General features: G+C 36.4%; 1 protein-coding gene and 2 pseudogenes across 2 annotated transcripts; all 3 read left to right on the top strand.

Moving 5' to 3' along the window:
* The first annotated feature begins 22,045 nt into the window (after positions 1-22,045).
* Positions 22,046-70,993, top strand: RBM46 (RNA binding motif protein 46). 2 transcript variants are annotated; one of them, XM_023226371.2, is made up of 6 exons: positions 22,046-22,207; positions 38,165-38,326; positions 39,239-39,706; positions 40,207-40,989; positions 62,195-62,254; positions 68,959-70,993. In XM_023226371.2, exons 2-5 carry the CDS (start codon positions 38,176-38,178, stop codon positions 62,248-62,250), a joined length of 1,458 nt encoding a protein of 485 aa, XP_023082139.1. In that variant the 5' UTR covers positions 22,046-22,207; positions 38,165-38,175; the 3' UTR covers positions 62,251-62,254; positions 68,959-70,993. The 2 variants fall into 2 exon arrangements, with proteins under 2 accessions (XP_023082139.1, XP_023082132.1); XM_023226364.2 differs by lacking the exon at positions 22,046-22,207 and adding an exon at positions 22,589-22,705 and having other exon boundaries at positions 68,959-70,848.
* Positions 28,130-28,237, top strand: LOC111554294 (annotated as a pseudogene).
* Positions 31,254-31,406, top strand: LOC111554136 (annotated as a pseudogene).
* Positions 70,994-72,089: the final 1,096 nt, after the last annotated feature.

Raw genomic sequence — 72,089 nt, 5'->3', positions numbered from 1 at the left:
GTAGTCCCAGCTACTCGGAAGGCTGAGGCAGGAGAATGGCATAAACCCAGGAGGCGGAGCTTGCAGTAAGTGGAGATCACACCACTGCATTCCAGCCTGGGCGACAGAGCGAGACTCCATCTCAAAAAAAAAAAAACAAAAAAAACCCTGAGCCATTAATGTGTCTCCTAACTTGAGGAAGTTCACGAATTGCTCTGGGCTTCATCAGTTAAGATTCATCCTTATGCTTCTGCAAGTCTCTTGTATTTATGTATTTCTATCCTGATTTCTGAATTGATAACCTAGTAGTGTCGGATGAAGTTTTTTTGTGCTTATTTTATTCTTTGTCATAGATGAAGGCAGAATAGGACTAACTGGGGCTAAGATGAATTAATGTAAGTGTCAGATACTAGGCAGGTGTTAGGGATGAAATGATGAATGAGGCATGGACCTGTTCCTCAGAGTTTATGGCCTAGTAGACATAATTGTATTAAGATTTTCTGCAGTTGACATTTGCATAAAGCTAACTGACTGAAGGAACAGAAAGTGCGGCAGTTGATTTTAACAGATATGACCAAATTTATACAAACCATGTACCAACACTTGAAAGATGGGTGGATATTTTCCAGGAAACAGATTTCGGGCAGGACATTCCATGCATTGGAAATAGCATGAGCAAATGCATGAACATTGCCTACAACATGCCTGGACATAGCTGTGAGGTACCGTATGAGTTGTTGACTTGAAAACATGGAACTGCACAGGGCATTCAGGCAAGTGCAAGTGGTTCAGGGGCCAGAGCAGAGCAAGAGTGATGAGTAAAGATGTCAGAAAAGGAGAGCAATGGTCTGGTACAAGTCTTGTGTAGAACAAGAAGTTTAGACTTTTGAACTGGCAATTGAGATTTGGGGTTCAGAAAGATAAATCCCAAAAGTATAGAGGACAAAGGGACTCATTTTAAAGGACTAGCTAAGATGCTGAATCTCTAAAAAAAACATAAAAGGGTCTGTAATCGTGAGGGTAGAGAGAAAACTTGTTAAGGAAGAGTCAACAGACTTTAGCAAAATCCTTTTATTTGATTCATGCGTAACTCTTGATGGAGTGTCAAGAAAGAGTTATTCACTTTTCTTTCCTGCCAGAAAGTTGGTTCTTACAAAATAGATTAACTTGATGACTATGTGTATATTGGATACTCCTAATTTTAGCTCTGTTAGGTATGTTTCTTTCTAAGGACAAGCAAGTATGTATAGATTTGTTGTTTAATTTTTTTTAGTATATATATGTTTCTTGTTTTTCCATTTTTCTACTTCATACTGTTAATGTCAAATATCAAAAGTGTTTTCCAGCAGTATCAAGTTATGGCAATGGCAAAAGTCCTTGTTGTAGATGAGAAGCATATAAGAAATGGTTGCCAATCTTAGTTTCGTATGATCTACTTAGAGTTTTAACCAACCTAGATCTGTCAGCTAAGCTAATTTTATATTTGGTATACATGTATGTCAAATAAAGTCAATTTTACATACTATCCTCTCTTGTCTTTGAATTTTAAATACATAAATGTAGATCACAAACTTTTTTTTTCAGCATGGTAGCCTGATGAATTTTGCCTCTCCAAGCTTCCTTTACAGATTACCAAACATAGTTTTATGCATTTGAATTTAAAACTTTATGTGGATTGGTCTTCAAACTGATAAGATCTGTGTTATCCATATCTTGAAGCCTACCTTGATTGTGTAGGAATAGGTTCTGTGTAATGTTAAATAACATATCCCTTCTCCATTGCACAAAATTAAGTAACAATGACAACAAATAATTAGTCATAACATGAACTCTATACAGTTGACCCTTGGGCAAAACAAGTTTTGTTTGTTTGTTTGTTTTCGTTTTTGAGACAGGGTCTCTCTTTGTCTTACAGACTGCAGTGCAGGGACACAGTCCTAGCTCACTGTAATCTCATACTCCTGGTCTCAAGCGATCCTCCTGCCTTGGCCTCTAAAGTAGCTGGGACAACAGGTGCATGCCACAATGCCCAACTAATTTTAAATTTTTTTCACAGAGAGGGGGTCTTGCTATGTTGCCTGGGCTTGTCTTGAACTCCTGGCTTTAATTGACCCTCCCACCTAAGCCTCCAAAAGCACTGGGATTATAGGTGTGAGCCACCAGGCCCAGCAACAACACGGGTTTTAACTGGGTGGGTCCACTTACACGCAAAATTTTTCAACCAAATGTGGGCAGCAAATAAAGTACTCCTAGGATCTGAAACCTGCTTATATAGGAAGGACCAACTTCTGTATATGTGGGTTCCAGTTCCTGCAGGGCTGACTGCCAGACTTGACTATGTGTGGATTTGGGTGTACGTGGGGGTCCTGGGCCAATCCTCTGAAGATATCGAGGGAACACTGTAACCAGATTTATGGGTGAGGAGGGGATGGGATGTGAGTAGAAGCAAATTCCAGGCCCAGTCTTGAAATGCATTCATAGCAGTGCCAAGGACCATAGAGGTTACTGAGCTTAATGCTTAGCCATCCAACGACAGTTAAGATGTGGAAAATCAGGCACTTAGGGGTTGAGGTGCTTCAGAGCAAGACCCAGAACTTTGTGCCAGATTTCATTCCATTATACCATATGGCTCCCTGAGGTCTCCCAGGGATTAGACAAACTTTTCTCCAATGAATGTATCTAGTTCTTGCACACCTTCTATGTCCTTTAAGCAGGATCACACAAGAACAAACTGGTTAGAATCTTAGTCCTGGAATTGCTCAGACTAATGTAAAAGAATGGCAAGATTTTAAAATAATGGTAAGCTTGTACAAGTGTCAGAAGAGGAGATATGAAACCCTTACCTGTCTGATGGGGACCAATGAAGGACAGGGGTGTCACGTCACAGAAGTCTTCATTGATGCCTTAACTGACCTGTAAAGAATATGAACACTTAAGGTGAAAAAGACCTCCTTTTTCCAGGTCTTTCAGGCACAGGGAGGAGCAACTATTACACAAAGGGATGGAGTCAGGAGAACCCATATTGTAGTTGGGTTACAACAGGGCGTTAAGAACAATCACTTGAGATTATATTGTTGCTTTGAGAGAAAGGTGCCAGTCCTGCCACAAAGAACTCACCATTCCTTTGGAGAAGAACAAATCTGACTCAGATGATGCTGGAGACAAGAGGCAAGTTCACAGAGGACTTTGCGTTGTGAAAGTTTGGAGTGGAAAGAAAGCATTTCCCAAACTTTTCAACTGGCTCCGGTGAGTATTAGGAGCATGTGATTTTCTGAAACACAGAAAGAAGAGGTGTGTAGTTAGTTTGTGAGGAAAAGAAACACTTTTTTTTTTTTTTTTTTTTGATAGGGTTTCATTTAAAGTTACATGGAGAAGTGGAAAGTAATCACTTTAGCACTCAGCAGATGAATGGTCACTGCTTCCTGCTCAGCTCACAACTGTTCCTGTGTCCTCAAACAACTCTAGTGATATCTTCTTGAGTCTAGATTCTGGTGCTGCTGTTTGTTCCCATTTAGCTTATGATGGCTACTCGCATGGCGGCCCACCTACTGCCACTAACTCACACTGCACCACTGTTTCTGCTGCCTTGTGGTTTTCATTACACTTCTACCCTGATACTTTTAGCTTCTGCTCCACTCAACCTGGTCGCTGTCTTTCATTTAAGATTGCAAAGGGATCTAACCAAGCTGACCAGTAACTATGCAATATTTGTGGTCACAGTAAACAGTTTCTAGCCTGGCTACTGCATGGACCATTGATTCCCCTGATGGCCTTTAGGTCTGGTACCTTCAGATCAGGTGACATCCTTCGGCTAATCACTTGTTGCCAAATTGCATGACCATGTGTTCCCAGGCATGGAGATCTACTCTTATTCTTAAGGAGCTACTCATAAGTGATGTCACTAGGAGGATGGCTGTCTGCTTTAGTTTAAATGGGAGAGCTTTATCTGATGATCACTTTAGAGAGCTTATTCTGTAGCAATATACAGAATGGATTGGACAAGGAGATGTAAATTAAAGAATATGAAGTCTATTACCAAGATGCAGAAGGGAAATGATGAAGACTAGATGGAAGTCAGTGTCAATGGAGATGGAGGGGAGAGAATGGATTGATTTGAGGGGTGTGAAAGATGGAGAGTGTTTCATATAGGGTCCAACCAAGGAAACAAAAACCATTCTAGGTACTGTCTGGTGGTGTGTGTGCGTAAGAGATACCCCGGCTTCTCTTTTCCTTTCCTCTTACCCTCCAATCTCCTGTGAGGACTTCACATCGGGTAGCTAATGCAGAAACCAGCTAACAGGAGAGCCTGGAAAACAGCCTGCTGAGCAGGGCAAAAAACGTACCTGAGGGACAATAGGCTGAGGCAGGCACCAGATTAGTGTGACTGATTGTACTGTGGCATCATGGCTAATTTAGGGGAATTTTTTAAAAATGAGGCTTGGGAGAAGTGTGCATCTGGATTTGGATCTATGATGTCTGAGTAGCCCAGGGTCTCACAGTTCTCACAGGTAGACAATAGGAAATCGGAGTCTCATAAGACAGAGTTCAGGGATAGGAATGTATTTAGGAGTTATTGTGACAGTGGTGGTTCAGGCCAAGGATGTGAATGAGCTAGACCATCCTGGGGAAGTTTAGGAATAACTTTTTTTTTTTTTTTTTTTTTTTTTAAGATAAGGATGGAAGACTAGGGTTACAAACAAGGGGAAGGAAGAATGATCCAGAATAGTTCCAGGAGAAGACTGCAAAATAATGCTACAAAAAGTTAGAGCAGACCTCATACGGGAGAGATTGTATGAGGAAGCCAAGGAGGAGTGAGCTTTTGAAGGTATGGGTGTGAACAGCATCAAGATACAGAAATGAGGTAAGAACTGATTAGTGCCCACATTGGATTTGGCAATAGGGAGACTGTGAGTGACCTTAATTAATAGGCATTCCACTAACTTCAAGTATGGGGGTGTTAGGGATGTTGCGGTTGTGGGGAGAAGGCAGATTGTAGGTTGATATCTAAATGGAAAATGACTATTAACTTCTCTTTGTAGCAGTTTGGTGGGAGAAGGAAGAAACAGATAAAGCCCAAAGACTCAGAAAGCAGTATAACATGTGATATCTCTTACTACTACAGCATGCTTTAGAACAAAATGTACTGTGACCTGTCACAAGTTAATTTTTGTAATTATTTTCTGAGGGACAAACACTCTTTTTTGTGACATTATCACAATTGTACTTTTTTTCCAAGACTGATTACTGTCAGAGGTTCAGTCTAATCAATGAGCATTCCCATTTCTACTGGCTTCTTTGAAAAGAACACATATTCAGATTCAGAGTCTAACAGGCTCAGAGGATCGGGAAAGGGTAGAGATTAAAACCGCACTGCATGGGACTCTCGATTCTTGGGCTCTCATTCAAACAACCTGTTGGGGAAAGTCCATTACCATTCCTTCCCTTTCACAGAATGATAGAATAGAGCGATCAAGACACAGTGCAAGACTCAAACTCTTTTGGAAACTTTTTGACCAGCATGACCTCATAAATACTTCAGATTCTTTATAATTAAATTATTCATTGAAAAATAGAATTGAAGGTTAAATAAATCCAGGTGGCTAACAGAGCCAATGACAATCGGATAAAGTAATGGTTTCTTATCCCCCCTTTTTCCTATACTAACCCAATTCACGTAGCATTTTGAGACCACTTTATCTGGCAATTGACTGAATCACCATCCTTTGAAGAAGAATATGTTAGTATTCCTGAGAAAACCTTCTTGTTTATCATGAGCCAAACAATGATTCCAAATTGAAAAATTTATCAGATAAACAACACTTGTCTGCTAAGCCTGGCTCAGCAGCAGCTGCCCCCAAGAATCTGTTCAGGCAGAAGAATCAGAGCTTTTTAAGCTTTATCTTGGTGCAGACACCTGATCTGACCAGGTGTCTCACTGCTGGGTAGAAACCTAAAAGGCAGCAATTGCTACTTGCTTGATGAATGTCAAGATTTATTTCTTCTTCAATCTCCCCATGCCCCCAGTTCTCTTCTTCACACATCACATCTCCACACACATCTTTCTCTACTTCACCTCTGACAAGTCACAGAAAAATGACTGCCAGGGAATTAAACCATGGTAAATTTATTGCACACTACATGCAATTTTTCTGGATGGGAAGTTGAGGTGACAATAAACTTTACATTTAAAAATATAAAGGCTTTTAAAGAATAATTCAAGATGGGAGAAAATCTGAAAACGAGATTAAAGGAGTGGATTTGCACCACCTCAGTATGTTTGAGGGGCAACTCCTCTGTGAAGTGAAGCAGCAGGCAACCATCAGGGTTCCTTTCACTGCTGCAGCAGCAGCTGGTGCATCGCCACAGCTCAGCCAGATTTCTCCACTTTGCTAATGCTCCTCCTGACCACCCTGCAAGCCAGTGCAATGGGGATCCTCCCACATCAGAGACTTCTGAGACAATGTTCATTTTGCATTTATTCTCGATACACCTCAGCTGTAGGATTTCTGGACTTCTGAGGTGGAGAAACAGATACTTCCTTTTAGAGCAGTGATTCTCAAAATATGGTTCTTTACTTGGTTTTCAAACCGAACTTATCCCTGCAAAAGGAAGTCCATTCTTCAATTTATACTAGAAAGTGGGAATGAATGGCGTGGATTAGTTGCAGTCTTTTTCTTCTTCTAATAGGGCAGAAATACAAGTTTCAGTCACTATTTTGGGGTACTGTGGTTTGAATGGGCATCACTGAAAGAACTGTCATCATGGCTTTACCTGAGAGTTTGGACGTTTACCCTCGTACAGTGTAATTAATTACATAAAATTTGTCAACTTGCCGGTTTCCCCTTTATGTTTTATTATTATTTTATTTTTATTTTCTTACTTAAAGAAAGATGAATCAATCTTTATTCTCAGAACTTGGTCTTTATTTTTTCCAATGTAAAAGAAAACTTTGTGCTCATGTTCCCATCGCATCCAGGCTCAGGTGCCTTAGCTCTCAAGGACTTCACCTGCTCTTCTGGACTTTTCCATGCAAGGTGAACAGATGCAACATGCAGAATGAGCACTCTGCAAGAGACCACAGCATGAAAGCTTTATTAATATACTGAAACTAGGGAATGTCACCACAACCTTGCCAAGCTGATTTATGATCAAAGTGCAGTGAAATGCAATGCTATCTTGTAGTTATGTGACCAATGCTAAGTATCACTAATAATAGCCCAGAATGGGATCACAAGTTTCTTGAGGAGCCATGGATGCCCAAGTGTAGGGGAGAATCTTTAGATTATGAACACTCCTGAACTCCAGTAACTATCAGTCAGAAGTAGACAGCCATGGCAACCGTTGGTGTGGTCATCTACTGAAAACAGAGATGACAACACATTGAGAGTTCCCGGATGATAGGTCTAGAGAGGCTTAGGCCAGAGCCAATCTAATCCCTTCTCTTCATATGCCAGTTAGAGACCTATAATAACATAGGAAACTCCAGGAAATTTCGTAATAGAACCAGAGCAAAAATCTAATTTTCCTGACACTTACTCCCCGTTCTGCTCTGGAGATTCTATATTGATGTATTGTTTGCAAGCTCGCCAACTGGTAAGATTCTTATTCCACACTGGTAACATTAGTAGCTTATCTGGAGAAAAAAACTTTGATTCCAAAGTTATTGTCCCACCTAGACAGCAGGGCAGACTCTTAGAAAAGTAGAAAAGGTCAATTTTTATCCCTTCTGCCCCTTTTTTGGATTGCTTAATTCTTTTCCTTGCCAGGCTCAAATAACTGGTACAAATTTTGCCTGGTATGGAAGAGACCTGGTAGAATCAGGGAGTTCTTCCAAGAACCCAGAGGATCTGTAGGGTTCCACATATGTAGCCTTAAAGCATTAACTTTTTCCTGGCAGGGCAAGGCAGCCAGCTTATTCCCATGACAGAGAATTCAGTTCCTTCACTCCTTTCGTTCAGTTCACATGTATTCACTGTCCACAATATGCTAGCCATTGAACTTGGCAGTGGGGTTACAGAGGTAAAGGACAAAAGTTTCCATTCTCATGGAAAAGGTATGTTGTGACCACAGTGTTATAATTATCTGAGTTGAAAACAGCTTCAGAAAATATATAGCATTTTAGGATTTATTATTTCATAACATACTTTCACATAAGTTTGCTCACTTAATAACTGTCACCCCATAAAGCAAAGAAGAAACTAAGCCTATAAATTTCAAGTGACTTAGCTTTTCATATAGCCATTTTAACCAACAAGGTAACTGTGATTCTCATTTTACAAACAAGAAGACTGAGGCTAAACACACTAAATGTTTTATTCAAGATCCTATAGTCAGTGATGTTATATTAAGACTCATACCTCAGTATTTTCACTTAAAATTTTGTAATATATCACACTGCCCTATTTGCAGGGAAACCAAGTAAATATAGTCATTACTTTCTTTCCAAGATCACACTGTTACATTTAGCCAGTGGCCACTTGACATGATGAGAAGGCAACACATTTATTTCCAATAAATAAATGTGCTTTTTGGCTCACCTCACCTGTGCTTTTTGGCCATAGAGTTTAAAGTTCAATATGATATAACACTTTTTAATTTCTTAAAATCCTCACCTAGGGAAGTAGTATGGAAAGATATGGCAGTGTCTGCCCCTGGAGCCTGAAATTTAAGCTGACACAATTAATGCCTGGTTTTAGTTTTGTTAATGTATCTGTTATGGGCTAAATATCTGTGCATCCCCTGAATTCATATACTGAAATCCTAACACCCAATGTGATGGTATTTGGAGGTGGGACCTTCGGGAGGTGATTAGAGTTAGATGATATCATAGGGTGGTATCCCATGATGGTATTAGTGTCCTTAGAAGAAGGAAGACCAGAAATCTCTCTCTCCCTGCCATGTGAGGACAGTAAGGTAGCCATCTGCAAGCCAGGAAGAGGGCCTCCACCAGGAATGGAATCTGCCAACACCTTGGTCTTGGACTTCTCAGAGTCCAGAACAATGATAAATAAATGTCTGTTAAGTCACACAGTCTATGGTATTTTCTTATAGCAGCTTGAGCTAAGACAGTAGCCATGCAAGTTGCACCCAGTTACACCACACACTTTTCATGTTCAACAGTCCCCAATGAGGACAGTATGGGGTTTATGAGCTGATACCATTATGAACAGTCTGTATTCCACAGTGAACTGTTTGAAAAGCAACTTCCTTTTGTGAAGCAATGTCACAAAATGTATTAAGATAAAACAAAAGCCTGTAATAGTAAGAGATGTGTCCCTGTATCTTGTTTGTTGGTATACATACAGATGTACACATAGGTTCCTAAATTGGGCATCTTGGTAACTGGGATTTACTCTCTAGGTTTATGAGGAAAAGTTATTTCTGGGCAAGAAAATTTGCATTCCAAATTATAGTACTGAAACTCACCTGGTCCAATGCTGAGAAGCTGGGATGCAGTGGTGGCAAATGGACAACCCTGGCTCTCCACCAGTGGGGAATGGTGCAATCCTTCTCAAGGCCTCCAGGCCTATTGCAATGACAGGCCTGGTTACAAATCAAAGGACATCATTTACATGTGTGATGTATGTAATGTTGATTCAGCAGATATCTGTCTTGGCCATTTTCTAAGAATAGACAGGCCTTAATCCTCCTATAGTTTTCCCTCAGAATCTTTAGCATTCATAAACCAAGCCCTGGAATCTTTGCTGATGTTGTTGAGAAGCCAAGAGCAAGGCTACTGTCAGGTCAGAAGGGTGAGGTCCTGAAGAAGAAATTAGCCTAGGAGATGGGAAAGTGGGAGACAGGCATGGTTCATGACAGTGCCTATTGGAAGGGCATGTGGTCCAGTCTATTCTTATAAAGACAGTCCTCCCAGCTTCACGTGGCCCCTCTAGGCACCTGCTAAGTGCCAACCTGAATGTTTGCAGCAGTGTGGAAAAACAGACCACACCAAGTGCCTTCTGCAGATGAGGGATCAATTGGTGGATGCAGGCCCAGTACCCTTCTTCTACCAGGGATTCTAAAATGGGGGATGGGAGGCTGAGCACAAAGGCTGGTTCCTGTAATCTCAGCTACTTGGGAGGCTGAGGCAGGAGGATGACTTGAGGCCAGGAGTTTGAGACCAGCCTGGGCAACATAACAAGACATGTTCTCTAAAAAAATTAAAGTTAGCCAGGTGTGGTGGTGTACCCCTGTCATCGCAGTTGCTCAGGAAGCTGAGGTGGGAAGACCACTTCAGTCTGGGAAGTCAAGGCTGTAGTAAGCTATGATTGCGTCACTGCCCTCCAGCCTTTATGACACAATGAGACCCCATCTTATAGATGATAGATAAAGTGGGCAGTGGAGGGAGGCAGAGCTCAAGAGGCTAAGCCATTCCAAAACACCTCTGTGCTGAAAGTTTGAAGTTGATGAGTTTGCCTTGTTTACAGTTTGTCTTACTCCTTAACAAAATTATACACTTTTCAAGGGAGTTTCTTAGTGTCTAGTAGTCACGGTGTATATAGCACTCATAAATTATAAAGCGTGAATACAATTGCACGGTCCCCCAGAGTTATTTTATTTTTTAGAAAGTTCTATAGACAGGCAATCAAGGTAAGGAAGATCTTTCATTTCCAGCCGCTCAGGAGACTTATGTTCAAACATTTAACCAACCATTCTTTTTCTTTTTTCTTTCTACCTTCCTCCCTGCAACAAGTTAATACTGAGTACCTGAGCACAAAGCAGGTGCTGTGCCCGTTTCTGCTCTGGTTTGGAAGAAGAAACACCAAGTCTTCCTCACAATCAGAATGCAGAGGGTAGGTCTGTGTGGTCTCTCAATCTTATGCCTGACAGTATTAGTGGTGATATTATTCAGGCTGTGGCTTACATGTGTGCATAAACCTTGCACTTATCTCCATGCATTGTAAATTTCCTATTTAACCATTTGCTTATCTCTACAATCTTATCCCAGAGTTTGCAATCTCTATTCTTAAGACTGGCTCTGGGTTTAAGGTACAAAGGATTTTTCCTTTCTGTCTTCTTAAATTTCTTCTGTTGCCCAGATGACTATCATATAAAAAACCATTTTGGTGTGTACCAATATGAAGTGGATTTGACTGGCTCTGAAGACCACCACAGTTTTCCGGGATGTTTGCCCCCCCACTGCCTGCTTGTGGGAACCCCATCAATTCAGCATGTGAGCTTTTAGGTTGGCTACATTACCCGTTTCCATCATTACTCTCATCATGAAAAAAATAAATATATAAATAAAAAAATTTTTAAATAACACTGCTCCTCTCTTGGATGTTCTTCTGTTTGTCTACCATCTAACTTAACGGGAGACTGTCAGAAAAATTTTCTTATTTCTAGATTTAATGGGAATATAACTAGTTAAACTGGAAGTTTTGTTATTCAATTCTCTAAATTTTCTGTGTTGTTTCACAAACATGATCACATTTATGTGCAGTTCCTCACCATAATTTCATTATTCTCTGATGAGTCTATTCAGTCTTCACGGGGAAGTCTCTGTGATAAAACACAAAGGCCTGACTTTTTTGTCTTGCTCCATTAAAATGATCCCCATTGAAAGTTATTACATCCACTGAAAATTATCTGTTTTAATTTTCTCTGGTATAAATGGGAGTATTACTACTTACCTCTCAGGATTACTGTGAAGGTTAAAGTATGTTGAGCCCTTCAGTGGGCTTGGCACATAGATGTTCTCAATAAATGTTAACCAAGAGGCTATAGGTAGTATCACCCCCTTCATATTCTGAACAGTATTTCTTTTTTTTTTGAGATGGAATCTCGCTCTGTCGCCCAGGCTGGAGTGCAGTGGCGGGATCTCAGCTCACTGCAAGCTCTGCCTCCCAGGTTCATGCCATTCTCCTGCCTCAGCCTCCCGAGTAGCTGGGACTACAAGCGCCCGCCACCTCGCCCGGCTAACTTTTTGTATTTTTAGTAGAGACGGGATTTCACAGTGTCAGCCAGGATGGTCTCGATCTCCTGACCTCGTGATCTGCCCGCCTCGGCCTCCCAAAGTGCTGGGATTACAGGCACGAGCCACCATGCCTGACCCTGAACAGTATTTCTAGGCTTACAGTTCCTCCTATTACCTACATATCAATTCTTTCTGCTAATGTTTATTAAAGAGATCCTTGTATCTTCTAGCTTCTGCACCACAATTGAGCTCTCAGAATCTGAGCAGCTGCTTGGCCCTCCTGCTGCCAAACTTTGGGAAGCATGTCCAGGCCCTGTGGTTTCTGGGTGGCACCATGAGCCCTGGGGTGGCTGTTAATCCCTCTAGCCACTCCATTCGACTGATCTGACTCAGCTGCTGAACTTTCGGAACTTTTGGAAATTCCAGTAGTGGTCAGACTGGCTTAGCTTACAGCAACTAGATGTGATGGGTCTTTTAAAGCAATGAGTTTATGAAGAGAAAGGATATGGGCTGTAAGGAGATTTTTCTTTTTCTTTTTTTTTGGCAAAGCTGCAGAACAAGAAAGTTTGTTTGTCAGGGAAAGGAGGAGGGAGGGAAAAGGGAAGTGTGGCCTTAATAATAGAAGCCAGGAATACAAACGAAAGCATGTTTTATAAATGAGCACCTCTTTTTCTGAAATCAGAACTTAGAAATGTAAAATAACTGTTCAGTTATAATTAGCAATCATACTGATAATTCTGAGGTTTTACATCGTTCAAGATTCCACCTGAAAGATTCATTTGTCTTTCCACCTGAAAGATTCACACAGATCAATCTGTGTGTGTGTACATGTGTGCGCTCAGTGTTTCTTCTAAATATTTGGAAATAATAACACACATATAATAAAGCAATACTTAGTTAATTAAAATTTTTAATTAACACTGATACCCAATTTTCCAATATTCTTTATAAAGGAGAGTACATTTTCCTTGGTGCTTGCCTCCATCAAATAGACTTTAAAAAACCGCTATAACATCAGCCAATTTCCCCCTTATTCTGATTTCCTATGGTACTGTGACTTAATGTGCATTCCATGAGTCACTTGCATCAGAACTTCTCAGGAAACTTGTTAAAATTTCAGGTTCCTGGGGCAACATTCTACATCTACTGGAGCTTAAGAGTTAGCTACCCTAATATCATAGTCCCTTTCCTCTTTAGTAAGATGATCTTGACTTACGTGGAATTAGCCATACACTTAGCCTTCTTTTCCATGTGACAAAGTTTTGACCAGTCAAATAAAAGGAGATATGCTGTGTAGGAATTCCAGGAAGCCTCCTTCAAAGGGAAAGAATATGAAGTTTTCTTCTCCCATTTCTCTTGCTGCTAGCCTGGAAGTAGACACCATGGCTAGAGACAAGAAGCCATTCCAGATCATGAGGTGCCTCTGTGGACGGAAGCCAGGAACATATGGTAGTAAAACAGAAAGAACCTGGGGTCCCTGTGGTGCCAGTAGGTCAGGTTTGGACTGTCTTCCTCTAGAGGAAATAAGCTGCTAACTTATTCAAGCAGTTGAAGTTATTTTAGATTGTTATCTTATATGCAGCTGACCTAATGCCACTTGCTAATTCTCCTGATTTAAAATATATGAGGGTTGTGAAATCTGCATTTTTGATAATCATCTAGGACAATTCTTGGACACAATCAAATTGTGAAAAAACTGCCATGAGATACAATATCGATATATAATTTTATAATTATATCTTAGAGACAGATCAGAGACAGGGATTGTATACATTATACCTTTACTTGTATTCTGCAGGATTCGGTACCATAACAAATAGTGGAGGATGGTCCATCAAAGTCTGCAGAATAAATAGTTAAGAGAAGTCTTCTTTTCCACCCCTAATTTTTTTCTGTAAGCTACCAAGAAAATGTTTCTTAGTTGTTTACAGCCTTGAGGAACACTTGGCAGATAATTTTTCTATTACTTTGAAAGGTCTAGGTATATGACTCAACCACAAAACAATGAGCAGCAGCTTTGCAGTGACAATATGGTTTCTCAAATATGGTGGCTATTTTGCCTCTGGTGTCTCCTCCAGAGCTTGCTACCAGGACAGCGTGAGTCCAGTAGGTGTACCAAGTCCTTCAATACTACTAGTCTCACGGGGAGGAAAACAAAAACCAGTCCTACAAACCAAGCAATTAAGTGTTCACTGTATTGTTTCTATGGTATCCTATTTTATATATATATATATATACACACACACGTATATACCTATGGACAAACATATATGTATGTATGTGTATACCTGCACACACAAGACATCACTTTACAAATAAACTTCCAACTTCTCAGATATGTTTTCCAACATTATGGCAATTCATGACTGTGATAATTATGCTAATGAAATACCAGTTACTTGAATGAGAAGTTGTTTGTGGTTCTCAGAAATAAAGGATGATACCTGTTGGTGATCTATGGGATTCTCACTATAAATTTTGGAAACAGTCACCTGCTTCCTTCAGCACATTCATTATCCAACATTTCTAAAATAGGGTTAGTCAATTTGGCTGTTTGCCTGAGTTTCCAGATTCCCTATACAGTCTGTCAGCTTACCCAAGTTGACAGACTCTATAAGTCAATAAACTGATTGCTGAAACAATACAAAACAAAGAAACCTAAACTCTCTAAGTTTTAGTTTTCTTCTAGGTAAAATGGAGATAATAATAGCACTTTTCATAGAATTGCAGTGAAGAATAAATGAGATAAGGTATTTAAAGTTCTAGTACAGTGTCTAACAAAGTAAGTGCTCAATAAATGATAGTTACGATTTGTATTTTCTCCTTTTTGCTTTTTTAAGATGGAGTTTCACTCTTGTTGCCCAGGCTGGAGTACAATGGTGTGATCTTGGCTCACTGCAACCTCCACCTCCCAGGTTCAGGTGATTCTCCTGCCTCAGCCTCCCAAGTAGCTGGGATTACAGGCATGCACTACCACGCTTGGCTCATATTGTATTTTTTTTTTTTTTTTTTTAGTAGAGATGGGGTTTCACCATCTTGGTCAGTCTTGAACTCCTGACCTCAGGTGATCCACCTACCTTGGCCTCCCAAAGTGCTAGGATTACAGGTGTGAGCCACCCCACCTGGTCTGTATTTTCTCCTTTTATTAAATGTTTCATCTTCCTTGTGTATTTCTGTCCAGAAGATAAAACATCTGTTAAACTTCATAAAATACATTATTTTAAACCTATTCTTTTAGGATTTTAATAAATGGGAAAAATAGGATCACTTTTCTGAAAATAAGCCATTTTTAATTACTTCTTCAAAGATCATCAAAATTAATAACAGAATGAAAACCCAGTGCTGCCACGCTTGTCCAATGTTTACCAGGTCAGTTTGTTGGGGCCAGGGTTATAAAACCAAATCCGTAATCAGCCTTTCATCCCCCCTGGACCCCACCATGCCCACTTTCCGGTATTCCAGGTCACCCTAATTACATCATGGGAAAAGAGAAAGAAAGAACAGCAGAAGATGGTTATAGAAGCCAAGTTCCATTTATAGTCTATTTATACTTCTTCCATTAAACTTCCTCTAAGGAGACAAGAGTGATAAAAAATGGGAAGCCTTGGAGTCTGTCCCTACAGGTTGGTATGTACCATTAGCAAGAAATGACAAAATAAGTTTATCAATTGAGTACTTCTGAGGGATAATCTTCACTTACATTATGAATTGTTTATTTGTATTATATCAAAAAAGTTATCTTCCCACTTCTGTATTTATTTAACGACTGAGTCCAGGGTTTCTGGTTCCTCATTAGATGGCTACTTTGCATTGGCAGCAAGCAGTTCCCCAGTACCAAACCCTGGAGATGTCATAATTTCAAGACAGACCTCAAAGGATCTAAAGACCTATTGTTAAAAATGCGAGAAACCCTGAGAATACTAAAAATGTTTTGGCATAAAACAGGAAACTTACAATTATGGCAGAAGATGAAGGGGAAGAAAGCACCTTCTTCACAAAGCAGCAGGAGAAAGACAACCCAGGGGAACCTGCCACTTTTAAACCATCAGATCTTGTGAGAACTCCCTATCATGAGAACAGCATGGGGGAAACTGCCGCCATGACCCAATCACCTGCCACCAGGACCCGCCCTCGACTCACAGGGATTACAACTTGAAATGAGATTTGGGTGGGGACACAGAGAAAACCATATCAACTACTGTGCTTACGTAAGAGAGGGGGACCTTCACGACTTGATCTCTTCCTGCTTGGTCAGAGTCTTGGTTACCTCCTTCTTGGCCTGAAGCAGCTCCTCGGGGCACTTCTGTACTTCCTTGGTCTTAATCTTGGGGGCCTATCTGGTTAGCCAGTGGCTTTCTGTAGGCCTTCTCTGCCTTCAGCCTGTGGATGTGTTCCAGGAGAATCTCTTTGATTCTCATTTATCTAAAAGATAATGTAATTTTTAAGAGAAAAAAATCAGGTATGTTATTTTTCTTTGAGTACTGTGGCCACAGCCATGCATATTGCTCAGGCAACGGAAGAGGCTTGCCTCCAGCATCCTCTGCCATGACAAAAAAGCCTCATAGGATCCCAGTGAAACCAACCAAACAGCCAGCAGATCTGGAAGTTGATCAAAGATGGGCTGATCATCCACCAGACTATGATTGTCCATTCTCAGGTTCCCTGCCAGAAAGGGGCAGGTACATGGGTACATGTAATCCTAAGGGCCCTGCAGTTGCTGGAATGTCCCAGAAGGTAACCTGCATGAGGAAGAGGAGGACCCTGCACCAGCTTCTTAGAATATATGGTGAATCTGAAATTGACCACTACCTGTATCACAGCCTGTACCTGAAAAAGACTTGCCATTTTAGAACCTAGCACTGACTTGCCCATGCGGGATCCTGCAGAGTCTCCTTTCTCTCTGCCATGGCAACCTGCAATGTAACAACCAGTGATGCTCCATCAGTCTTGATTGCTGAGTAAAGAGCTGAAGGATAACTGCTTGGGATCAGAGCTACAGATAACACAGCTCCAGAGAGAAATACACTTTGTTGTTTTAAGCTGGATTTTGTGGAACTGTCTATTATTGCAGCATAACCTGCCCATCATGACTGACACAGTATCTTACTTATTCCAGACAACAATCTCACAAGGTAGACAATATTGCTTACAAAAAAAAAAAAGTGACGGATGTAAAAGTGGAGACTCAGGAAACTAAGTAATTCATGTCCGAAGTTACACTGCCAGCATTTGACCTGTCTCATTCCAAAGGTATTTCCACCTTATCACTTTTCAAAAACTGTTTTAAAGTACAACTCATTAGACTCGCTATCATGTTCAGAAATCAGAAAGTTCTAGATTTGTTGAGCAATGTTGAATACACCCTTGAACCACTCTTCCAGTGATGAAGAAGATGAAGTCCTCTGTGCCAGTTAAGAATACTTCCAGAGGCTAAAGGGAAGGCTGGCTGAAAATTTTCCTTTGGGATCTGCAGGAATTTAAGCTTCACCATAATTTCCATCAAGGGATAAATTAATGAGAGCCGCACAGACTGTCTAAAACCTAATTTTAGAGTCACATGCCCATCAATTTCAACATACTTTAGCAAAGACTTCTCTAAACTCTCGACATTACAAATGTCATTCCACTCCTATTTTGAAAGTTAAGTATTCTAACTTTTCTGTAGAAGCAGAAAAATGGAAATGATGTCTATATATTAGTAATTTGGGAAATCACATAGGAATTAAACTTTCATTAGGTCACTTCGAGGATTAAAATTTGGGAGGAAAATAAACTGCTCTGATTTTTCATTCCTTCATTCATTTGACAAATAATTATCAATGGAACTGTACTGGGCACTGGAGATAAACTGATGAATTAAATAGACAAAAATCTCCGCCCTCTTGGGTCCTATTTTTAGTAGGGGAGACAGACAATAATAAGATAAATGAAATATAGAGAGTTAGATGTGAGAAGCACATCTATGGAGTTAATAAAATATAAGAAAATATAAAGCACATTTATGGAGTTAATAAAATATAAGAAAAATATTGCAGAAATAGAAAAATAATGCAGAGATAGACCTTGTATGTGTGATGCAAAAGAAGGATGTAATTAATATAATATGGCCATGGAAGGTCTTACTGAGGAAGTGAAATTTGAATAAAGCAAAATAGCTAGCTACTTGACTATGTGGAGGAAGCACATTCCAGGATCTTGGAAAAGCAAGAATATGAGTTCCAAAACAGAACTGTGCCTTGTATAGTGAGAAACACTCAGGAGTCAGTGTAGCTGGAGTAAAGTGAAGAGAAGAGAAGAATTTTTGTCTGTCTTGATCACCATAAATCCCATCCTAGCAACCAGCACAGTGCCTGGCACACAGTAGGCCCTCTGGCACATAGTAGGCACACTGTAAATACATGTTGAATAAATGAACGAATCAATGGGAAAAGGGAGTGAATGGGATTAGGGATGATGGCCAAAGGGAGAGTCTAACTTTATCATATGTGGTCTATACACTTTCTTTTAATAAAAAAAAAAAAATTAAAAATGGCTTATTTTCAGAAAAGTGATCCTATTTTTCCTATTTATTAAAATCCTAAAAGATTAGGTTTAAAATAATGTATTTTATGAAGTTTAACAGACGTTTTATCTTCTGGACAGAAAAAAATAAGGCAAATATGACCATATGTTAACAATAGTAAATTTTGGGATGTGATAAAGTATGTGGTACTTTACTTTTTAAATTTCTAAAATTATTGTAAACAAACAATTCAAGAGACACTAAAAATCTCACACGCCAACAATGAAGTGGCTAGTACAGAGCTTAGTATTTTCACCTGCTGTTTCCTGTTATCCTCCACACCTGTGAGAGAACGGGTTTCTGTTCGCTTTACGACTGTAGAAACAAGCTCAGAGAGGTTATGGGAGTTGACCAAGGCTATGCACAACCAGGCAAGAGAAGAGCTGAAATTTTCATATAGCTTTTCTGACTCTAATTCCAGTGTTTGTTTTTTTACACTACACTATTCTGCATGTAACATATATATGAGGCTTTTCTACACCTATAAACTATAAAATATATGTAACTATTTGCTACATTTAGTAAATAAGTAGTAAGAAAAAAAAGCTATGTAAAATTTTAATGTAATTTTATGCCATTGATATCTGTTCTTAAACAAAGCAATCATTCTGAATTTACATCTTATAGTCATTCCACTTACCACTCCCCTTCTTAATCCTCTACTCACCCAATCTTTACCCCACTAAACACATACTACAGAGTTATTCTATCTCATAGAATAACATTTATTAATAGAACTAAAGACCTCTATTGGCTCTACACAGAGCTACTGGACTGCACCACAGAAGAAGTTCTAACTCATTCTGGTTAGCCTGCCCCACATACACAGGGCTACAGGATGCAGTCTTAATGAAAACCAGAATTACAGATTGTAGATGTTTCGAAAGTTTACATTTGAATTAATTATTCTGACAGCAGAACAAGATTGCTTTTTGGCTTTTTTTCTTTTTTTCCGTCAAAAGGGTTTAGTAATTCAGTGTTGTTAAGACACAGGTTGAGAGAAATGTATCTAATTTAGTAAGAATCAGAATTGGAGTGGAATAAGTAAAAGGTGGTAAAACATAAAAAGCCAGTGATTTCAGGGATGCCCCAGTGACTGTGCATACAAGCTGACCAATGCAATTTAAGAGAGAGATAGTGATTCATTAGAAATATCTGACGCTTAGTTTAGAACCCAGACCGCCTTATGGGTCATAATGGCATTCCTCCTTCCCCTTCGGGTTCCATGGACTCTCCTTATTTCCTGCATTTGAGAAATGCAAGCAAAGTGCCCTCTTGGGCACCAAGCAGGAGTCTGTCTCTGCTTGCTCTGCAGTGATGAATGACAGAGTTAGAATGTCATAGCTAGAATCATCTAGGGAAGATGCCATCCATTGAGTGCTAAGAGAGAAATGTCATTTCTAAGAAAGTGCTTTACCTCACACATCCTTCACGGCCTTTTCCCATAAGCTCAAATAATCTTAAAACAAATCCTAATTTGGAATCTATTACTGAAGAATTCTAGCTGATAAAAGTGTTTTGGATCTCTTTCTCTGGCAGCCTTGATAAATAAAGTTAAAGGCCATTTCTTTAATTGTACATGCAGAATTTAGTTTTTATAGCATTTGAAAAGTATACCTATTAATAAACTTTTGGATAATAAAAACTTAGAAGAAATCTAACCAAAATGACATACAATGTTAAGTATGGGAAGGGTCTTTAAACAACACTGTCTCATCTATGGCAAGGTTCTATGGTCTGACTATAATGCCTGTTGAGAAGCCCTTGTCTATTTGGTTTTCTTTATACTTGAGGGAAAAGAAAAAAGAAAAAAAGGGAAACAAGAAAACCAGCAATGTTCAACAATCCTTCAGGCTATTTCCAAGAACAATCTTTGTACCTCACAACATCTCCACCTAGTGACTCCTTAAAGATCTTACAGCAATTCCTAGAAATTACTCGTTTTAAATTTACAGTAATATGCCTAACTTCATTTCAGCACAGCTAGTTTAACCTTAAACACACGTATTTAGAATTAATTACTGGGAACTGAGAAGGTACCGACATGAAAATGAAGAATGCGGAGAATCTTTTTCTGGAGAAATAAAACAGCAGCAACAAATAGTAATCAATATAACAATCACAGTTTCCGAGGTAGAGAATTGGTGACAGTCAAACAAAGCCAACCAGGTCTATCAGTCTAGGTTTCCTAGTTGCTTTATTTTGAATGTACACATCTTATATAAAATGACATTTGTATTCATTGACTAAAGGGCAGACAGCTTACAAAAAATACCAGTGTGCATCTAGTATTATGCCAAGTTTTCCACTTGTTTCTGGACATATTCTGAGACAGTATAGTAATTATGTCTGTAGGTTTCAAACTGGAGCCACTTACTTGCTATACGACTTTGTCCAAACTACTTATGGTTTCTGCATCTGTTTCCCCATCTGCAAAGTATGGCTAGTAACTTTACCAAAGTTACTGTGAGAATTAAATGAAAATACGAAAAGCCCTTAGGATTGTTTCTGGCATCTAAAAGTGCTCAACATTTGTTAATATCATTTATTATTTTATCCTCACAATCCCCACTTTACACAGGGTCTGTCTGGCTCCAAAGTCCCTAATTCCTCACTGTTGTAGTATATTTAAAAATTAAAAATAAACTTTGTCAACAAAATTTAAATTGGTAGACATTCATTGGCTCCTTGAACACATGGAGAAAGTACATTAGTAGTTAATGTGGAAGAAATAACCTTGAGGTTGGGAACAAGGAGACCTGTGTTACTCGATGATTATTCTGCACATGAAGTTCCTTGTTAGCGAATCTACATGAGCTAGGTTCTTTATTGTCTAATATTCCATGAATCTAATATTATCTATAAAGAGTTGGTTCCTGAAGGTGTTTTTTTCTTTCCTTGTCTGCATTCAATCTCGAGCTATCTTCAAAGGAAGCAAAATTGAAGTTATGCATACAGAATGCCAAACAACCCTATCTGTGAAAGTTGGTTTTACGCGAGCATAGAACCCAGTTCGGCAGTTTGCCTCTGCCAAATAAGTCTGCAAGCTGATGAGTGGCAGCGTCAGGCCTATTGCTAGGTCTACCTAATTTAACTCATTTTCTTAGTCATTTAAATCACTTATACTTTATACTTTTAGTCCTATTTGCAAATCCATCTTTTAGCTTTATAACCCACCTCCCCCTAGCCCCTAATTTCAAAGGTCCACTGGATATACGTGGTTGTTTTGCGTCAAACTAGCAGTTTAAGACAAGAAAACTACATCAAACAAGAAAAAGAACTATTACGATGCATCTATGTTTTCTCTTAACTACGGAATTTCACATTATAGCCCTTGTCTTCAAACACCTAAACAATGCACGCAGGACCTTCATTTATTATTCCGTGCCCACCCACACCCTAAAAACCGCTCTCTTCACCCCAATTGCTCAAACTGCCTGTCACTCCAAGCACTTCGACTAGCCGCAGAGCCTCATTTAAACTTTATCTCCACTCTCCCCTCCTCGCCCCGCCCTGAAGATAATTCCTGATTGGCCGAGGCACCACTCCTCGTGGGGCTGCTTAGGCCACTGCGCGCGGTGCGCGCTGGGAAACGAGTGGAGACACGAGGACTAGCGCGAGCGCTCTTGGTGGGCTCCCCTCCCCCTGCGGCGACTCCCCGCTGTGACCGACTGGTCCCCTAAACGGTGGCGGCAGTTTTTGGTCGTTGGTCACCGAGATTTAGGACCAACATTTGGAGACTCGAAGGGGTGAGGAGGGGAAAGGGGAAACGGGGTCACTACCAAACCACTGCTAACGGCTGGAGACAGTGCCTGGCTCATTCTCACGCCGAATACACAGTGGGGGCTGGCGGCGGTGGCTGCGGGCTTCACCCTTCGTCCTTCCCTAGCCCCGTCGAGCAGTGGGAGAGCAAGTGTCCGAGACGCTGCCTCCCGCCCCGGCAGCATCCTGCCAGAAGGCGCCCTCGCAGTCACCCAGGCGCTGCATGGTGAGGGCCCAGCGGCCAGTCTCTTTCGGGCGTCTGGCGGCTTCTTCCGCTCCGCGGCGCTGTGCGCTCTCCGGCCTTATTTCCGCTCTCCCCCGCTGCCTTCCGGCCGCTTCCCACCTATGCTGCCTTCCGTGTTCTTCTCCTGACACGCTGCAGCCGACGACCAACGACCGCTGCAGGCCCGGGCCGCCGCCTGGCTGTTGGGCCCGCGCGTCCCCTGGAGGCTTTGGGACGCCGTCTGGGGCGTCCCGACGGCTGGGTGAGATTAAGCAGTCTCGTTTCAGAATTGAATTTAGGCTAGGTCAGCTTTAGCAGGTTCCTCGTCGTTTTCATGGAGTTCTGGACGGGGCTTAGCCTCGAACTTTCCTCTGCCGTTGTCTCTCTTCTGTCTCTTCCCCGAGTACCTCCCGTGTGCTGGGCTGTGGGCAGTGGGAGGCCGCGGGTGTTCAGGGAAGATAGCTCGCCACTCCCCCGACATACGGACGGCAGTACAAGTCGTGGCACCACCTTTGTTTCCTGACATCTGGTAGTTTTTAAACCACTAATTTAAAAATATTGCTTTTGAGCTACCGGAAAAACCGCAGAACCCGGCGTCAGGAGGCGCGGGATTTAATTCTGGCGTTAATATTCTGAGATGTTGCGAAGCTCCTTGATTTATTTGGGCACCAATTTTCTCCTGTGTAAATTTAGCTCAGCTAATATTTAAGTTCTTTAAGCTTTAACTGTCTTTACATTCTTGATAAATTCTCCGTAACCTTTATGTTATATGGTAATCCTAATATAGGCAGATATCAAAGAGGAAATATCATAAGGAGTTTTTTAGGTTTTTTTGTTGTTGTTTTTTTTTTTTTTTTTGAGACGGAGTCTCGCTCTGTCGCCCAGGCGGGAGAGCAGTGGCAGGATCTCGGCTCACTGTAACCTCCGCCTTCCGGGTTCAAGTGATTCTCCTGCCTCAGCCTCCGGCAGTAGCTGGGACTACAGGCGCGCGTCACCAGGCCCAGCTAATTTTTGTATTCTTAGTAGAGACTATGTTGGCCAGGATGGTCTCGCTCTCTGGACCTCATGATCCACCCGCCTCGAGATCCCAAAGTGCTGGGATTACAGGCGTGAGCCATCGCCACGGAGTTTTTTAAGTCTTGGCTTCTTTTAAAAATTGGCCTGATTTTGTGTTTGAGAATGGCGTTATAACCAGGAAGCAGGATATGTTGAATGTATAAGGAGAATAACATGTAAAGGTCATGTTCAAGTGTCGGTAGACTTTTGCTTGTTTAAATAATGGGAAGATATTTTCGTTTCAAGAATCACCATAACGTATAAACAGTTTGACAGACTTCCGTTTGGATCTCCTTGTGGGGGTCTAATGATAGATTTGTTTTCAGGGCACACATTTAAAACATTCTACTTTGTTTGCATCTGTCTGCATCTGTTTGCATTGTTAATAAAATTTGTTTGCATCTTTATAGACAAAGATGACTATTAGTGCTGCAATCACTAAATATTAATGCTTTCTGCTTAAGGCACTGCTTTGATTGCTAATTTTCACTTAGGATGGAGTAATGGACTTGAATATTACTGCCAAATATACATATCAATACTTAAAATATGTGCATTACTGGATATATCATGAAATAAGAGTTATTGATAACGAGAGAGCAAAGCCAGTTTATGGACTGAAATTAAGCCTCAGGTTTAATGGTGGTTATTTTATTGTTAGAAGGAAGACATGTCAGTTTAAGTAGAGTTTGTGAATATAAATCAAGTAATTGCTGGCATATTAATGCCGAATATCATTTCTCATTTTACTACCCGAAGGTTGATAAGGCAAGAAAATGTGATCTCTGTGTTCAAATTGGTAACAGATTTAAAATAACAGATTATGAAAGACCTTGTGTGAAGAGTGGTGCACTTATTTTGGACAAGAATATCCTTATCCTGAATTCAAAGAGCATGTACGCCTTTGTGTTCAAAGCAATATTTTTTAAACGTATTAGTTACAGTTTTTTAAAGTAGCTCAAGTTTTAAGTCATTCCAAATTTAAACTTAATATTAAAACGTATCCATTATATATTTAACTTCTAGCAATAAAATGTACTCTCATTCTTTAATAAAAACAACCTAAAATGGAATTGAACTGATCCATCTATACATTTATTTCAAAATAACTTTAGACTTCCATATCCACACACTTTTGATTAACTCTTCTCATTTTCCAACCATGTTGGCTGTAGTGCAGTCTGTCAGTAAAATGAATTGCTGCTTAAAAACAAACCGAAAACCTCCATTGACCTGGCAACCGTGGTTTCCATGTACTATATATATATATACTCAATGACAACTGAACTAACAAATGAGGAGTTTAGTACCATGTAATTCAAGGAATGTCATAAAGGTTTAATGTGCCTCTATAAAGGCACATTTTGATATTCTTATTTTGTTTTCATTATTACATTGAGTTTTCAAAACCAGCAGTAAGATTATATAATGTTCACTTTCACAGCTTTCTAAATTTTTACAGTAACTTGGAAGATGAAGTTTCAATTGAAGTAATTTTAATACAGCTGACACAGTTCCTTTAAATATTTTTCATTAATATTTTCCTAAATTGTGCTTGTCATTTTTTATTAATATACTTTCTATTTTTGAAAGGCAGTACAAATTTGAAAATACATATTTTTGAGAATTATTAAGGAGGTTAAAATTAAAGGAGATATAGTGAGCACTTAAAAAGGCTTGATTCAGATTGTTACTTCAATAACTTATGATTTGCTATCCTGTCTTGGCATTTTGCTTCGTACCTTAGAGAGGTTTTTTTTCCTTTCTTCTATTTTTTTCTTTTGAAAGTGAGCTAGAGAGGAATTTTTGAAAGTCCACAGTTTAGGGAAAAAAATACATATCTGAAAGCTGGAGTTAAATATGGCACTTCTAATTTCTCATTCCCACTTTGTCTGCAAAACCATTTTTGTCATTCTCTTACTCAGGATCCCTCCTTACTTGGATTATTTGGGTCAGCAGGGTAAGGAAACAAGTATTTTAGAATGCTTTGGAGTGCGACTCCACACCTGAAAGTGGCAGAGGACAAATTGAGTCTGGAAGCCTCAATTGATATGTCAGTTTTGCTCTAATGTATAGGACAGATGTGCTTTGTTGGATATTTAGGTAACTCTCAGATTGATTCTGTAGTATTTTAGAATGAATGTATTGTATGCTTGTTTTAGATTTGATTGTATTTCTCTGGCTATTCTTGAATTTTGCCTCTTTTAGAAATATACTTTTGTTAAATTAATACGATAAAGTTAGGTAATTTTGAACTTGTGAATTATACACATGCATGTGTTTTGTTTTGGAGGCTTTGAGATAACACTTTTATTCTAAAGAGCGTATAGGATTGGTGACTCTTGAGTATGTCTTTTACTTCTGTAATTTCAAGCTTTTATAATATTTTGATTGAGATTTCTTGAGATGTACAAAGTCTAGCATATGTTTCTAGTCATTCTCTAGTAAAAGAAACCTTTAATGTGTATAGATTGGCCTGTTATTTCAACATAAGAACCTAGATAATCTCTTTAAAAATATAACTTTAGAGATATGAATTAACCCAAAAAATAGGCCTGTAAGGTAATTGTAGGGATGGGTTGGATTGCAGAAATCAGCCATTTGGAGCTAGCCATGAATTGTAGTTAAAAAAAAAAAAAAAAAAACAAGGTCTTGTTTGTTAAGTTAAATTCTACATTTTGGATAAAATGGGAGCATATTTATTGCTTCTATAACCAGTAAGTAGCATATGTAAAGAACCATATTAAGGCTGTTGCAAAAGTAATCGCTGTTTTATTGGCAAAAACAGCGATTACTTTTGCACCAGCCTTTTAAGTAGATTCTTGTTTTTTCTCTTGCTGTTTTTCCTGTAGCCTGTTTAAAAAATATAAATCTCCCAATTCCCTATTCACATTGTATCAACATGATCTTTAGTGTAGTGGGCCAGTATGATGTCCTGTGGGATGTCGAGGCCATTGAAGACTCTCTAAACTAAATTATGGAAGAGAGTTCAGAGTTACGAATTTCTGAGGCTCCATGGTTTTGGGCCCTTGGTCTTTTTGATGACTAATTTTGTAACTTTAAGCAGGACTCTTCATATTTGCTTTTGGTTTTCTTGTCTACAGTATTGGAGGTCATCTAAGGTCCACTTGCAGTTCTAGTATTTTCTTACTACAAAATCTTCAGTAATGGTATATGGCAAAACCTAGAGTCAAATAGTGTTAAGTTGAGAAAAGTAGTTATATCATTTAAAATGCTCTTACTTTTAAAGGAATGGTGACAGAAAACATTGAATTTTTTAAAAGACAAAAGACTGAAAGTTGGTTGCTCAGTCAGTCCTTATCTTTTTTTTTTTTGAGATGGAGTCTCGTTCTGTCACCTAGACTGGAGTGCGGTGGCACGATCTCAGCTCACTGCAATCTCCACCTCCTTGGTTCAAGGAATTCCCCTGCCTCAGCCTCCCGAGTAGCTGGGATTACAGGCACATGCCACCACACCTGGCTAAATTTTGTGTGTTTTTAATAGAGACGGGTTTCACCACGTTGGCCAGACTGGTCTTGAACTCCTGCCCTCAAGCAATCTGCTCACCTCAGCCTCCCAAAGTGCTGGGATTACAGGCATGAATTACCGTACCTGGCTAGTCTGTCTTTTTAATGGTTCTGATTACAAAAAATAACATTTCTTTTATCTGAATCTATTAATAGTACATTGTTTTATTTGTTGCATTTGGTGTCACATAAATCTTCCATGAAGTGTAGTGTAAGATACACAGCTGATAATACAGACATAAGACTTTTCCCTTGATAAAAATTATTTTCTACTTTATATTTCTGCCATTTAATAAATGTGTGAGGATATTCATCTTAAATCTTCACTTAAAAAAAAACAGTAGGCCAGGCACGATGACTCACACCTTTAATCCCAGCACTTTGGGAGGTCAAGGCGGGTGGATCACGAGGTCAGGAGTTCAAGCCTGGCCAACATAGTGAAACCCCATCTCTACTAAAAATACAAAAATTAGCCATGCATGGTGGTGCGTGCCTGTAGTCCCAGGTACTTGGGAGGCTGAGGAAGGAGAGTCACTGTACTCCAACCTGGGTGACAGAACGAGACTCCGTCTTAGAAGACAAAAACAAAAACAAAACAATAAATGTGTGAGGTTGGTAAATTATGAGAACCTAAAAACAATATAAAGATAAATGAGATAGTACTTCTCATATTGAAATGAACAAGAAAGGAGGAAAGCTGAATAACATTTTTTCCTTCTCCGGAGATAGATCTTTATAATATAGCTTTATTATTTTTTAATATTTATTATTATTATTATTTTTTTTTTTTTGAGACGGAGTCTCGCTCTGTGGCCCAGGCTGGAGTGCAGTGGCCGGCTCTCAGCTCACTGCAAGCTCCGCCTCCCAGGTTTACGCCATTCTCCTGCCTCAGCCTCCCGAGTAGCTGGGACTACAGGCGCCCGCCTCCTCGCCCGGCTAATTTTTTGTATTTTTTAGTAGAGATGGGGTTTCACCGTGTTAGCCAGGATGGTCTTGATCTCCCGACCTCGTGATCCGCCCGTCTCGGCCTTCCAAAGTGCTGGGATTACAGGCTTGAGCCACCGCGCCCGGCCTATTTATTATTTTTTAATAAGTGAGTTTCTATCGCTTCTTGGCCTTTTGGCCAAGATCAAGTATAGTATGTGTTATTACCAGTTTAATATCTGATATGTCTTTTGAGGACAAATCTTTTTTTTTTTATTGCACTTTCAGTTCTAGGGTACATGTGCACAATGTGCAGGTTTGTTACATATGTATACATGTGCCATTTTGGTGTGCTGCAGCTATTAACTCCTCCTCCATTAGGTATATCTCCTAATGCGATCCCTCCCCGCTCCCCCCACCCCATGAGAGGCCCCGGTGTGTGATGTTCCCCACCCTGTGTCCAAGTGTTCTCATTGTTCAATTCCAACTATGAGTGAGAACATGTGGTGTTTGGTTTTCTGTCTTTGTGATAGTTTGCTCAGAATGATGGTTTCCAACTTCATCCATGTCCCTGCAAAGGGCATGAACTCATCCTTTTTTATGGCTGCATAATATTCCATGGTGTATATGTGCCACATTTTCTTAATCCACTCTATCGTTGATGGACATTTGGGTTGGTTCCAAGTCTTTGCTATTGTGAATAGTGCTGCTATAAACATACGTGGGCATGTGTCTTTACAGCAGCATGATTTATAATCCTTTGGGTATATACCCAGTAATGGGATGGCTGGGTCAAATGGTATTGCTAGTTCTAGATCCTTGAGGAATCGCCACACTGTCTTCCACAGTGTTTGAACCAGTTTAGTTTACGATCCCACCAGCAGTGTAAAAGTGTTCCTATTTCTCCACATCCTTTCCAGCACTTGTTGTTTCCTGACTTTTTAATGATTGCCATTCTAACTGGTGTGAGATGGTATCTCATTGTGGTTTTGATTTGCATTTCTCTGATGGCCAGTGATGATGAGCATTTATTTTTTCATGTGTCTGTTGGCTGCATAAATGTCTTCTTTTGAGAAATGTCTGTTCATATCCTTTGCCCACTTTTTGATGGGGTGGTTTGATTTTTTCTTGTAAATTTGTTTAAGTTCTTTGGAGATTCTGGATGTTAGCCCTTTGTCAGAGGGGTAGATTGCAAAAATTTTCTCCCATTCTGTAGGTTGCCTGTTCACTCTGATGGTGGTTTCTTTTGCTGTGCAGAAGCTCTTTAGTTTAATTAGATCCCATTTGTCAATTTCAGCTTGTGTTGCCATTGCTTTTGGTATTTTAGTCATGAAGTCCTTGCTCATGCCTATGTTCTGAATGGTATTTGCCTAGGTTTTCTTCTAGGATTTTTCAGGTTTTAGGTCTAACATTTAAGTCTTTAATCCATCTTGAATTTATTATTGTATAAGGTGTAAGAAAGGGATCCAGTTTCAGCTTTCTACGTATGGCTGCCGCATTTTCTTAATCCAGTCTATCATTGATGGACATTTGGGTTGGTTCCAAATCTTTGCTATTCTGAATAGTGCCGCAATAAACATACGTGTGCATGTGTCCTTATAGCAGCATGATTTATAATCCTTTGGGTATATATCCAGTAATGGGATGGCTGGGTCAAATGGTATTTCTAGTTCTAGGTCCTTGAGGAATCGCCACACTGTTTTCCACAATGGTTGACTCTATAAATTACCTTGGGCAGTATGGCCGTTTTCATGATATTGATTCTTCCTATCCATGAGCTTGGAATGTTCTTCCATTTGTTTGTGTCCTCTTTTATTTCGTTGAGCAGTGGTTTGTAGTTCTTGTTGAAGAGGTCCTTCTCATCCCTTGTAAGTTGGATTCCTAGGTATTTTATTCTCTTTGAAGCAATTGTGAATGAGAATTCACTCATGATTTGACTCCCTGTTATTGGTGTATAAGAATGCTTGTGATTTTTGGACATTGATTTTGTATCCTGAGACTGCTGAAGTTGCATATCAGCTTAAGGAGATTTTGGGCTGAGACGATGGGGTTTTCTAAATATACAATCATGTCATCTGCAAACAGGGACAATTTGACTTCCTCTTTTCCTAATAGAATACACTTTATTTCTTTCTCCTGCCTGATTGCCCTGGCCAGAACTTCCAACACTAGGTTGAATAGGAGTGGTGAGAGATGGCATCCCTGTCTTGTGCCAGTTTTCAAAGGGAATGCTTCCAGTTTTTGCCCATTCAGTATGATATTGGCTGTGGGTTTCTCATAAATAGCTCTTATTACTTTGAGATACGTCCCATCAATACCTAGTTTATTGAGAGTTTTTAGCATAAAGGGCTCTTGAATTTTGTCAAAGGCCTTTTCTGCATCTATGGAGATAATCATATGGTTTTTGTCTTTGGTTCTGTTTATATGCTGGATTACGTTTATTGATTTGCGTATGTTGAACCAGCCTTACATCCCAGGGATGAAGCCAACTTGATCATGGCGGATAAGCTTTTTGATGTGCTGCTGGATTCGATTTGCCAGTATTTTATTGAGGATTTTTGCATTGATGTTCGTCAGGCATATTGGTCTAAAATTCTTTTTTTTGTGTGTGTGTGTCTCTGCCAGGCTTTAGTATCAGGATGATGCTGGCCTCATAAAATGAGTTAGGGAGGATTCTCTCTTTTTCTGTTGATTGGAATAGTTTCAGAAGGAATGGTACCAGCTCCTCTTTGTATCTCTGGTATAATTCGGCTGTGAATCTGTCTGGCCCTGGACTTTTTTTGATTGGTAGGCTATTAATTATTGCCTCAATTTCAGAGCCTGTTATTGATCTATTCAGGGATTCAACTTCTTCCTGGTTGAGTCTTGGGAGAGTATATGTGTCCAGGAATTTATCCATTTCTTCTAGATTTTCTAGTTTTTTTTTTTTTGCGTAGAGGTGTTTATAGTATTCTCTGATGGTAGTTTGTATTTCTGTGGGATTGGTGGTGATATCCCCTTTATAATTTTTTATTGCATCTATTTGATTCTTCTCTCTTTTCGTCTTTATTAGTCTTGCTAGCGGTCTGTCAATTTTGTTGATCTTTTCAAAAAACCAGTTCCTGGATTCATTGAATTTTTGAAGGGTTTTTTGTGTCTCTATCTCCTTCAGTTCTGCTCTGATCTTAGTTATTTCTTGCCTTCTGCTAGCTTTTGAATGTGGTTGCTCTTCTCTAGCTCTTTTAATTGCAGTGTTGGCTAGTCAATTTTGATCTTTCCTGCTTTCTGTTGTGGGCATTCAGTGCTATAAATTTCCCTCAACATACTGCTTTAAATGTGTCCCAGAGATTCTGGTATGTTGTGCTGAGGACAAATCTTAAATGGATTTTTCGAGCAAGGAGAGGGAATAGGAGCTTGCTCCATCCACTCCACTCATCAACTTGATATTGCAGTACCTCCAGAAACGGTGCATTCCCCTCAGGGGAATAAATTTTTTAAAAAAAGCAAAATGAGTTTCTTCAGAATATCACATATACCCATTTTTCAAATGTAAATATATCTTAAAATGAACTCTTAGGGTCCAGATTGTATTGATGGGTAGATATTCTATGATACTACAATTATGACACAATGTTGACTAAGACAATGCAGAATTCTATTACTGGTCAGACTAGGGAAGTTTTAAGAAGTTTTCTATTTATATTTGGACAGGTTGCTCTTAAGTTTGCTGACATGAAAAGTTTTATCTTGGAAAAGGGGGAGAAGTTAGCCATTTCATTGATGGGACAAGTGAGTAAAAGATCAAACGGGAAGTAGGAAGAATTGGCAGGTTGAATCTAATAAGATGAGATTAAGTTGATTCTAAAATCTGGTTACTTGATATAGGGCAGGGCAGATTTGAGGTTTTTGTTGACAGCATGCTGAATTTCAACTGACAATAGCATGCAGCTGTGTAGAACACCATTGTGCTGTTTCTCTGTACTGCTGGAGTTTTCAATTTTGGCCAACCACACTTTTGAAGGAGGAAGAGACAGGATAATGAGAGAACATAAACTATGTCATATAAGAAACAGTTAAGTAGCATTTTCCTGTGGTTCTGTAGAAACGTAATAGATAGGCCAAGGACAATTAGGGTATCATGCCAAAACACTTGAATTAAAGCTGGAAAGTTCTTTTTAACTGAAATTGTTCTTGGCCTTAAATACACAGATGATCATTATGATCCTTTTAAGAGGGATGTGTAGTGATTTCTCAGATATGTTTAGACATGGAACACATTTTGGAGACCTGTTAATCACCTCTGGAACAATGTTTTAAGGGATGCCAGTTTAGGAAGTGTCTGGTTAAAATAGCTGACAATGAGGTCTGGTGCCGTGACTCGTGCCTGTAGTTCCAGCACTTTGGGAGGCCAAGGTGGTGGATCACTTGAGCCCAAGAGTTCGAGACCAGCCTGGGCAGCATGTTGAAACACCATCTCTATAAAAAATTAGCTGGGTGTGGTGGTGCATGACTGTAGTCCCGGGTACTTGGCATTGAATCATCTTTGGAATGCAATTATATGAAAGAAGCAGGTTCTCTTTGGCTAGAAGGTTAAAATCAGGATTGATATATGAAAGTTACCAGGAAAGAGATTATGATACATTATAAGAAGTAACTTTCTTAAATAGTTATTCAAAGTTTAGTTGCTCTAGAGGATGAGTTCTTTGTAAGAATCAAAAATAAGATGAATATCTTCTTTGTGGCAATATTATAAAGAGAATACACATATCAGGTGGATGGTTGAATTAAATGATTTTTAATATCTTAATAAATCTGAAATTATTTTTATTAAGGGTTTTCCAAAAAGTTTTGTTGCTGAACTTTTCCATCTAAGTTAATACAGTGTTTGGGTTGTTTTAAAAGCATGCCGTAATTTTTCAAAGAAGGTATGAATAATTGATTTGATGTTATAATATAAAAAAAATTATGAAAAATATCTGGATTCAGGTACTTGTGTTGCTATTTGTGAGTTTTATCACCTCAAGTAAATCACATAGCTTTTCAGAGATGTGAATTTTAAATATCTAAAATTAGGGTAATACAAGTAGGGGCTAGGAGCCCAGCATTTGGGCAAACAGATTTCTGATTTGAATACCATGTTTACTTTATCAATTTAATAGCAGTATGACTCTCTCTTGGTCTCGGTTTGCGTATTTTTAAAATGGAAAAGAAAAATACATACAGGATTACTGAAAGAATAAATGAGATAATGTATATAAAGTGCCTGTCATATGTGGTATTTAATATGCCAAATCATTAAATGTAGAAATAAAATGAAATTTCATAGATTAGGAAAGTAAAGGTCAGAGTTGTAAAGTGTTTGCCAAAGGTCTCCTGACCAACAACTGTAATTCAGGTCGTCTCCCACACAGTTGCATTATTTTTAGTTAAATCATGATGTCTCTCCTTCCCTGTCTCATTCATTGAATGAACATTCATCATATGCCAGGAAGTCTGCATGGTGCTTGGGATTCAGAAGTGAAAGGCTAGACCCTTCTCAATGTCTGGTAGCAGGAGGCAGGTAGAGGGAATTGACAGTCATGGCACTCTGAAATGGATTCTGTGATATAAGGATATAAGTATATATAAGGGAATAGTCGATTTAGAGTTGAGAGGGAGGGTCAGGGAGGGCTTTCCTGGAGAATATTAGGGGTAGGAAAGGCCAAGAAATTACAGAAGGACTATAGGAACAATTTATGTAAAGGAACATATATGAGCACCTGGCATATTTGAGAATTTGCAAATAGGTCAGCATTGTTGTTGGCATATCATAAGAAATGAAGCTGGAGGGAGAGATGATTAAGAGATCCTTACGGCTTTCTAAAGAATTTAGATTTTATTTTTAAGGAACCGGAAAACCCCTCAAAGGGCCTTTTAATTTTAACTAAGTAGCACATGCTCTTGATAATCACAGAAAAGTGAGAAGTAAAGGTTACTTGACTCCTTATTCCTACTCACCAATGATAACTACCAGGAAAGTTCCTTGTAAATTGTTTCAACTTTTTTTTTTTTTTTTGAGACGGAGTCTGGCTTTGTTGCCCAGGCTGGAGTGCAGTGGTGCAATCTTGGCTCACTGCAAGCTCCGCCTCCCGGGTTGCCATTCTCCTGCCTCAGCCTCCGGAGTAGCTGGGACTACAGGCGCCTGCCACCACGCCTGGCTAATTTTTTGTATTTTTTAGTAGAGACGGGGTTTCACTGTGTTAGCCAGGATGGTCTCCATGTCCTGACCTCGTGATCCGCCCGTCTTGGCCTCCCAAAATGCTGGGATTACAGGCGTGAGCCACCACGCGTGGCCTGTTTCAACATTTTTATATTCCTACACAGCCATCTATGAATGTGTACGTGTGTATCTTTACAAGAACACATACACAGTTGATATGAAAGTAAATGTATTTTCCTACTTGCTCTTTCTCACATAATTCTTGAATATTTTTCCATATCAGTACACACAAATCTATGATATTCTTTAACAGCTGCATAACATTCCTTGTGTAGTGGTATCCTGATTTTTGATGCATCCTCTACTGAAGAGCAGCTAGATATTTTCTAGACTGTTGTTTCTATATACAGTGTTTCAGTGAACATTCTTACTCTTATATCTTTGTATACTCTTGCAGTTATATCTGTAGGTTAAATTTTTAGTAATTATGAAGTATGTGTGCATTTTAGATTTTGATAACTGTTACCAAATTTCCCTCTAAAAGGATAATTTCAGTAATGCATACGTGCTAGCAGTGTATGAAGTCTTAAGTTTTCCCTTCTGGTGGACTTCCCAGCGGATAATTATTGAGTACCTTCTGTGTGCCAAGGCTATGGTGGGTACTAGAGTACTAGAGAAAGTGTTCAAGGCTGAAGTGGTCTTTGCCCTCATGCAGCCCAGAGTTTGAACCATAGGAAGCCTGCAGGTGTTTTGTTTGGTCTGTGCACTTTCGTTACTGTTTTACAATTAAATTAATTTTCAGTTTTTAAATATTGAGAGATTTTGAAAAATTGGAAAATTTGGTATAACTGGAGGCAAGCTGGATTCTCTTGTATTAGTTTGTTGGAGTTTAGTAGCCACTGCCCTTTTCAGATGGTGCATTGTACTTTCTAGGAGCACGGTCCATTCCATTTCTTATGGCCTCATTTCTTGATCTCTTAACATTTATTGCCAGAGTCTTATAAAAGCTTTTGAGTGATTGTTTGATATTCAAATTTAAAATACCTAAAACTGAACTCTGATCTTACCCCTAAAACCAGTTCTACTCAGTCTTCATCTCCTTGTTGCTTAGGCCAGAACTGTAGTATCATCCTTCACTTGCCTGTTTATCTCACAGTATGTCAGAAAATTCTGTTGGATGTACTTAAAAATATATCTCAAGTCAGACCACTTATCCTTTCCACCTCAACCTCTCTGGCCCATGCCACCATCTCTTGCCTGGATTTTAGTAGTAATCATCTAAGTGGTCTCACTGCTTCCACCTTTGCCCTTCTACTGACTTCCCCATGTAACAGCCAGATGATCCTTTTACAATGATAGAACCTATTACTAATATGTTCAAAATCTATAGTAGCTCCTCATTTAACTCATAGTAAAAGCTGAAGTTTATAAGAAGTTACCTAACTTACAAGGTATACCTTGTAAATGCCAAGTACACCTTTATATAAGGGCTTTGTCTTGGTTTCTCCATTTGTATGGGATGTTCTTCCCAGATAGCTGAATGGGTAGGCTCCTTAATTCTTTGCTGGAAGGTTACCTTTTTGGTGAAGTCTACACTAGCTTTCTTGTTTAAATTTGCATGTTCTCTTCCCTTGTCAACTTTCCACTGACCCATGTGCCCTATTCCTGTTCCTTTTTTCCCTAAGTATTCTTACCTCTTATTATTTGCTTATTTTTTTTATCGTCTGCTATTTTTTTCCCCATTAGAGTGTAAGCTATGCAAGGGAGAAACTTTGGCCTTTTATTTACTAATAATATCCCAGATGTAAGGAATAGTACATCGAATATAGTTGGTGCTTAATAAATATTTGTTGAACAAATGAATAAATTTTGAATTTGCAGGCTCTGCTGTGCAGTTTGTTTTTCTTACTGTTTTATTAGGTAATAATAGGAAATATATGTATAATGCTTATATTCTAAGACCTATTTTAAACCCTTTATTTTGAATCCCCTGAATCCTTCTACCCTGAGGTAGAAACTAATATTATCTACTTATTATAGACAGGTAAACATAGGCATTGAGAGGCTAAATAATCTGTCCAAAGTCAGAGCTTAGTAAACGAAGAACCAGGGTTCAGAGTTTTTAGCCAGTCTTTAACCCGAGTCTGCACTTTATAACACCATGCCAATCTTTTTATTTTAAGGAAATTAGCTCTTTATGATGTGTTGCAGATCATTTTTTATGTGTAATTTTTTTGAGTTAGTTTTTGTGGACTTTTCTTTTTTGCCTTCTAAAGTATTTTTATGTAGTAAAAAAAATCTATTAATGTATTTTTTTTGAGGGATTTATGTTTGTTTCAGACAGGATCTTGCCCTGTTACCCAGGCCAGAGTGCAGTGATGTGTAGTCACGGCTCACTGCAGCCTCAAACTCCCAGGTACCTTTGAAGCTTTTAAATTTATTTTTTAGAAGGATCTTCCTGATTTAAAAATTAATAATTTAGTCATTTTCTTCCTTATTTTTGGTTTGAAATAGAAGTTTAAATTAAGCAGATACATATTTTATATCACCTTGACAGCATTATGGAGATTTTGTTTGAGGGCAACAAAATTAAAAGTTGGAACAATATTTAGGAACCTAGCAGTAATTGAAGTAAGAAATAATTGAGAACAGGCTGTAGGGATGAACAGGGATAGACTGATTTCAAGAAATATTTAGGGCCGGGGTGCAGTGGCTCACACCTATAACCCCAGCACTTTGGGAGGCCTAGGTGGGTGGATTGGTTGAGCTCAGGAGTTTGAGACCAGCCTGGGCAATGTGGTGAAACCCAGTCTCTACACACAACAACAATAAATACAAATTTAACTGGGCATGTTGTGCCTGTAGTCCCAGCTACTTGGGGGACTGAGGTGGGAGAATCACTTGAGACCAGGAGGCTAAGGCTGCAGGAGCCACCTTCACACCACTGCACTCTAGCCTGGGTGACAAAGTGAGACTTTTGTCCCAAAAAATGAAATAAATATTTGATAAAGTCTTCAAGTCTTAGTGACTGATGAGCTGTGCATCAAAGGACTCTAGATAATACCCAGATTTCTGGTTGTGAGAGTTTGGAAGAGGGGAAATAATGTTTGTTGGGGTGCCATTTATTGGTTGAATGGATAAATCATTGAAATGAGGTAAAACAGAACAGGTTTGGAAGATAAAATTATACTCAGTTTTTCATATGTTGAATTTGAGGTGCTTTATGAATATCTCATTTTCAACACTTAGGTTCATTGGGCAATTTGATAAATGAGAGTCTTAGGAAAGAAAATTGGGCTTAGAGATACTAGGTTTAGGGAAGTACTAAACTCTGTGAGTGCATGAGCTACTTTCTTGCCTTTTTTTTTTTTTTTTCCGGGATTACTACATTGGATGTAATATAAAAAGAGCTTGGAAACAGCTTTAAACACTGTAAAAAGACTGTATGTTTGTAGTATGTATTATAGGATGTTTTTGTAGCTATATTCATTATCACTCAGAAGAGAGTATTAGTGTCTCTATAGTGGAGTCTGTCATGAAGGTGGGAATGGAAAGGATATGTCACCAAGAATCACTACTCTAGAGCAAAAATTCAGATATTTTAAAACTAGGAAGGACTTAAAGGCTACCTAATTTAGCAGTGAGAGTTTATCATTTCTGAATATTCCATTTTCATAAAAGCCAACTTGGGGGGACTTCCTGTTCTTTAGGAGACTCTCAGGTAAAGTTGTGACAGAAGATATGCCATATAATTTTATTTTTCTATTATTTGTTCCTTTCTCTTTTTCATTGTTTGTGTCCCTTTCTTATAGCTTAGGCCTTCTAAACGTACTGCATAATTGGTCAGTGACATCGAAAGAAGTTTCCAAGTTTCCACTGTAGGGAAGAGCTTTGGGGCAGAACCTCAGAGGACAGTGAAGGCTAATCCAACATGGCAGCCACAATTGTCTTTGTTTTGCTGCAACCCAAAGAAATGCCATATAGATTCTTGGTGTTCTGTTGTAAACTTAACCAGTGTTATTAAACTTTATTTTAGGAACTGCAGCCATGAATGAAGAAAATATAGATGGAACAAATGGATGCAGTAAAGTTCGAACTGGTACTCAGAATGAAGCAGCATTACTTGCTTTGATGGAAAAGACTGGTTACAACATGGTTCAGGAAAATGGACAAAGGAAATTTGGTGGTCCTCCTCCAGGTGTGGATTTGTTAACAGTCTTTTAAATTTAATCTTTAACCTCGTCATGTAGATTAGATGTATATCCCCACAGGTATTCCAAAAAATAGCTCTCTCCTTGTAACTGCTTTAAGACATTTGTTTTTACTGTTGAGGAGAAAGAGTTAGATTATAAATGTTATTCATGTCTTACCCTTAAATTTTTTCAGCCCTGCTCTTCATCTAACAAGCAGTTGAGAAAGAAGCTGGGCTAGGTTGAGAAAGAAGTCAGGATTGGGAAAGTAGGGAAAAGGGTGCTACTCTAGGTGTTAAAGAGGAGATCATCTGGGGAGGAATTTGAAACAGCACTTAGTAGGTGAGTGGTGTTTAAACTAGAAAACCAAATGAAAACAGGTAAATAGAATGTTTGACTTTTCTACCAATAGCCAGTACAATTCCTTTGCTCGAAACCCTTCAGTTTATCACACTTAAAATAAAAATCTGTCTTCTGGTTAGTCAATGGCTGCAGCACTTACCACTTTCTTCCTTTCTCAAGTACATGTTAACTACAGGCTTCCATAATCTATGTTGCTCTGACATGTAAAGCACTTGCTTTTTCTTCTTTCCGAATGCCCTTTTCCCAGATAATCCTCGTGGCTCACTCCCTCATTCTATTCAGGTCTGTGCTTAAATCTCCTGTACCCAGAGATTTGCCTGACCCCTCCCTTGATTTTCTTCATAGCGCTTATCACTCACTTGATATCTCCCTTCTGTATTGAATATTAGCTTCATAAGGGAAGGGGCTTTATTTTGTCCACTGTTGTATCACCAGTACCTAGAATTGTGAGTGGCACATAGCACAGCAAATTTGTTGAATGAATATATGATTGAATAGTGAGTACAGATATCTGATTCAAATTTATGTGTCTATTCCTATTCATTTTTGTTGTCCAGGTTGGGAAGGTCCACCTCCACCTAGAGGCTGTGAAGTTTTTGTAGGAAAAATACCTCGTGATATGTATGAAGATGAGTTAGTTCCTGTATTTGAAAGAGCTGGGAAGATATATGAATTTCGGCTTATGATGGAATTTAGTGGTGAAAATCGAGGTTATGCTTTTGTGATGTACACTACAAAAGAAGAAGCCCAGTTAGCCATCAGAATTCTTAATAATTATGAAATTCGACCAGGGAAGTTTATTGGTGTGTGTGTAAGCTTGGATAATTGTAGATTGTTTATTGGAGCTATTCCCAAGGAAAAGAAGAAAGAAGAAATTTTAGATGAAATGAAGAAAGTTACAGAAGGAGTTGTAGACGTCATTGTTTATCCAAGTGCAACTGATAAGACCAAAAATCGTGGTTTTGCATTTGTGGAATATGAATCTCACAGAGCTGCTGCTATGGCAAGGAGGAAACTAATTCCAGGTAAACTGATTCTTTTAAAGGTTGTTTTTCAGTATTAACCTTTTTACAAATATGGAAAAATGATAGTACATCAGGGATCAATATTATCGAAATAAATAATGCCACTTAAAGAGGAGTAAAGAATTGTTTGAGTAATGAAGTAAAATAAATCACATAATTCTAAAAGACAAATTATTCCTGTAAAATGAGTCCGATTTATGATATTTTTGCTGGATGTATACACTTTGAGCTATTAATTGTTGTTTAATAAAAATCCCAAGGGCAACACTTAATTCTTCTGATAAAGTCTATCTTTGAAGTGTATTTGTTCTATTGACTCTTAAATTACATAGTAAGTTTTAGTTGTTTAGTAAAAATTTTTGTGTGAATAGGAAACAAATGCTAACCAAATTTATTGATGTGTAGTTGAGTTTCTGCTTCTCTGGGGAAACAGTTTTACTGAACATCTTTAACTTTTATTCTTTATTTTAATTCTCTTCAAATTATTTTTTTTTTTACAGGAACATTCCAACTATGGGGCCACACCATTCAGGTAGATTGGGCTGACCCAGAGAAAGAAGTGGATGAGGAAACCATGCAGAGAGTTAAAGTTCTTTATGTAAGAAATTTAATGATCTCAACTACAGAGGAAACAATTAAAGCAGAATTCAATAAATTTAAGCCTGGCGCAGTTGAACGAGTAAAGAAACTTAGAGATTATGCTTTTGTTCACTTTTTCAACCGAGAAGATGCAGTGGCTGCCATGTCTGTTATGAATGGAAAATGCATTGATGGAGCATGTATTGAGGTAACACTAGCTAAACCAGTAAATAAAGAAAACACTTGGAGACAGCATCTTAATGGTCAGATTAGTCCAAATTCTGAAAATCTGATTGTGTTTACTAACAAAGAAGAGAGCCACCCAAAAACTCTAGGCAAGCTGCCAACTCTTCCTGCTCGTCTCAATGGTCAGCATAGCCCAAGTCCGCCTGAAGTTGAAAGATGCACTTACCCTTTTTATCCTGGAACAAAGCTTACTCCGATTAGTATGTATTCTTTAAAATCCAATCATTTTAATTCTGCAGTAATGCATTTGGATTATTACTGCAACAAAAATAATTGGGCACCACCAGAATATTATTTATATTCAACAACAAGTCAAGATGGGAAAGTACTCTTGGTCTATAAGATAGTTATTCCTGCTATTGCAAATGGATCCCAGAGTTACTTCATGCCAGACAAACTCTGTACTACGTTAGAAGATGCAAAGGAACTGGCAGCCCAGTTTACGTTACTTCATTTGGGTAAGTTTTAAAATACTTTAAACAGTGTAAAATATGAAATTAGGAAATATGTAGATTATTTTTTAATTCATTTATTTTGAACTCAACATTAGTGGTAAGTATGTAACATAAATTTTATCTCAATTTTATAAAGTCATAACTTTCTTGAAATTCGTGCCCTGTAAAATCTTCCTACATTTAGCTTTTTTTTTGTTTTTTTTTTTGAGAGATGGAGTCTCGTTTTGTCACCTAAGCTGGAGTGCAGTGGCACAATCTTGGCTCACTGCAACCTGTGCCTCCTAGGTTCAAGCGATTCTCCTGCCTCAGCCTCCCGCGTAGCTGGGACTACAGGCGCGTGCCACCAGGCCCAGCTAATTTTTTGTATTTTTAGTAGAGACGGGGTTTCACTGTGTTAGCCGGGATGGTCTCAATCTCCTGACCTTGTGATCTGCCTGCCTCAGCCTCCAAAAGTGCTGGGATTACAGGTGTGAGCCACCGCGCATGACCTACATTTAGTTTTTTAAGCATTACCTAACCTGTGGGAAAATTTGGTTTTGACTTACTACAGTGTTCATAATCCTGTTTTATTAATTTATTGTTTTTTTAATGACTAATTCTCAGTTGAAATAAAGATTTTTTTTGTATAAGTTACAGGATATGTTAATTAAACCAATTATAATAGAGTGTCCCTGTATCTTTGGTGAAGTCTACGTAATGATCTTTTTGAGGGGCAGGGGTAGGGAGTTAGTAAAATCAGTGGGATTTCAGATGGGTAGTGTGCAGACACAGCTTTATGCTCACCAATCTGGAAATTTATATTATCACTCATGAAAGACAAAAAGCATCAGTAAGAGATGTTTGTGACCATTCTCTTTTTTAGCTTCATGTTTTTCAAACAGTAAATTTTCTTTAAAACGTTTGAAGGATAATTATGAAAGGTTTTGCAAAAGCATAAAAAGATATGCTAACTAAATATTTGACATTGTAAAGGAAGAGACATAATATCACTATGGTGTTTTCCTGCTTGCTGTTTTTTACTGTTCGGTTAGCCTCCCCTGCCCCCGCAACCTGTTTATTTTTTTAATGCAGCTATAGATTTTAGTTGATGATTACTTTGTGTCCCAAATAATATTTATTGGAAGAGTAGTGATTTCCTGAGAATCAGAAATAAAAGAGAAAGATCTTTTGAGGGTTATCATTGTTTCTTGATTATAATTGTGAAACTCTTGCCTGAAAATTATTTTTTATGTGGTTGCAGAACCACAGTACAGAAGCTTATATGTATTTAAAATTCATATTCTCAAGTTTAAGAGAAAACAGTCAAAAAAGAAAAACATTCTCAGAAGGGAGAATAATTTTTATATATTGTTTAAGCTTGCTTATGTACCACTGCCATAGTTTTATGATTTGTTTTTTTTTTGGGATGGAGTCTTGCTTTGTCACCCAGGCTTGAGTGCAGTGGCATGATCTCGGCTCACTGCAACCTCTGCCTCCTGGATTCAAGCAATTCTTCTGCCTCAGCCTGCCAAGTAGCTAGGATTACAGGTGCCTGCCGCCACACCCGGCCAATTTTTGTATTTTTAGTAGAGACATGGTTTCACCATGTTGGCCAGGCTGGTCTCGAACTCCTGAACTCAGGCGATCCGCCCTCCTTGGAATCCCGAAGTATATTACGAATATTTTTAGGAGATTCTGTTTTGGAGATATCAACAAAACTTGTGGGACTAAAGGTAGGGTTCCGCTTGAAGACACATTTAAGTAGTGTCCTCAATTATTAGTTTGGAGATATTTGGGGATTTAGCATCATTGAAGCTAATAAATTCTTAGTTCTTATTTCTATTGATGTACAAAATAGAAGCATTCAATTTTACTTTTAATAAAGACCATTTAAGTTAAAGATAAAATTATTAGGTAGATAGCAAATAATTCAAATTAAGTTTCTTAGAGAAAAATGAGTCAAAATATTATTTTGGAGTGGGACGTAGTTAATTAGTTGCTGATCAAGTTTCTCCCAAGGGTACTTGTGTCTGATCTACCATGCTAATACTGAAAGATTTTAAAAATTTCTAGTCCCCCTCATTCCCTTACACGTTTAACTTAAACTTCTAAAATTCTTACAACATAGCCATGTTAGTTTAATTTATGGCAAATTTGTATGTAGACATTGTTTGCCCATTTTATAAAGAAGATTCAGATTCTATATGGAAACAGAGCTTTTAACTCCCTTATTACCATAGTTAACTAGATAACATAAACAAACCTATAGTTCCCTAAGAAAACACCTAATCAGGTACAATATTTTCAACTTAATTATAGTTAATTAGTGATCAAGGTAGCATCAATAAATGAAGTCCTTAGTGGGCACATGCAGATTGCTTTAGTGGTCTATTCCAGATTTTATCAACCTTGTATCAAAGCTAATTTTAATAAAAAGTTGAACAATTTGTATTTTATGTATTTCCTCAATCTGTATTCAGTATCAGAACAGCTAATATAATGTAAGCAAAATTCACATATAAAAAAAAGATTAAACAAAACCCTAGGTCCTATTTCAGTGGAGTACACAAAGCCTGAGGTCTTGTCTATGGACAGTAACACAGAAATCCTTATGGTGCTTGACTACCTATGTAAGTGAAGATTGTTGAGTTAGAGGCAGGAAAATACATTTAGGCAGCTGAGAAGGAGAAAGAGAATTCAGGGAAGCAAAAGAGCTAGAGATCTGGGGTCTAGGAAACTTTGATCAGAAAACAAATATCAACCCTTCAGAGATCATTAAAGTAGGGCCAGGAGCTGTAGACAGTGAGAAGTTTCTATGTTGCCACATGGCAGGTTAAGAGTAGATTGAGTGTTGCTAAGCAGTTTTCTGGATCACTTCTTCCCTTCTGTTAATGTTGGAGCCTCTGGGTTTTAAAAGGTTAATGCCTTTCTAGTTACATCTTCTTTTAGTTAAAGGTCATAGGGTTTCATCGAATAGCTCAGAGTTGAGATCAATTGGTGGTAGTAGTGTATTCTTGACATCCTGGTAAATACTTACGTAGTCCAAGGATTGAATTGTTTTGAAGTCTTGAGAGGTTGTTACTAGTTCCTAGAGTCTCTCAAACGAAGTTCCTTACCTATTAAGTAATCTTTGGGCTCTATTTTCTTAAATAATTTGAGAAGTCAAATTTTCTAGAGAATGCATTTAACTACTGTTTTTAAGGTATTTTCTTGGGGGATAGTAATTTTTTTAAAGAATTTGCCTCAGTATCCTTATTTTAACCCTTTCAGTTTGATGCTATTTTGAGAATTATTATCCAATCTTAACTTTGATGATCTTTTACTATTATGTGATATAAACAGTCATTTTTAAAAATTAATATTTCAGATCTCTTTAAGAGTGTACTTTTAGTATCCACACAGTTTTGGTGTTACCACTTCTGTTTCCCAAGTTTGAAAAATAAAAGAAAATAATTAGGCTTCATTTGCTTAAATGGCCATCATTGCTGTTATGGAAAAAAAAAAAAAAGTATGTCTTTTTAGGGATAACAGGCATCTACATGAGAACTAGAAGTCATGGAGTTTACTTCTGGTGAGCATTTAGTGATCTTATTAGTATCTCAAAAGTTCTTGGTTTACAGGTCTTTGAAATCAATTTTTAAAATATTTGGTCCTGTCTAAAGCATGCTCTATTTTAAGCATAATACCCTTAATAAAAGAAAAGCTGGAAGTTGGGGTTAATGCCAAAATGGAACCTTCCTTATCCTTTTCACTTACTTCAAAATTAGAGACTATCTTCATCTTCATAATGGCAAAGAATGACCTCTCTTATCTCACTGAAAACTCATTACCTAACCAGCAGGATAAGAAATTATGTATTTACTGGGTTATTTTTAGGGATCTGTATCTGTAGGATAGTAAATGAGTTTAATGGGTAGAATCTTGATATAGTTTGGACATTTGTCCCTGCCAAATCTCATGTTGAAATGTAATCCCCAGTGTTGGAGGTGCAGTCTGGTGGGAGGTGATTGGATCATGGGGGTGGATATTTCATGAACAGTTTAGTACCATTCCCTTGGTGCAGTCTTCACAATAGTGAATGATTCCTCGCCACATCTAGTTGTTTAAAAGTGTGTAGCAACTTCTTCCTTTCTGTTTCTTGCTCCTGCTCTTGCCATGGGATGTGCCTGCCTCTGCTTCGTCCTCAGCCATGAGTAAAAGTTCCCTGAGGGCTTCCCAGTAGCCTAGCAGATTCTGGCACCATGCTTGTAAAGCTTACAGAACTGTGAGCCAATTAAACCTATTTTCTTTATAAATTACCCAGTCTCAGGTATTCCTTTATAGCAATGCAAGAATGATCTAAACCAAATATAGACTTGAGGGTTAGGATAGATAGGTTCTATATTAAATATTTGCTATTTGGAGATATCTTGGGTCATTCAGTATCACTTACTTTTAAGTAAGTCTTTTCTATTTTCACAATCTCGTTATCTGTTAGTAATAAAGCAAACTGTCAAGGCAAATAGTACTGCTCTTTCTAGAAGTCAACTCTGTTTTGAATCTGGGTCTTTCAGTATTGTCACTGCTTTTCTTTGGAGGATTCTTTGTATTGTAGAAGTGGAATAAATAAAATCAAGGAGATCAAGGAACATCCTGGAGAGTTAGAGTTTTGAAGAAGAAAGTCCTGGAGAATACTTAGTGGAAAGAGGAAGGTAGTCTTACCTGTATTGATAATTCACCTTGTTATATAATTTGTTAGCAAATAATTTTAAGCAGGGCATCTCTTCTATGTTTGTGTAATACTGATACAAGTGGTATTTTTTTCTTACTTGTATGGCTATCTGAAACTTTTTAAAACAGGGATGAAGAACCTGTCATAAACTAACTTGTGCCACTGATTTAATTTCATCTGATTTGTGTACTGTCGTTCTGACCATAAATGATTAAGGTTGTTTTTTGTTTTTTACAGGTCTTTTTTGAAAGCCTCTTACATGCTAAGTGTTCTTTCCTAAGCATTCTGAAGCTAAAGATAAATAAAACATTTGTTGTTGTTGTTGTTGTTTAAGGAGTCACAGTCTAGTGATGAAGGCAGATACACAAAGTCTTTGCATAGGTTATTTTGGGAGTACAAGAGGAAAAAGGTATGCTTCCCTTACCTCAGTTGTAGAGTTTGTAGAGTTTGTGGTCAGAGAGGGACACGACGTGAGCAAACTACTCTTAGAAAAATCATGGTGGTGGTTTAATGGCAAGTAGTTCTGTATATTGTTTGCTTTGATGATTTCAGTGAGATTTTAGGAGGAATTAAAGGAGTTGAAAAGATGTAAACATTAGTTAATTAAAATTTCATTAGTCCTGTTTTTTAAAACTTTGCATTTTTTTTTTAGTGCAACTATGTTTGATATGTCTGCTTTTCCTCTGAGCAAATATTTTTTTCCTAGATGAATCCATCGTGATGTGCGTGGACCATTTTGTGTGTGAATATTCATTCTTACAATATCTTTTGTACTTTTTTCAATATTCATTTTATAATAGACTTGTATATTGCTTCTTATATTTGACTTTGAAATGGCGTACATCAGTAGAGTCTTGCATTTTTTTCTAGTAGTTGAATAGTATTTAGTATGTATATATTCTAGACATGATAGTCACTGTTAGCTTATCCTTTTATTCAAATGAATCTTTTATTTCTGTTATCACTTGTAAATTTGTTGAAAGTTATACTTTTGTGAAAGTATACTATTGTGAGAAGTTTTAATCTGAAAAATATTTGGTGCTGTTTTTCTTATGAGCTATTATTATTTCCAGATTGATGGGCAGAAATGCAAAAATAAAAGAATTTCAGATAAAAATATTCCAAACCATTTCTTTGAAATAAAGAGAAACTTTCTCCAGGTTTTTTTTTTTTTTTTAACTTAAGAAATAATTCTAGGAGGCACTTAAGCCAAACATGAAATAATGATTTTATGATATTATAATGGAGTTATAAATTATACATAGAAGAAAAATAATACTTTTCAGAAGAGTATTTTTTTCCAGTTTTAACTACAGCTCTAACTTTGATGATACTATTCAAACGGGTATTTTAAAGAACAAAGGTAATTTGCAAAATTTCTTTTAAAATTCACCTACTTAAATGAGAAATAGGTATCAGGATCAACATTTTACACATTTGTTTTCATAAGACCAAGTGGTGAGACCAAAATTCCATTAACTCAACTATGTGTCTTTGACCCTCGGAGAGGGCTTAGTCCTCATGAAAATGTATTTGTATTGCTCTTGAAATTTACTTTTTTTTCCCGAAAGACCATTTGAATGAACATCTAGTATTACTTATAATTCTCATCTTACTAACACTTGTATTAATGCATCATAAATATTATGGAGTTAGTACAGTGAGAGAAGTAGCTTACTAGAATAATGATTACTAGAATAAAAGTATAAGAATTAAGAATCCTTTCTTAGCCATTGAGAAACTGTGTGACCTTAGAATGGCAAATGAATTGTTTCGTCATTGGACTTCAGTGTCCTCAGATCTAAAATATCAGCATTTTATTTAGTAAGTTTTAAGGAATCTTTTTTCTAAGAAGATTATGGTTTCATTTAAAATATGGTCAAAAATCCTATGTAGAACCAAAAGTAATACTTTAAAATATTTTATGTCTGCAGAGATACATATTTGAGTTCAAATAGTTTAAAACCAAGAGCTGCTTTTGCAAGAAATAATCCATCAGTTTAATATCCCTTCCTTTATAGAATTCAAAGCTTATGCCTGCCTATTTCACAGCAGAACAGCTGGACAAAAAAAAAAAAAAAGATTCAGTCAGTCAACTGTTTTATTTGCATGATGACATGTAATTGTTTTTCGGTTATTTTCTTCTCTGAATTTGCTAACCAATTACTACAGCCAAAAGCAAGGTTTTTATAAAACAAGGCAACTACTTAAAAGTTTGGAAATAGTTTTCTTTTTGTAACAGAGGATCTAGGAAAATAATGATGTGTATCGAAACATGCCATGTGGGGAGTATCTGTCCCATAGTTAGGTTTATTAACTGTTGAAAGTGATCCTTTGTATTTTATTTACTTCATAAATCTATATAATCATGCTTGATTCTTTACCCTATAACTTCTTAATGTCTTTGGTTAATACAGTCCTAAAATACTCCTTCTAATAAACTAGTTTTAATAGCAGCTACTGCTGTATTAATCTGTCTGATCTTATTTAATTTATATTTTAAAAAATGGTTTTAAAAATTTCCCTTTATATCAGATGACATTAGAAATTGTGTGTGTATGTTCCATTCTTAAATGTTAGTAGCAGTTCATAATTTTGCCACATGATGTCCCTAAATACAGATTTTTTAGTGTGGCTTTAAAAGAAATTTTAATGTTACATTGATTTTTAGCTCTTCTTTTTCTTTTTTTTTTTTTTTTTTTTTTTTTTTGAGGCGGAGTCTTGCTCTGTCGCCTGGACTGGAGTGCAGTGGCCGGATCTCAGCTCACTGCAAGCTCCACCTCCCGGGTTTACGTCATTCTCCTGCCTCAGCCTCCCGAGTAGCTGAGACTACAGGCGCCCGCCACCTCGCCCAGCTAGTTTTTGTATTTTTAGTAGAGACGGGGTTTCACCGTGTTAGCCAGGATGGTCTCGATCTCCTGACCTCGTGATCCGCCCGTCTCGGCCTCCCAAAGTGCTGGGATTACAGGCTTGAGCCACCGCGCCCGGCTAGCTCTTCTTTTTCTTACCTTTCTTTTTTTTTAGAATCAGAAAAATCTCTGTGAAACGCTCTACTTAGTCTTCTTCAGCCTATCATGCCCTTATCTCTGCTTCTTGTTTAATATTTAGTAGACAATAATTTTTTATGCTATAGCAGTGTAATTAAGTGAATGGACTGGTGAATAAGGAGACAGAAAATGTAGAATGATGATTTCACTGTGACGAATTTATTTTGTGCTTTAAACTACTTTAAAATTCAGTGTTTCTTCCAGGCCTTTTAGGTAAAATCAAAAATAGTATCTGCCCTTGCTAGTTAGTATCTGATAGTACATCAATCTCAGAGCATTTCATCCTCTTTCCAAGACCTGGTAGTACATTACTTCCAAGAATGGTTCACTTTCCTGTGAAACTTCAAAATAGTAGGACAAAAATTAAAAATCTTAGTATCCCCAAATAATTAGAAGTAAATCACCAGAATATTAATAACTCCTTGGATTTTCATGCTCCTTAAAGTGATAGTATTTGGTCAGTGATGTATTAATGACATGTGGGTCCTTATTTGTCTTATATTTAGCAAGTAACATTTGAGCTCTAAGAATGGATTGCATATGAAATTTTATGTACACAGTAGTTCATATTTTAAGAAAATAATTTGGGTAACTAAATAAATTTAGTTTGCCTATATATTGCTTTGATTCAGTAAATATAATCATTATACTACACTAATAGTGTTATCAGCTCTACTATAATTCTGTTTATAACTTTGGATTAAAAAGTATATAGGAGCACAATCATCAGAAAACGTCAGTCTCTTACAGTTGTATTGCTTGGTAATTTGGTGTGTGTACTTTGTTACTATTCTTCCGTGTTTAAACAGTATACCTTGATTTCTGTACACAAATTCAGGGGATTGGCACTTATTTAAATAAAAATGTAAACCATGATGTAAAACTCCAGCTTCTTTTAGTAGATAAATCTTTGTTGACCTATGCTTTTCTTTTTCTTTTGTGCAGTTTAATTGTCCTTCCATTCATTATGTGGTCTAAGTATGTTTTTATTAGTTACTTTTCTTTTTCGTACTTTTCTTTAATCCTGTTTTGTATGTGGATTTTTGTAAGACTAAAGCCCATTTACCTAATTTTTTTCTTGTTAACTTTGTTTCAGCAATACATAGTTCCAGTCAGCTTGTTTACTGACCAGATTATGGGGTAAATGAATATTCACAAAATTTGAAGCGTATGTGCCATATATGTGGATGGCTTTTTTTTTCCCCCTGCTGCTGCCCAGTTAATTTTTGGTCCAAGGGTGACCAAATCTGTAGTTACGAATTTATGAAAGTATTGGATAATTTGGGGCACAGAATTTATAAGGTTCCAGGTGAGCCATTATCAATCTTTGCAAGACAGATTAAGGTTGTATTCAGAGCTATAAATAATTCAAGCATTGAAATGTTGGTTAATTTAAAGGCTTTTCATCTGCATGTATGTGTGTACGTGTGTTTTCCTTGAGAGAATAAGAATCGCTTAAGGGATTCCTTGGTGTGAACTTAGGTGTGTGTATCAAGTATAGAAACAGTGATAATACCAGAACATTGAAAGATTATTTCTTTTCACAAAGAATTAAAGGGAAAGAGGTGATACTAAGCAAAATATGATTGCTTTCACGGTGAAGGCACTCACTTAGTTTCAGAGAGGGATTTACAGATGAGATAGTAATAATTTTCTCTTTATTGCTTAATATTTTCTCTATTTTACTTAGTAGATAGACTTAAGATTTTTAAGTTATTGAAATACCTATATGTATGTGTGACTCTGCTATTTCTCACTAATACACTGGTGTTCTAAAACTCACTTTTATTGATTTTTAAAAATCTTTACATTTTATTTTCTTATTTATGTATTATTTTTATTGTGATTTATGCTCCAAGCAGGGAGTTGCTACATTAGCTAATGTGGCTTGGGAGAAGGATGGACAGGGTTTTCATCAATACTCTGAGGCCTTGGAAGGCAGTTTCATGCTGTCACATGCTCTCATTTGAATTAATACATTGGAAAATTATTTCATTGCCTTTAGATTTAATCAGTATTTTTCTGTAATGATTCTTAATTTTATTTTTTTATTCTGAAATTCTTTATTATGAATTTTCTATGACAAAAACTTTTATAATCAACTCCCAAATATTTAGATAGCAGGCATGAATAAATGGAAATGAAATAATCTGAATATAGTTAGCTTATTTAATTGTTTATCCTAGAATGCTCTTTAAATATATGGTATATTGATTCTATAAATTTACACAAATTCAATACAAAACCCAGCTTAGGAAAAGTTGGAAAGATGTTCAGTTTCTCCTCCACTCAATTTCTTATCCTGCAGAGATGACATTGTTTCATACTGATGCAGTGCACTTACCTAAGTATTATGTTAGTCGCCCTCTGTCTTTTATTCATCCTTTTTACTGGTAAGGGTAGGTTATTCACTTTCATTCCTGCCTTATTCCACAAAAGATTCAAGGTGGCTCCTTAAAAATATGTAAAATACAAAAGGATTCAGATTTTAAATTGAAGACATTGAGACAATTGGAAATTATGATTAGGAAAATAAAGCCAGGCAAAACCAAACAATAGGTTGTTTAGGGGTAGACGATTATGAGGTAAAACCATAAAAATGCCAGGGAATTACTAACATTTAAAAGTTACTACTTGGAGGGAGAAATTGGAAAGGATTCAAAGGGACTTCTGAGGTATTGATAATTTCCTTTTTCTAAACCTGGGTGATGAGTACATGTTTTCATTTTTTTAAATTATGTAAGGCATACACATCTATATTGTTTATATATTTCTCTGTTTGTATATTTCATTATTAAATTGGGAAAGAATGAAAGCCAGCCAAGGGTGAGAACTTGTGTTATTTTGTCAAAATTTGAATAAGAATCTTTCTACTCTAGAGATTCTCAAATTAATGTAACTCAAGGTAAAATAGGAAAGTTACATAGTATCAAGACTAAATAATTTTATTTTACTCAGACTGTTTGGAATGTTTTGTTTCCTTATGGGCACCACAATTTAATTCAACCTTGACAACTAGGGTGAGCTTGGAAACTCCCTAATATGTAATAGGACAGTGAACAACTGAAATATTTGGAGCTGTTCAGTGTGTAAATACTAATACTCACAGAGGAAATGTGATTGCAGTTTTCAAATGTTTGAAGTGCTCACACATGGAAAAAAGACTTTAGTCTTTATCTTTGGAGCTCTAGGAAGTGGTATTAAGTCTAAAAGAGCAAAGTTTTAAGGAGGTAGATTATGGCTTAATGTAAGTCAGAACTATCTGAGCCTTTCAGCTACTAAAAATTCTGTATTCCTCTCAGTACAAAATAACAAACAAAAATAATTTTTTAAACATTTATTTTAAATCTGTGAAATATATGGCAGAAGGAAGGAGTCTTTACTAGACTATATTAGCTCAGAATTATGTTCCCTAATAACACCTGGAATATAATGACCTTGCCATTTTCAAGCCCTCTGAGAAATTTACCTTTTGCAAACTGTGATTTAAGAAAGTTTGATTTGGGAAACTTTATTCTCATAAGAATATCCCTTTTGCTTATTCATTCCTTTAGGCTTCTATACTCGTGTTTAGAAGTTAACTGATAAACTTCTAAACTGATTGCTGATTGTTAAATCTTGTTAAAATGTGTTCCTTCAACAAATATTTACCTAATGCTGTTTTGTGTAAAGTTATAAGGATCACTCTAGTGAATTAGACACAGTTGCTGCTTTCATAGACCTTACATTCTATTGAGACCAATATTCAGTTAGAGTTCTGATAAATGCGCTGGAGTAGTACAGGGTGTTACGAGAACATACAATTGGGTGACCTGACCTAAACTGGTATGGGGGGTCAGGAAATGGTACATTGCACTTTAGAAAGAATTTCGGGAAAAGGAAATTAAGTACTATGGCATAGCATATAGGCAACATAGGAAAAAAGATTATGGCATTTGGAGCCAGATTTCCTGGGTTCACATTCTAGCTTCACTGCTTACTTGGAAAAGTTACTTCTCTGTCCTTCAGTTCCATCATTGTAAAATAGGAATGATGATAACAGTATGTATCTCATAGGGTAATTATATGTATTAAATGAGTTAAAATTGTAAAGGGCCCAGAACATTCCCTTTTATATATATTAAGTACCACGTAAATGATGAAGAATAATTATTCAGAAAACAAATCCAAGACACCCCTTTCCAATCATATATAATATGAATATTAGAAAAAATAATAGTTAAGATTCTTTGAACACTTATTATGTGTGAGATTTTGTGCTAAATGCCTTTACATGATGTATTCTCACAGTTCTTTGTGGTAGATAGGGTGTGTGTGTGTGTGACGGAGTCCCGCTCTGTCACCCTGGCTGGAGTGCAGTGGTGCCATCTTGGCTCATTGCAACCTCGGGTTCAAGCAGTTCTCCTGCTTCAGCCTCCCGAGTAGCTGGGATTACTGGCACGTACCACGATGCCTGGCTAATTTTCGTATTTTTAGTAGAGATGGAGTTTCCCTGTGTTGGCCAGGCTGGTTACGAATTCCTGACCTCAACTGATCCACCTGCCTCAGCCTCCCAAAGTGCTAGGATTACAGGCGTGAGCCAACATGTCTGGCCTGTGGTAGATAGGATTTTAATGTTGACAATTCTTTTTTTTTTTTTTTTTAACAAACACGCTTCAGTATGTTAAATAATTTGCCCAAGATCCTAGTTAGCTTAAGAGGTTGTGCTCTTAACTGCTATCCTTTGTAAATTCACGTGATTCCAATGAAAAACTGGTTTTTGCCTAATATTAAACATTGGATAACAGACAGCGGACTTGTGAAATATTATTGGCAAATTATGTTTCTGTAAGTTAAAATACAATGAGATGGGCTTTCGGTCCCGCCTTACCTTTTTTCCAGAGACTATTTTGGCTTTAGGAAACCTACAGGCCCATGTACCAGACCCTACTCCATTGTAATGTTGACCTGAGACATCTGGTTGAACTCTGAGTTATTCTGAGTTAGAAAAATCTTGTAAACATATCTTGTTTACAAGGTAGCTGCATGATTTTTAAATGTACCCTAGGATCAGCATTGCCAACCAATGAATGGCATGTGTCAAGGTGGCAGATGATATATGTCTTTCCCCCATTCAGATTCTAGACAGAACATCAAACAGGCAAAGTTTGTTTATATCTATTTCCTGGTCCCCTGTTACTTGGTACTCATTTTACTCTGATTATATTCAAAATATCCCAATACATAGTTTAGCCATATAATTTATCAGTCCAATATGTTTAATACTTTTTCATTGTTACTTCCTTGGTCAGGAACTTATCGTGGCTCTTACTGAAGTATAATCAAATACTCTGAACTCCACATTCTCCTGTTCAGAATGCTCTACTGTTTAGCCCCACTTAACCTAACCATAGCTTACATTTCCTGCTGGGATCATCTGAATTTGCCATGCTCATTGGTAGGCCTAGGCCCTTCCTATTGCTCTGCACTGTGCTTAGAATATTCTGCTTATCCTCATCTACTTTTATATTAAGCTTTTATTGGACACAGTAACCCAAAATGACTTTTTCTTTATGATATCACTCAATAATTTTTATATTTTTATTTACTCTTAACATTGTTCATCCATCAGTATGTATAAAGCCAGTGGACTTTGCACATGTATGATTTGTTGTTATTCCCTGCATTATATGGGGGAGTACTGTCTCCTTTAGTACTCAGCATATGGTGCTTTTCAAATAAGTTTAAGCAATCTACATAAAATACAAAGTTTCCAAGGAAAGATACATTTGGGCTGTGCTTTGAGCAGAAAGAAGAAAAGATTGGTAAAGAAATATATGAGATAGGAAGTTGACAGGTATAAACACAGGCACGGTTAAATTATGAATGGTGGTTGATGGGCTGAAATATTTGTATATATGTCACCAAAGTAAAAATTATCAGTATATAATTTTTAACATGTTCATGTTGGAGGTTTCAAAATAGTAGAAACCCTTAAACAAATGATAATACAAATAAAACATATCAAAATGTATGGAACGCAAGGCCAGGCGTGGTGGCTCACACCTGTAATCCCAGCATTTTGGGGGACCAAGGTGGGCAGATCACCTGAGGTCTGGAGTTGGAGATGAGCCTGGGCAACATGGTGAAACCTTGTCTCTACTAAAAATACAAAAATCAGCTGGGTGTGGTGGTGCACACCTGTAATCCCAGCTACTTGGGAGGCTGAGGCAGGAGAATTGCTTGAACCCAGGAGGTGGAGGTTGCAGTGAGCTGAGATCACGCCACTGCACTCCAGTGTTACTTAACTTCTCTGTCCTTCAGTTCTATCATTTGTAAAATAGGAATGATGATAACAGTATTTATCTCATAGGGTAATTACATGTATTAAATGAGTTAAAATTGTAAAAGGCCCAGAATATTCCCTTTTCAATGAACCCTTGAAATATAGACTGGGTTTGGATGATTTTATATTGGATATGTGTATATTATATATATATATATAATATATATATGTATATAAATTTGTATAGTGGAATAGGAGATTTAGGTTGTAATTGTTATTTTTAAACCCTCTGAGAAAATCTTTGTCTTTATATCAACCAAGTATAGTAAGAATATAATGATTTATGTTATGTGCAATTTTAAAATTTCTTTTAGAATTCATTATATAATCCAGTTATATCTAGCATAATCTATTACGTTTGATCAAGGCTTCACAAATAGGAAATGTCAATCACTTATTGTATGTTATTTCTAATTTTTTATTACTAGCATTATACTTTTATATTCTTCTACACAGGTGTAGACTGAGAAGATGGTGGTGTTCCTTTCAGTTTAGTTTCCTAAAGACAGGAAAAAACCTTGAAAATTCGGGGTGCTAATATAGCAGGCTTATTTGGAATACATCGGAATCCTGTGCACTCAGTTATTTTCTGTCTTCAAAGAAGAAATAGTATGACATATCTGAGAGTCTGAAAATAATTTTTATCTTTCATATCATTTACTTTAAAATTTATGTGGAATTTTCTGTCAAACTAAAGACCAGTAAGGTCTTCTTCAAAGATATAGAATATGCTTTTGTAATTAGTTTTCAGTGACTTTTAAAACTTCGTCACATCTTTGTAGAACAAGTCATCTATCTACAATGTTGTTTTCTTGAAAATAATGAAAATTAAGAGTCTACTTAGATTTTTACTTAGTTTTCCCTTATTTTGGCCCTTATTCCTACATAACTTCTAGAAAACTAAATATAAAACATTTAATGATTCCCATTTTACAGAGAGGTGGTAAAGATGTTGACTCTGATCTTTGAAGTTTAATGTATCCTATTCTTATTCTCCACTTTTTGACATGCCTTTTCTTTCTCCTAGACTCTTTCTTATTGTCTTACTTACTAAATAATCACTTCTGAAATAATTTCTCAGAATATATTCATTAACAGTTGTTGCTTTTAGAAAGGGATGAGACAAATAAGATGGTAAATTAAATTGGGTGAAAGTACCAGTAAGTAGCAACCTTGCATTTGACACTGAATTGAGACTCTGCTGATAGTTTTTGCTTTTGTTGTGGGAATTATCACCATCTCTTCTATATGCTGACAGAAATTTAATTCTTATACACTGGTAATTTAAATCCCAGCATTTTTCCTGTTAAATTTGATTTCATTCAAACGAAAGATTAACAAAGCTAATTCTAAAACTCCAGGTGGTACATAGTGAAGACATTATGAAGAAAAGAATTATTCTGTATTTAATAATATTTCTATGTAGCGTCTGTACTGAGAATCATTATAATTTTTAAATTTGTCTCAATCACATGTGCTCTAGTTTGGTAGTAACTATAAAGTGATTTTATATTTTATCATAATTATACATTATCAACTTCTCCTTTATGTATATCACTGGCAGGTTTTTATCCCTCCCCCCACACCCCCCTCCGTTTTTAAAGAGAAAACTCCTTAAGCTGTAACATTACATACAAACAGAAAAGTGCACAGATAATGAGTGTAAATTCAGTAAATTACCATGAGGGACTATGTCTGTATAACTCACCACTGAAGTAAAGACATAAAATATCAACACTCCAAAAGACTCTTTTTTTTTGAGATGGAGTCTTGCTCTGTCGCCCAGACTGGAGTGTATTGGCCCTATCTCAGCTCACTGCAAGCTCCACCTCCTGGGTTCTTGCCATTTCCTGCCTCAGCATCCCGAGTAGCTGTGACTACAGGTGCCTGCTACCACGCCTGGCTAATTTATTTATTTATGTATGTATTTTTGTATTTTTGGTAGAGATGGGGTTTCACCATGTTAGCCAGGATGGTCTCGATCTCCAGACCTTGTGATCCGCCTGCCTCAGCCTCCCAAAGAACTGGGATTACAGACTTAAGCCACTGCGCCCAGCCCCAAAAGACTCTTGTATATTCTCCAGACATTACTTTCCTTTTTGCTCAAAGGAGGCCACTCCTCTGACTTATTCTATGTATTTTTGAAACTTATATAACATTTTATATCATCTTGTCTGTCTGGCTTCTTTTAACATGTTTGTGAGATCAATTCATACTGTTTCATGTAGCAGTACTTTTCATTTGCTCTCATTGATGCCAGTGTTTCATCGGAATGTTATATATAACTTGCTGTCTTTGTTGGTGAAAATATAAAGAACTATCAGTTTGGGGCTGTTTGAATAATGACACTCTAAAGATTCTTGAACATAGTGTTTTTGGTGCTCATTTGCTGCACACATTCCTGTTGAATATATAGGAGTGAAAGTGGTGTGGGTCATGTTTTTTAAACTGTAGTAAATAGGGCCAAATAGTTTTCCAAAGTAAGGACACTGATTTACACTTTACTAGCAGTAAATGGGAGTTCCAGTTGTTTCACATTCTTGCCAACACTTATGGTATCAGTCTTTTACATTTTGGATATTCTGATTAGTGTATATTTCTTATTGAGATTGTAATTTTTATATAATGATAACTTACGATATTGATCATCTTAGGATTATAGGGCATTGCACTATTGTATTGGTGAAGTATCTTTCTTGTTCAGGTCTTCCTCCCTCATTCTATGTGTCTGTTTTTTACTTAATTATTTAATATACAAGTCCTTTATTGAATATATTTTTAAAATATCTTGTTCTACTCTATGACTTACCTGTTTATTCAGGTATGTTTTGAAACATAGAATTTCTTAATTTTAGTATGATTCAATTGATCATTCTTACTAGTGCCATTTGCATCCTGCTTAGAAAACTTTTACTTACTGCAGGGTCATGAAATATTTTCTGTATTATCTTTTAGAAACTTTCTATCATCTAAATTTAGTGACAATACGAAGTATCAGAGTTCCCCCCCACCCCGCATATGAATATTCACTTAACACCATTTTTTGAAGACTTGCCATTTTCCCATGACTCTGCAGTGTCACCTTAACATAAATCAAGTATGTGTATATACACTGCCTTCTAATACACACATACATATATGACTTATTCTGGATATTAACATTCTGTTTCATTGAGCTGTTTGTTTTTTGCACCAATACCATATTGTCTTAATTCTGTAACTTTATGTTTTGTAAATAATATTTTCTCTCTTATTTTTTCTTCTTCACAATTATCTTGACTTTTCTCAGCCCCTGAATTTCCATATGAATTTTAGAATCAGCTTGTAACTATACCCCAAATCAAAATCCTAATGGGATTTTGATTGGAACAGAATTGAATCTGTAGATCAATTTGGGAACAGTAACATTTTTATAGTATTGGATCTTCTGATGCATGAACATGATACCTGTCTTCATTTACCTAGGCTTTTAAAAAATTTGCTCTTTCAATAGTTTACTGTTTAAATGTCTTCTACATCTTTCTCCAGACTTATACCTAGTTTTAGTTTTTCATAATGTCATCATAAAAAATAACTTACCTTAATTTCAGTTTCTAATTGTTCCTGCTTTATGTGAAAATTTATTTTTTAATATATTGGATAAAACTACTTATTTGTGTCAAATAGTTTGACTCTATAGTAATTTATCTGCATACACTTTTATCAACTAAATGTAAAGATCTTTTTCTTCCTTTCCATCCTTTATACATTTCTTTTTTTCTCTTGCCTTACTGCACTGGCTAGAACTACTTTTTCAACATTGAATACAAATGATGATAGGAACCATCCTTATAAACTTTCAACATTTCTCCATTAAGATATGGTGTGTGTTGTAGCTTTTATTGTAGAAGCCCTTTATCACTTAAGATATTCTCTTTTATTCCTGCTTTGTATGTGTTTTTATCATGAATAGGTAATGAATTTTGTCAAATACTTTCTTGCATCTAGTTAATTACATCATTTTTGTCTTTTATTCTTTTAATGCAACACGTTGCATTGATTGATATTTGAATGTTACATCAATCTTATTTCTGAAGTAAACTCAATTTGGTCGTGGTACATTATACTTTTTATATATTGCTAAAATTTATTTGGTATTTCCTTAGGATTTTTACATCTGTGTTCATTAGTGAGATTGGCTCATTCTTTTCCTCATAAAAATAGTTGGGAAATGTTTTCAATTTCACTGTTCTCTGTAAGAATTTATGTAAGATTTCTGTTACATCTTTTTTTGAATATGTGGAATATTATTTAAAAGACCATCTTAGTTTAGAGTTTTTAGCCCCTCTTTTATTAAGGCTACCAATATCCTAAGTATGGTTAGAGCTGCATCCCATACATTTTCTTTTTCTTTTTCTTTTTTTGGCACTGGGTCTCACTCTGTCACCCAGGCTAGAGTACAGTGGCATGATTGTGGCTAACTGCAACCTCCGCCTCCTGGGTTCAAGCAATTCTCCTGCCTCAGCCTCCCAAGTAGCTGGGATTACGGGTGTGCACCACCACACCCAGTTGATTTGTGTATTTTTAGTAGAGACAGGTTTTACCATGTTGCCCAGGCTCGTCTCCAACTCCAGACCTCAGGTGATCTGCCCACCTTGGTCCCCCAAAATGCTGGGATTACAGGTGTGAGCCACCGCGCCTGGCCTTGCGTTCCATACATTTTGATATGTTTTATTTGTATTATCATTTGTTTAAAAATATTTTCTCTTTTATGTTTTGATTTCTTCTTGAACCTTCAGTATTAATTTCTAAATATACATTTAATGTCCTTATCAACATGCTAGGGATTAGGTATCTCATTTTGCCATTTGCATTCTGTTTTCTTTGCTTGTTCTATATTACTTTTCTCATTTCTTGCCTTTTATTTTAACATAGTGTTTATTTTGACTTTCTTTCCTTTAGCTGTATTAATTATAGAGTCTTTAATCTCTTAGTCATTACTCTATAGATGCCAACATGCATTCGTAACTTACTGAAGTCTAATACTAATTAGTATTTTATCATATCCCAGACAATACAAAGAACTTAGTACACTTTGACTTTTTTCATTTCTTTTACAATTTATGTAGTGTCATTGGTACTTATATATATTTTGAACCTTATACATTTAAAACCCCACAATACCCAATATAATAAAAATACCTAGCTATAATCGTTTTTAGACTTCGTATACATTGATATTGATTTACACATTTATCATTTCCTTTGCCCTCTGTTTCTTCCATCTCTAAGCTTCCACTAGAATTGTTTGTTTATTCTACCTAAAGAGTACTTATTCATATTTTCTTTTGTGTGGATATGCTCATGACAGATTATCTCAATTTTTGTTTGTCTGAATGTATTCTTAGTTCACCTGCCGTTTGAAAGGGTATTTTTGCTAGGCCAGCAGTTGTTTTACTTCAGCCCTTTGCAGTTATTTTACTTCAGCCCTTTGCAGTTATGATTCCACTGTCCTTTAGCTTCTATTATTTCTCTTGGGAAATCTGTTGTTGATCAGCTTGTTGCTCCTTTGAACATAAATTGTGCCATCATTCCCTGTACCCAGCTACTTTTAGTATTTTCTCTTTATTTATGATTTTCAGAAGTTTTATATTATGCATGTGACTTTTGTATAGTCTTCTTAGTTTTCATCTTGCTTGGTACTTCTGGAGTCTAGGTTAATGTATTAGTAAGTTCTGTGTTACTGTGTTTTCAAATACTGCATTTGTTCATTTTCTCTCTTTCTTTATGGTAATCCAACTCTACTTATGTTAAACCTTTTTATCGTAACCTGTATATAGATTATATTTATTCTGTATTGTCCATCCTTTTGTATGTTCAGTCTGTATATTTTCTTACCTGTTTTCTGGTTTGTAATTTTTTCATCTGTAAAGAATTTAAAAGGTTTATCATAAGAACCATTCAGTAGATTCATTTCTCAGTTCTAGAATTTCATTTGAGTCTCTTTTATGATTTCTACTTTCTTCCAAAAATGTTAGTCTTTTATTTTCTTGAGTGTATTAGACATTGTTATTTCAATACTCAGTTCTGATCTAAATACCCTGTGGATCTGTTACTGTTGTCTGCTGTTTCTGTTGGTTTTAGGTGATACTGGTTTACCTCCTTGTATGACTAGTTATTTTTTATTCAATAAGGGAACTTTTGGGGATTGGCCAACCCTTCCAGGAGTAATGCACCTCCCAAAGAGGTGCACATACCTTACATACCTTTGGGTTTTCTTGTCTGAGATCACAGCCGCATAATTCGTCACTGTCTTGGTTCTCAGTGACTTCAAACAAATGCTTTTGATTTTAATAGTTTCTTACATTTTCTAGTTCTTACCAAGAGGTTTGATTAATGTTACCTAGTTCATCATGTAAAAACAGAAGAAATTGTGACTGTTTTTATACTGAATTATAATCTTTAGATGGTTATTTTAAGATCTAGTTTTGTATAGATTATCAGACATTTTTCATTTGTTTATACTTTTATACACAATTTCTTAGCATAGATTTGGATATACATCCATAACAGAAAGTTTTAAGGCATATGAAGAGATAACCACTAAAATAGATGGATGCCCACAGTTGTACTGTATATGACCAAATTAGATTTCAAGTAGGTAAACTTTAGCTGTTAGGAAGAAAGATTTAAGTTTAGTATTATTTTGGCCATCTATCTTTTTTAAGACAGCAAGGAAATGCTGTTTCATATGTAAAATAACTACACCTTATACAACATTTCTATTTCCCAACCTTGCTTAGATTCTTTGGCTTTCTACTTATCAGAAATTGGGTGATCTCATTTATTTTTAAAGTCTCTTCTTTATCTTAGCAGGGTAGTAATATTTAGAAAGATAAATGATAATTTGTTTAGAAAGACAAATTTTTTTTCTGATAATGTATTACTCACAATTTTCATTCAAATATCAAAATATTCTTCTCTTTGTTCATCTTTGTAGAACTCCAGAAATAACTATTTGCCCCTTACTTCTTTTTCTGTAAACTTGTTTTTTTATTTACTGATCAAAAGGTTTTTAACTAAAGTTATCAAGGATTCCATGCACTTCCAAGATAGGGATAACATCAATCCAAAGACTCAATTATTTTCTGTCTTCACTGCTTACAGACAGGGAACACAGTCTCTTCAGCCTGGACCTGTGTAGAAGAATTTGGAGAAAATAAACAGGTAAGAGTTTATTAGGTAAAAGTCTCTTAGGAATATTATGTAATATAGGTAGTTGTCAGAAAATCAGTTGTAAATTGTTCTTTGTAATGAAACTGATGAAACTTTATGAAGTATTTTGTGTAATAGCCTTGTTAATTATAGACTCATTAAGCATATGTTTTAAAAAGCTAAAGTGGTTTCTGTATTTCAGGTCTTCTCAAAACATTTAACATGCTAGTATACCTTGAACCACTAAGAATAAATTAGATATATTTGGAGTTAGTGTGTTATTTATAGATTATCCAAATATTTCTCAAAAGTATCTAAAAATAGGACTCTCTTGTTTTTCAAACTTAAACCCAAATCTTATTGCAACAATTTGGAATAAAAGTTGTTTTACTAAGACTTAGTGTTTAGTTTATTCAACAAGGTACTTCTTGAGGAAGACAAGTTTTAGTAAGAAGTTAAAAGATAGCTTGTTATTTGAGTCAGGATTATTACTTTACCAAGTCTTTTTTTTACATGTAGAGGGAAAAGAATGTGGTGTGTTCTAGGATGTAATTCATGTACTACTACATCTGTGTCCTTGAGTTAAGTTAACTTGACCTTTTTGTGCTTCACTTCCTCATTGACAAAGGGGATAATAATAGTACTTACAAGTCTGTTATGCGGATTCAGTTGTACTAATTTTGTGTGATTATTTTTATCACTTAATATGTGATAGTGGCCATTACAATTAATATAATCTGTTCTCAGACTCAGAGAAATGCTTGTTATACTGGAGACTTAAAATTTTATTTTTAAAAGATCTTAATCTTAGCATAAAAATTCAAATAAGTGATGCCAGTCTTAGAGATCCTTACAACTTTTTATAGTTCAAAATTTGAATTACAAGGACTGATTTTACTCATAGAAATAAAACTTGAAAAGAATTGTTGTATTTTCTAAGGCTTTTCTTTTTTGCCCACATGGTTTATTTAGTGAGCTACAACTTTTTTTTTTTTTTTTTAATACTGAAGCCTACCTGGATTGCTGCAGCTCTGATTGTAATTTTTTCTCTCATAAGGCTACTGTTCTATTACTCACTTTCCAAATGGCTTAGAAAGTAGCATTAAAAGGAGTTGGACATAATCATCTCTTAATACAAAGGTAGCAAACTAGAAGCTCTCGATGTGGTTTTTTTTTTTTTTTTTAATGAAAAGCAACTAGGCTTATTTTCAGTACAAATAAGTGTCTGTTGTTTTATTCTTGACGCTCTTTGTGTTCTTTTTGTGTGTTGCCTTGCCTCTGAAGGCATTTGAGCTTTAATTGCTGCATTTAATATATTTGAAGATTTTGTTCTGTTTTGTTTTTAATGTTTTCCCGTTATATATTAACTCTATTAAGATTTCTTCCCTGATATTCAAAATTCAGTGAAATAACTGCTTCTAAGGTCAAACAGGTTTGGGAAAAACTATACTAAATACTTCCTTTGGAAAATCATAGTGCATACTAGCATCCTAGGTAATTGAGGTAGCAACCTGTTTAATGTATAAGCCTGTCTGTTCTGAATTTTTCTTGAGATTATTTGGCTATAGGATACTTGTTTTGAGAAATTCTTGCACTTTAATTGTATGGGATATAGTTTGGAAAACGCTGAAGCTAACCCAAAGACACACTTGAGTTTTGTTGGTTTTTGTTTAATATGTTTCTGACTTTATTGAGGTATAAATAAAATACAACAAAATGCCCATATTTAAACTGTACAATTTGTTTCATTTTGATTTATGTATGCATCTGTGAAATGACACCACAATTAAGAAAACAAACATTTCCTTCACTCCTACAAGATGCTCTATGCCCCATTGTAATCCATTCTTCCTTCCATTCTCTCTCAGGCAACCACTCTAGATTAGTTTGTATTTTCTAGAATTTCAAACCCTTGCTTTCGAAGATTTAAATTGTAATCTTTAGATAATTTAGAATTTCATTTTAAAGAAATTTCATTTCTTTAAATATTTTCTCTGCTTATTTAGCTCTTGATTTTCTATACTAGAATAGAAAGTACAAAATGAATGATAGATATTATTTATACTTATATGATATTTTAATCTCTGTGTTTGAACCCAGCCATATTTTATGTTCTGGGAATGGATAGTAGTACAGCTAAAAAAAAAAAAAAGTCTTTTTTTGCAAATAAAATTTAGTGTTTCAGTGAAAGTAAGTTATTGAGATAGTTATTTCAGTTGTGGTTATTGAACGTTAGAAATTGAAATAATAATAAAATGGTACAATAAGGATTTTTTTAAAAAAAATTTCAATACAGATCCCATAGGAATCAAAAGAAATGCTTAAAATATGTGTTAAAGGTCTGATAAACGTACTTCATAGATGAAAAGATCTGGTGTTTCATCCTTAACAATGGTGGGAATGTAAAGTAGTATAGTCTTAACTACCTTGGAAAACAGTTGAGCAATTTTTCAAAAAGTTATACTGGGAATTACTGTATGACTCAGCAGTTTCATTCCTAGATACTTACTAAAGAGAATTGAAAACATATGTTCACACAGACACTTGTGCATATTATTCCTTAGCAGCAGCATTAATAATAGCCAAAAGATTGAAACAACCCAAATACCTATCAACTGATGAATGAATAAACAACGTATAATCTAGCTGTATGATGATATATTATTCAGCCATTAAAAGGGATGAAGTTCTGATACATGCTACAACATGTATGAGCCTTGAAAGCATTATATTATGAAGTCAGTTCCAAAAGACCACATAAATTTATACAAAAAGTCCAGAATAGGCAAGTCTATAGAAATAGAAAGGCTAGTAGTTGCTGGGGCTGAGGGAAGAGAGAATGGGCGTGACTGCTAATAGATACAGGGTTTCTTTTTAGGATGATGAAAATGTTCTGGAATTTTATAGTGGTGGTGTACATGTGATAAAAACCACTAAGTTGCACACTTAAAGATATATCAGAAAGTGGATGGGTGTGGTGGTAGAACTCACATAGCTAACAGAGAAGAAAAACTAATTATGAGGAATTTTTTTTTTAATGAAAAATTAGTCTAAAGAATAGTCAGAAACAAAAGAAAAACGGAGTCAAAATTAATATGAGAAGACACTTTTATCTCACTTTAAAGTCTCTATTAAGGGTTTTCTTCATCTTTAAGACAGAAAAACAGCTAAGAATTAGTGATGTTTGGTCAAGATGTGTAAGACGAATTAGAAACGAAACAAGAAATACATTGAAGCAATATAGCTATCCACTGTTTACATTTTCACTGAGAAACATACTGGTGTTATTTGCTACCAGACTGTCTTTGTGTTGAATACAGAAAGGTGGTAGACCAAATTACAGTAGCTACATAAACAGGCCTGACAAGTGTGTGGTATATGTACTGCCAGTCTCTACTCTTGCTCCTGTGTCAGATGTGGCATATAAGTCATCATTCGCTTTCCTGTTTATTCCAGACACACCACCAGAATCTTTCTGAATCTAAAATTCCTATTAGCCACTACTGCTTAATTGGAATTGCCACTTAAGGTTAAGCTTATTTGCTATTCTTTGTATATATCAAATTTGTTCTATGAAAATATTTGTATTCCATATATAAATATGAAATTAAAGATAACATTTGATCAGGTTTTCTGTAATAATCCACTGTGTCAGAGCAGTTGTTCTCGCTTTTTTTTTTCCACAAAGCAACCTTTTCTTCAAGTGAAAGTTTAGCGTATAAAACAAGGGAGTTGAAATAAGTACGGGCAGTGCAAGTGAAAACCAGGTAGCTTAGAGACCAGCACCGTCTGCTTTAGTTCTGTCACCCTCCCCATAATAACCTCTTCAGACAGTTCCTCTCAACCATATTTGAGAAGATTGCCAGAGTCAAAAAAGCTTAAGCAAGTGGAAATAATACTTTCCTAGGAATCAGGAGGTGTGAATTTAACTTGTTCTCTGTCTGTTCAGCTTTTGTCTCTGTCATTCATCAGTGAAAGAGGTCATTTGATTTAGAGTTTAATAAGGTTTCAACCTATTCCTGGTTTGTGATTTTGAATGAGTGAATTTGACTCATCAAAAACTATCAGTATCAACAAGAAAAAGACAAAGCCAATAAAAATAAACAAGAGGCTTAAACAGATACTTTACCAAAGATATTTAAATGGGCAATAAACATGTTAGTCATAAGGGAAATCAGAATTAAAACCACTGTGAGATACAATAATTCACTAGAATTGGTATGATTAAAATCGCTGACAGTGCCAAATGTTAAGATGTGGAGCAACTGGAAGTCTCATATTTTACTGGTGTGAATATAAAACAGTCATACTGGAGAACTCTTAAGCAATATGGGTCATCTGTCCTATGACCTAGCAATCCCATTCCCAGATAATGACTCAAAAGAAATTAAAACATATAGCCACCAAAAGATCTGTATAAAAGTGTTCCTAGCAGCTTTATTCATAATAAAACTTAGAAACAACCCAGATATTCATCAGTAGGCAAATAGATAATGAAATTGAAGTATATTCATACAATGAAATAATACTCAACCATAAAAAGGAAGAAACTACTGAAATATACAACATGAATGAATGTTAGAAATTATATTAGGAGATTGTCTGGATTAGCTTTCTGGAATAATTTTACCAAAACAAGGTATTTGAATTTTGACTTAGCAAGGCAAGATATGTCAGTGGATTTTCTTTGTGAATGGAAAAAAAAGCATTCTTACTTTGTATAGAAGCCTCCTCTTTTTGTAACTAATTTTTTATTGTAAAAATTAATTCAAATGTACTTAAAATTATGTTGAGAGAAAAGGTAGACATAAAAATACTTAATACTTATTATATGAAGTCTAAGAACAGGCAAAACTAATCTATTGGAGTAGAAATCAGAAGGTGGTTGCCTGCAAGTGAAGGTCTGTTGGCTGGAAAAGGGCACAGGAAATTTCTGGATTGGGGATATGTTTTATATCTTGTTTTGAGTGTTCATTACATAGATTTATACAATTATCAAAACTCATTGAAATAAACATAGGATATATGCATTTTATGTGAATTGTGTATCAGTGTTCAAAGTGTTAAGGCAATTTAATAACACTTAGTGTATAACTTACATTCTGAAATTGGCTCTGTGTCATTCCTTAAGAAGGGATCGGAAGTACAGATCCCAGTCTGAGGCAGAAACAGTGGGATTGAAGAGCTAAGGATGTTCATTGGGAAGAAAAACTAGGGGTGGGCAAATAAGTATATGCTAGGAATTTTAACTAATTTATTTATGTATTATTTTCTTAAAATTAGAATTCCTTTTTATTTCCTATGATGTGAAAATTATATGTTATAATAGATCTGAGGAAAACATGATTGTACTTTTAGCTTCATTCCACTAAGCATTTTCAGCTCACATTTCATTCATTGAAGTTTGGTTTGTATTGTATTTTCTAAACAGCTGGATGTCTTCCTGAATATATTTAGATTCTTAGTGATTTTAGTAATAAAATTTATTTTTGAGATGCTTGTAAAATCTTACTAACTTCTGAAACCTTTGTTTCCTAATCTTTGTTATTTGTGAGGGATTTTTTTTCTTTGGATTTATGCTACATGAATAAAGTCATAATCAACTTTTAATTTTGTATTTAATTTTGTCTCCTTGAAAATACACAGTACAACAATTGATCATTGTATATATTTAAGGGCTTAAGTTCAAGGTTTACAGTGGGGACTATCAGGAATGCGGTGAAGCTAAGCATTTTGCTAATAGCCAACTGCTTGGCTATCCACTTTCTGAAATTTTTCCCTGAAGATACCTTCAGTATCCACATTTCATGAATATGCTGCATTACCTCTTGAGTGGATGTAAACGCAAAACAAGTGATTTATCTTCAAAAACTACATTTCTCTGTTTGCAGTAGCCTGCTCTTGTAAATTGAATTGTTGATGACCACATTGTTAAAATTTGAAGAGCTAGGTGTATTACAGATAAATGGCTAATAAGGAATTGACTGTATTTGCATAATAATTTTCAAGAGAAAAGAATCAGACTTTTTTAAATAAAGCAATTATTTGGGAATACATGGAGCCAGTAATGGTCCTGTTTACACTCAATACCAAATCCTTCAGGGGAAATGGATCCTTTAAAAAAAGGAAAAAAAAAAGCACCAGGCACGGTGGCTTACACCTGTAATCCCAGCACTTTGGGAGGCTAAGGCAGGTGGATCACCTGAAGTCAGTAGTTCAAGACCAGCCTGGCCAACATGGTGAAACCCTGTGTCTACTAAAAATACAAAAATTAACTGGGTGTAGTGGTAAGCGCCTATAATCCCACCTACTTGGGAGGCTGAGGCAAGAGAATCTCTTGAACCCAGGAGATAGAGGTTGCAGTGAACTGAGACCGCACCATTGCACTCCAGCCTCGGCAACAAGTGAAACTCTGTCTCAAATAAATAAATAAAAATAAAAAAATTGTATGGTACATAGTCATCCTACTTTGGATGTTAGAAAAGTAAATGGTATCAAAGTAATTTCTCATTCATTTTCAAAATACTGAAAATATTTGGAACTGGTTACTCTAAATGTATTTATGTGTTCCTGGAACAGATCACTTTGTTGATCTTATGGTACCATTCATAAAAAGGTCATAAAATTTGTCTAATTAGAATTTTATAATGCTGGAAATTAAACGTATATTTAACTGATTTTCATTTTTCCTTTTTTTTTTTTTTTCCCTGAACTAGGTCCTTTCTGATGTTGCTTGAGCTTACTCTCCTGCAGTTGATCTTGATCTCATTCCTGTTGGCTAAACATTAAGTCCCATGACAACATTAAGTTAATGCACCTATGGTGTAGGCATCATTTATAGTACCAGGACAGTATTATAGAAAAAAACCTTACCTGTACATTAGATGACCTAATTTCTTTTCTTCCATTCCTAGAAACACCATAATGTTTCTAAATAATGATTTTATAGTCATTGTCACACCCTTGGCTTATTTTACAGTAAAGAACATAGTTGAGTTTTTGGAAGGTACAGGATTTAAAAATTTGGTCTGTAACATATATACACACATAAATGTTGCAGTTAATGAAACAGGAAATTTTTGATGCATAAGATGAATGTTTTTTGCGAAACAGCAGTATTTCAAATACAATTATTTTTTAATAATTTGGTTTAATTTTGGATATTTTTCTATATAAGTTGATAATGGTTTTTTGAAGTAACTATAAGTTGATAATGGTTTTTCGAAGTTTATTTAATAAAGATGATTCATTTTACTGTTTTATCGTACCAGTAGGACTTTTAATGTTAGTATGTTGAGTTAGGTAAATGTTTATATTAGTGTTTAAATAATGAAATATTGGCCAGCTAGTTTATACCAAATGTTTTTGCAGTCCAGGGGTGAATGTTTCTGCTGGTTTGATGCCTAATACAACTTCAAAGAAAACAAAACAAAAAAATATATGAATTCACTGTTTTTTATCTTTTCTTCATGGACTACCCCTTAGAACCAAATTTAAAAGAAGCTTCTTTGTAGAGCAAGAGAAATGAGATGTCTCTTTTTCTGTAATCAAAACCCCAAGAAATAGTAGATATCCAAGAATTCATTCTGGTAAGATCTCTGAAACATTGTGTGACTAAAGGAAAGGTAATACAAAACTCAGGATTTACAGTGCAGTGAATGCTGAAATAACCTTTAACCAGCAATATAGTATCATCAGGATTTCCAATGTTAGAACATTATGTTAAAATGTGATTATTGTTTTAATGCTTTGTCTCTTTAAATTAAATTTGTGTCCATAAAGATGTGCAGCATAATTGTTCATGTATTTATTTACAGACTACAATTTCCGTCGCAGCTCAATAAATAGTCTTTCCCCTGTTAGTGCTACCCTCTCTTCTGGGACTCCCAGCGTGCTTCCTTATACTTCAAGGCCTTATTCTTATCCAGGCTATCCCTTGTCACCAACAATATCATTTGCTAATGGCAGCCATGTTGGACAGCGACTATATATCTCCAATCAGGCCTCATTCTTCTGAAGAAAATACTAACATTAGTACGAAAATTTGTGTAAATTTGTAGTAGTAAACTTGCAAATTAAAATACTGTTTTATTTTAGAATCGGGTTTGCACATTTGGTTTTAGAAAGATATTCTAAAGTACTAAACATCAGCTATAATTCAGAATAACATGGAGTTGCAGAATTTATAAAAATGCAAAGTTTAAAAAGTTATTCCGTGGTTTCTCTTGATAAAGGTACAGCAAACTACTATTCTTTTTAAACTTTTGGGATTTTCTTCTAATTCCTGAGTGGGCAATAGAACCTAGTCATTTATGTTAATTTTTTGCATACTTTTACTAAATAGCATTTCACAAAAAGCACTTGAAGACAATGGTTATAGTAGATTTGATTACCAAGGATCACTATCTGTACTGGAGATTAGAACAATTATATGACCAGAAGCATCTAACCATTATGTAGAAAGAAATGAAGAGACAAAAAGATTAAGATACAAATTTTCTGAAGTACTAAAGAAAAAGCAGTCTACCATTGTGGTCCTTGAAAATAACTATAGATATTTTTGTTATTTGTTATACACAAATTATAATTTTGCTGTTAATGTATTTAAGGAGTTGATAGTTATGCTTCATTTGTGTTTTTGATATTCTATGTATTGTTTTAATAAGTGTTATGGGTTTTTAATGTTGAAATCATGTGTTAATTTTTGTACTTGAATTCAAATTTTTTGACATTAAATATGTGATGCTTCTAATATGTGTGTTTTCTTTTCACTAGAATGACAAAACCTTTAGCTCTCACAATCACTTTGAGCTTTTCTTGAGAACATTTTCACTTGTTACACAGTCATAGGCTCAGTGCTTTCATGAGACTCAAGTGAAGGATGTTGAAGAAAGAAAATTGTTTTTATATACTCAAAGGAATGTAAATCATTCTATAAAGACACACACATGCATGTTTATTGCAGCACTCTTTACAATAGCAAATACATGAAATCCAAATGCTCATCAATGATAGACTGGATAAAGAAAATATGGTGCATATACACCATGGAATACTGTGCAGCCATAGAAAAGAATGAGATCATGTCCTTTGCAGGGACATGGATGAAGCTGGAGGCCATCATCCTCAGCAAACTAACACAGGAACAAGAAACCACCACATGTTCTTGTTCATAAGTGGGAGCTGAACATTGAGAACACATGGACAAAGGGAAACAACCACACCAGGGCCTTTTGGGTGCTGGGGGTGAGGGGAGGGCATTTAGCAGACAGGTCAAAAGGTGCAGCAAACCATCGCACATGTATATCTGTGACCTGCACGTTTTGCACATGTATCATTGTTTTTTGGAAGAAATAAAAATAGTTTTGCAAAATAGTAAATTATTTTCAGGGACTAATAGAGATACTTTGTTAATAGACCCGCTGAAGTTTCTGCCTTTCAGTTATGAATAATTAATGAATTCAAGTCATTTTGACTTAAATATTTTAGTATACATTTATAATGATTTCTAATGATAGTTTTTATAATTGATGTCTGAGAAATCAGATAACAAACTTTACCCTTTTTTGTCAAATTGTGCAGCTGTATGGGACATAGGATTTGTAAACAGAATTTGAAATAGTTGCAAATATCTTTTTCTGCCCAAGTTTCAAGCAGAAGTTATGTGGAAATTAATCTCAGTTTTTTCAACCTTTAAATGTTCATTCCCTATAAATCATATGCAATACTTCGAGTTTACTGCCTTAGATTTTTTTAATTTAAATGAGCATAGACACTGTGCTTAACAAATACTATATTTCTCTTAACTGTTGGAATTGCATAGATTTTGCTCTTTAATTGCCAGGGA

Source organism: Piliocolobus tephrosceles, chromosome 3 (genome assembly GCF_002776525.5).
Source record: "Piliocolobus tephrosceles isolate RC106 chromosome 3, ASM277652v3, whole genome shotgun sequence".
In the NCBI taxonomy this organism is placed as follows: Eukaryota; Metazoa; Chordata; class Mammalia; order Primates; family Cercopithecidae; genus Piliocolobus; species Piliocolobus tephrosceles.
Note: the sequence above shows the minus strand (reverse complement) of the source record. Positions and strands in the feature narration are given on the sequence as shown.

Bases quoted from the DNA above. Each gene is read 5' to 3' on its own strand.
- RBM46 (XM_023226371.2), top strand. From the start codon at position 38,176: ATGAATGAAGAAAATATAGATGGAACAAATGGATGCAGTAAAGTTCGA. The intron at 39,707-40,206 runs GTAAACTGATTC...TTTTTTTTACAG, and splicing joins AAGGAGGAAACTAATTCCAG to GAACATTCCAACTATGGGGC. The intron at 40,990-62,194 runs GTAAGTTTTAAA...CACTGCTTACAG, and splicing joins GTTTACGTTACTTCATTTGG to ACAGGGAACACAGTCTCTTC.